The sequence below is a fragment of the Harpia harpyja genome, chromosome 9, assembly GCF_026419915.1.
Source record: "Harpia harpyja isolate bHarHar1 chromosome 9, bHarHar1 primary haplotype, whole genome shotgun sequence".
Taxonomy (NCBI): Eukaryota; Metazoa; Chordata; class Aves; order Accipitriformes; family Accipitridae; genus Harpia; species Harpia harpyja.
In genome coordinates this window covers 19,977,373-20,038,320 of record NC_068948.1, presented here as the reverse complement: position 1 = coordinate 20,038,320, position 60,948 = coordinate 19,977,373, and the positions used below count along the sequence as shown (strand labels likewise).

At 39.8% G+C, this 60,948-nt stretch overlaps 2 protein-coding genes across 3 annotated transcripts; both read right to left on the bottom strand.

The window, feature by feature from the left end:
* Positions 1-10,485: 10,485 nt before the first annotated feature.
* LPCAT2 (lysophosphatidylcholine acyltransferase 2) lies at positions 10,486-45,965 on the bottom strand. Of its 2 annotated transcripts, none has more exons than XM_052796560.1 (14): positions 45,769-45,965; positions 38,980-39,119; positions 37,671-37,888; positions 35,433-35,545; positions 32,275-32,335; positions 30,633-30,691; positions 29,339-29,373; positions 26,881-26,935; positions 23,310-23,392; positions 22,635-22,760; positions 21,341-21,494; positions 14,355-14,453; positions 12,402-12,543; positions 10,486-12,127 (listed from the first exon to the last, which is right to left on the bottom strand). In XM_052796560.1, the coding sequence occupies exons 1-14, from the start codon at positions 45,874-45,876 to the stop codon at positions 11,880-11,882; spliced, it is 1,641 nt and encodes a 546-aa protein (XP_052652520.1). In that variant the 5' UTR covers positions 45,877-45,965; the 3' UTR covers positions 10,486-11,879. The 2 variants fall into 2 exon arrangements, with proteins under 2 accessions (XP_052652520.1, XP_052652521.1); XM_052796561.1 differs by lacking the exon at positions 45,769-45,965 and adding an exon at positions 39,216-39,356.
* On the bottom strand, positions 18,630-21,322 carry CAPNS2 (calpain small subunit 2). The gene has a single exon (XM_052796562.1). It carries the CDS (start codon positions 19,789-19,791, stop codon positions 19,033-19,035), a length of 759 nt encoding a protein of 252 aa, XP_052652522.1. The 5' UTR covers positions 19,792-21,322; the 3' UTR covers positions 18,630-19,032.
* Positions 45,966-60,948: the final 14,983 nt, after the last annotated feature.

Below are 60,948 nucleotides of genomic sequence, written 5' to 3'. Positions count from 1 at the left end.
CACAGCTCTGATGGCACACTAATTCAGTTTTTTTACTTTTAGGAACCACTAAGGCAGTATTGATGCTTCCTTAACTGTGCTAGTTCATTATCATACAATGTAATTATCTCTTTCTGGTATACAGTTTGTAGGACCTATTTTCTGGGGCCTGTTTCTTGGCAGATCTACCTGATAAGGCAACTTCCAAAAATGTGTATTAAAGGGTTAGATTGCTGTGCTGAATAAGTTATTATTTGTATTTCGGTGGGATTTGGGGGCCTGTTGTGATAGGCTCGGTAAATGTCTAGCATAAGGCCAGTCCAAGCCCTAAAGAATCCAGATGTAAAAAAAAACAAACCACAGATAAGAATATGTAATAGGCTCAAGTCAAAATCCCAACCTTTTGGAAGGAATTTGGATGTAAATTGAAACTTGGCAGCTCTGGAGAGCTTATAATTAAAAATGCCAAATAAAACTCTGGTAGGACCCTTGGCATGTCATTGCTGACATTAACATTAGGCTGCCTTACTAGGATTGATAGAGGCTTTCTTCCTTCTTGTTTAATAATGTATTTCCTCTTGGAGGAAAAGTGTGGTGGTAAAACTTGGCAAAGCCAACAATGTGTCTCATAAACAAATTAATTTCCTTCTTCAAACATTGTTTCATTCAAGAGCAATGCATTAAAAATTCCTTTTAGCAGTGGTCTTTAACTGGTTGCTTTTGCAGGAATGAAGCAGCCATTCTTTGAATCTCCCTTGAAGTTTGCTGAATTTGTTAAAATCTGCTATGTTATCTCCTGTTTAGAATGCATCCCTTACTGGATTGCAGCAAGGGAATGATCTTGATAACATACTTCATGTATGACTTTATTTGGAGTTTCTTAGGAAAAAAACATACATTTGTTTTTAATGGGGACCATTTTCCTGTAATATTCACCCTTAACATTTCTCTAGAGGGATGCAGTTGAGTTTCAGGATTGTTTAATGATTTTTAAAACAAACAAATGAGGGAGACCTGTTCCTGGAGTAAGGACATGTCATTTCATCTATCTCTGAGAAAGCCTCAGCTGCTCTGCTTCTCCCAGAAACTTATTTAGTAAGGCCCAAGGAAGGGGTAATAGGGCACTTTAATTTGTTTAATATTAGGAATAGCTTTTACTGCATTTCTTCATTCATTGATTTTTTTGGGTTTTTTTTTTTTCACACACTACTGTGATGTACAGATGTGATTTGAATACAGTTTTTTTTATTGAGACTATACAGTCTCTTTGCGTCCAGTTAGTAAGTGCAGTTATTTGAAATGCAAATGTATCTGTGTTACTTTACCCCAGTGTTTAATGTTCTGTACAGAGAAGAGACAGAAATGGAGAGAGTGAAGGTAAAGAAGTGATACAATCTAAATGATTTTGTGGTTTAAGACTGAGTGCTGACTAAACCTGGGAGGAATAAACACTCCTTTGGGAAGTGTCTCAGCAATTAAAAGAACTAAGTTCCATTTATTATATTCTGTAGGAACAAATGAAATTCAGACTGCTAGTTGCCAGACATTCATTGAAACAGTTATGCAACTAAAGTTACCTTGATTTTAGCATTAATATTTCCTGGAAGAGCATTAATATTTCCTGGAAGGCTGTGGTTTAGGTTAGTGGTTTGTATTCCCTCCTTTTTTGGGGTGGTTTGGAATTTTAGAAGTATTTTTATCCAATCAAGGAGTAGGGGACACACCATGTGATTGCAACCATATAGCAGGAGTGGTAAATAAGGCTAAAGCTGTGGAAGACAGTATGCCGTGTAACCCAGGGCTGAATGTGTTCAATTAAAACTATTCATTAGATGCTCTCTCATGATGAGTGAATACAGAGAAAATCAGCACTGGCTTTTGAACCATTTATCAATTAATGAGAAACCAAAGTTGTAATGAGTATGGTGATGAACATTGACTAGTTATAGTAGACGCTTGTAAGCAAGAAGAGGCCAGAGAAAAATATGGCACCATGGCAATGTTCCCTCACCCAGCCCTGAATAATGAAAGAAATGAATAGAAGTTGCCATTGTTGGAAAAAAGCTTACACACACAGACCTGCCTTGTGAGCCGGCACCAATTTTCAGTAGCAATAACTAAGTCAGTGTGCTACTGTGCCTTATAAATGAGATGAGCTTCCTCGTGCATAAATGAGGCTTTCAGCAAAGAAAATACACGGGGTTTGTTGCACTGGGTGGCAAACACCTTGCATTATCCCCATAGCAATGCTGACTGGAAACTACTTGACTTACTACTGTAAGCCAAAAAGGCTGTGTCATGCTGCTCCTGTGCCTCTGGTTGCAGTTGCTTAATTACCAGAACGACAGTTGTTCTTCCGCCAGTACTGTGAATGTTGCCTGGCTTCTTGTCGGTCTTTGTTAACTCTTAGACAGCAATGGGGGAAGAGTGGCTTGTGCTTTTTTACCAGTCCTGTGCTCAGGTCCTCCATAGAGCTTATTTTCACAATTAAAATGGAGTTAATAGGGATTTTCTTCTCTTCTATCCCGCCCTCTTTGTGCCCTGTGCTTGGCTGGGCTGTGTTTTCTGAAGAAACAGACTGAAAATGTATTTTAATGACACTTGGTCCTCTAAACTGTAGGTGGCTTTTGGAAAATGGTACATTAGGCACAGAGGCACCTTTGAGCTTTAAAGAACATGACCTTCTGTCTCTGGGTGCTTCCACACAGCGTTTATCTAGACATCAAGGTAAATTTTTACCTATCTGAGATGCTTCCTCTGAAGTAATTGCTTCTGAAGAAATAGAAGAGAGTTCTTGATTTTTTTTTTTAATCATTCCCCACTGCCTGAAAATGGATGCCACCAGTGGGTCACAGACATCTGTCTAGTGGCAAACTTCTAACCCAAAATGAATATTCTTGTTTGATGGTTCATTTCACCACTAAAGACATGAGCTATAGAGTTCTAGTAACTGAAGAATCCACATCTATATGTGTTTTATTCCTTAGAGTTTGGGTGATCTGATTGCAATGGCACTGTTTTTAGGAGAGAAGAGATGCTAACTTTATCATCCTGGCTTTACTATAGTTGAGGTTGCATCTGAAAGAATTGCCAAGGTGGTTTCTTCACTGATGTTTTAAATTAGGAAGCATCACCAAAATAAATTGGGTTCAGTTTTGCTGTATCAGTGTCATTTATTATGGAGAGCCTTGTGAGCTGAAATGTATGTAGATGGCTAACAACTTAATGTCATTAAGTTATTTTATATTTTCTTGGTTAGAAGATCATGGGATACCCGACGTGTAGGCCTGAGGTAGGATCAGAATAGGATTAGACTATATTACTCATCTAAGAATAGTGTGGAAGTTTCAATATTTTAAAGAAGGGGGTGAAATACTTAATATTTATTAATAGCACAAATAGTTATAGCACAAATTAGTTTCAGAGAAACATCCAGTGATCAGGACTGATTCAGTCTTGATGAATTACCCTGCCTTACACAGTGATATAGCTAAAGGACCCTTCTAGCTGGCTTTGTTTTGTATGACCAGTGCGATATATTCCCAAGAGACTGAAGTACTTTCTAAGGAGGGAATACATTGTCCTCGTTGCATCAACAGTCCTTTCTTGGGTACATTGTGACATTCTTTTTGTGGGATGTGTTTGTCACTGTGCTGTATGGGAGGTGTGTGCGTAATGAATCCAGTGGAAATAAACAGTGTTTTCCCCCTTATGAATATTTGATCTATGATTTATTTCTCCACCCAGACTTGGACTAATAGCATGTCAAATGCTGCCTGTTTGTTTTCCTGTTGACATATTTCTATCAGCAGTGTCTTCTGTATTATGGACAGGAAAAATATTAGCAGACTTATAAAACAATGGCTTAATGAGACCAATTCTTTGATGTAAGCTAGATGGACTCCACTTGGGAAAATAATAAGAGATTAGGTGGAGGGGACGGGTTTTTTGTCTACTGTGAAGTTGTTCACATTAGGCTGGAAGAAGAGTAAATGGAGACTGACTGACTCCACCAGAAGGTCAGACACTGACTGGTGCTGGCAGGCCGGTGTCTGCTAGGGCAGAGCTTGCCTACGTACCCCTGTATAACTGTATGGAGACCTGAGATCTCCATGCCTAGTGACAGCAAGCAAGTCAGAGATAGCTGCAGGTAAGAAGTATAAGTATTTTTATAGGGAAAAAGATGCTAAAAGAGTCTAAATGCACCATCTTGCCATAAATGACTAAACCTGTTTGATCTGTGCTTTTCATGATCTGATGCTGAGTTCACCTTCTTGCATCTGGGAAAAAAAAAAAATCAGTGGGAGTGTTAAAGCAAAGAATGTCAAATTTGATTACAGGGTTTGGGACACCACAAGCACCCATGGGTAATTCACTTAATCAGGAGTCAGTACTCTTGTATTTCTATCTCTGCTGTGCTGGTACCCTCCTGTGTAACTTTTGGCAAGGTAGTCGCTTTCCTTTTGCCTTGTCTATTTGTAAACCGTTAAATATCCAGGAAAGGTAGAAACCCTTATTAGGTGCTTTATACAATACTTAGTTCAATGGCTGTTTCTTCTGCTAGAGCTGCAAAGGCCATTGTAATAAAATGAGTAATAATGGAGAGTTTTGTCAAAGGTGTCTCCCATTATTTGTCATTGTCTGAGGGGCTGATTCTCTTTGGTCCACAGAGTATCTTTTCTAAAAAGAGAAGTTTCCACTATATAAAGCATAGACTTTTGCCTTTAAAATTGGCAATAGCAAAGTAGAAAGAATGGCTCCTGCTCATATTTATTTCAAAGGTTGTTTTAGATTTAGTGTAGCTTTGAGTTAATAATAGTTCAAACCTGCATTCAAACTTCATAGGTGAAAATGCTACTGTTTCTCTCTCCCCAGTGTATCTTGACAATATACTTTTCTGCTTATAAGAGACAGGCTGTCAAAGACATGTAATTAAGTAACATGGAGGTTGGCATGCTTTAATTCAAAAGACCAGTGTACAAAATCTAAACATTTTAAATTATTTCTGCTTTGAATGGCTCCTGTATTTCATGGCTGGTTATGTCCAGTTTCAAAGACTTCCTGCATTGAGAACAGCTTTCCTAAAAGCTGCTGGCAGTTCTGGTATGACTCCTTCTGGTCTCCTACACGTTTTCCTGTTCATTACTTTTTTACATTTTAAGAAAACGTTTTGAATTTTCCTGCAATCTTTGATATCAGGAGATAGGAGCAGAAGCACAGACTTGCGTATCTAATTGTGCACTTGGCCTTATCTTTGTCTGCAAGGCTGATGTTTACCTTTGAAAAGGAAACTACTCTTTTTGAACAATTATAGCCTCTAAGCTTTCATCATGTCTCTCTAATTTATAGTGCTTTGCTTCTAGTGTGCTGTCAGATGCTTAGTGAAGTTTTAGGAAGATAATGTCCTTAACAAAAGGGAAGTAAATTTTTTTTTTTTTTAGAAGAAAGCTGTTTTTAACAATAATCTGAGCTGATCAAAATGTTCTTGATAAACTGGTCTTTTAAATGCAGTGATGATAAAGCTAAGGTACTGCAGTAGGCAGGAATGAGCAGTTGTAGGAAGAGAGAAAGGAGGAAGCTGGTTAAAGAGCAGTTCTTCAGAAGAGGATCTAGGGCTTACAGATCAGCAATAGCTGTATATGAGCAGGCAATGCTGTGTTGTTTTAGAAAAGCCAAGCCTTAACACTGGATGTGTATGAGCAGGAATATTGACTGCAAACTATGTAAAGAAAGCCTTCTAGTCTACTGAAGAATGGTAGGGCTGGAGCTGAGACACTATCTCCAGAGAACTTAAATGAAAACAAACATAAGTCTAGAAAGTGCAACCTCTGAGGAAAGAATGAAAGAGGTTTTGCTTTTTGGCTTAAGAAAGGCAGGCTGGGAGATGCAAGAGTGAAACAGGCATGGTGATAAGCTCTGGATATATGTATGTACAGATACAGATAGTTACCCTGCAGAGAAGTAGAAATTAATCAATTCTCCTTGAGCAAGGTGAACCGAAGACCTAGTGACTTCAGCTGCAGAAGTATTTGGGTTAGACCATGAGAAAAAACTTCTCTAACAGTAGAAATTGTTAAGCAATGGACTAAATTGTCTGGCAAGGCTGGGCGGCCTTCCTCTGTGGAGCCCTTTAATGACAGGCTTAATCTAATGAATTCTCACTTCTGCAAACAAATTCTGTTTACTGGGTTTATAGGAAGGGAATAATTTTTTGGTGTGTGTTTATTGGGTGTTCTTGCTAATACCAAATTCACAATGAAACATAAGCTAAGTATCATTCTCAAAATGCCTGTTTTGCTAGCAATTCCTAGAAAATACAAATCTCCAGTCTCGTATATAAAACCCATGACTGGTTTGAATGATTCCTGTTGTAGCTGTAGTACTGTTACACTGCTAAATTGAATCTTGTGCAGCCATTGTGTAACCTCAAGAGATAACACGCTTAGGGAGACTTCTAGAAACTAGGGAAACATGCTCACTCTTGCCTATGCCCAGTTTAGAACAAAGCAATGAGCTTGCAGGTGTAGCTTTAAAGATGAGCCTCAATTAAACCTCATTTTAACAAGCAAAAGAAGATTTTCAACAGAATATTTTCTAGATAGTCTAACAAAAACTAACGGATGAAAAAAGTTAACATAATTGATTTACTTTTAGCACATGAAAGCGTGTAATAGCATGAAAATGTAGAATAATTGTGATGTGAGAATAGAAGAGGGTCATGTATTTACTTTCAACCTGTTGAAGCACAGGGGGCTTAAAAAAAGACAACAGTAGGTAGTGCCTAGTGAAGGTAATGAAGTATTTCCTATTATAACATTGTCATGTGTGTCTAAAGTCTCACGAGTCAAGCTGTGATTGTTAACAGAGTATCTTAAACTAAGAGAATGGCACAATAAATGAAAATTTTCATAAATTTTAATCAATTGTGATACCATTTTCCTTGGTAAGGGTGGTGTAATTCTTACCATCATTAACAATAACTAGCCGTTGAAATTTTTCATGTTTTCTCATTATTAGTATTACTGTGTGCTTTTAATAAGTACAATGTATCTGATTGATGTCTACAGGATTAAGCATACACTTAAGTGCTTAGTAGAAGTTGGGTCCTTAAATGACCCTTCTGTATTTCCTTTGTTATGGCACTAAACCTGCTGGGCTTCTTGAACTTTATCTGAGTAAGTGCCGCATACTGTATTTATATCAGACACATTTTTTTGTTTGCATTTTGGCTTTATGAAATGTCAGAATCAATCTTATACTAATGAAATGTCCAAATTTCATCTCAGCTATGAACATAGCTGCTAATCCTATAAGATGTTTACTTTCTGCCTCTCTGGCTATGTATAGTAACAGAGAGACTGCCAACTTAAGCATGGCTGACAAACGTCTCCCTACTGCTAGTCAGTCTAATAAATGTTATTTCATTGAGTAAAGATTTAAAATTAATTAATTAAATGTCATTAAAATCCCTTGCAACCTTTGACAAGTTTGCTCTTACTGCAGGCCAGTAAAAGTAGTTACCTGAATGCTGCATAAGTACCCCCTGAATTCCATTCAATTCAGTAATTTTTATGCTCTAATCTTACAATTTCTTAACTTTAATCATTGTGGAATACAGCTTTTGATGGTAGTGGCAGAAACGTGGAGGGAGAAACTAGGGAGGAAAGGTGGGCTGTTCCAAGGGATACAAAACTGACAGGAAAATGTAAGCCAAAGGCCACTCTGAACAGAGTCTAGTTTCCTAGCAAATCATACAGAGTGTAACTACAACCCCCCCCCAACCTTTCTTAAAAAATTAATTTTAAAATTTTTACTGTGGCATTCTCAAAGTGAGACCTATGTAATTCTCAGCATGATATCTCAGGCTGCTTTGCTTGGTGAAGGCTGTGGTCAAACAGTTCACAGGCAGACTGTCCACAGAGGAGTGTGGGTGTGTTTGTGTATGTAGTGACATTTTTTACATTTAGTTTCTAAACTTCAGGCCCTGATTTTCCACATCCATGCATTCTGAGTAGCCCTTGGCACCTATGGAAACACCACCAGAAGCCTGCTCAGGCACAGTGATGTATTTATTTGCACTGGCATAGTGCCTGAGGAATTACCCAGGAACAGGGCCCTGGTGTGCTGACCACTGTAGAAAAAAAGATCTCAACAAATGTTTCTCAGACTTCTGATAACCCAGGGAACACTTTGTTTTAGATGGGAATTGCTAGGTAGATGACAGATGAGGCCAAGCAGCCCTTACCCTGTGCAGCAGTCCTGTGAACGGTCATCAGACCTGTCAGACAACATGACCCTTCTTTGGCCTCGCAGGGCTCTTAGTCCTGCTGGGTTCTTGAGAGGGGTTATACAGGTAGAGCACACAGGTGTCTTGCAAAATTTCCCCTGCAAACCATTTGGGAATCACTGAACTTCCTTGCCCCCCCTCCAAGTTAGGGAGCAAGCTGATGAGGAAGAGGAGGTAACACCCACAGGAACATTGTGGGAATATGATTTGGCACCTAACTTGTTCTGATGTAAATGAGTACAAAAGCTCAGAATCAGCAGCCACTGCCTGGCTTGGTACCTCTCACTGATGCTGCACAGTTATTGACTGTGAAAATAGGAGATCCATTTTCGGATGCTTTCCATTGAAGTGTTATTGCTCCTCATAGTTCTACTGATGGAGAGCAACCAGCCAGGAATTAGGTGATTTTGGCAGTTTAGCAGTATGATCTGACATCAAACCTGGATGTGTTATCTCTACTTCTGCATTTATTTAGGCAGTGCCACTGATACAGCAAAGGAAGAGCAAAAATACAGTTTTAATTTCCTTGGTTCAGAAGATCTTTCCCTCAGAAATCAACCTCTGGTGTGGCCAGTCGAGACCCTGTTGATTCACCTTCCTTAAACAAATTGATCAGGATTTACAGTATTAATATCTTCCTTGTTCCAGGGTGAACCAGGAAGGTCCACTTTTCTAGGTGACCCACCATTGGCTTTCGTGTGTTCAGAAACAGGAGCCTAGCTTTTAAAAAATGTAAACGAGATTTATTCATAGTGTATGTACATAGTTATCAGGAAACATGAAAAACAGCAGCCCATGGGCCTCTGTTCTTGAGAATTAGTTGTGTTTTTCTCTTGTAATAGACTTGTCCTCGTCTGATTCTCACCCTTGTCCAGTTAAGATTGCTGGAGTTTCTATGTACAGTGTCTTTTTTTGGTACCTGTGAAGGATTTATCATCAAATCCATGTTACAGCATGACAGAGAAGTACTGATTAAATAAATGATATTTCCTACGGTGACATGGGACCAAATATACCTTTCTACTAGCTCTACTGTGCAGGACTCAAAATGATCCTTAAGCAGCCTGTAGACTTAAGAACTCGCACCTCTGGAAGTCACAGGCAGAAAGGTGTCATCCCTCAATGCCTGATTGAGAACCTTTTTCTGTTTAATATTTTTAACCTTCTCCTTCTGTTTAGTTCCTGCTCTGCCACTTAATGTAATGCCCGTTTATTGCAGACTGCTTTTAGTTTGGTCCTTTTAAAAGCTCCCTGAAGCACAATGATGCCTAGAAATTAATGTATTCCCTTCCTGCACATCAAGCAGATGTGTGTATATTGAGTTAGTGTCTCTAATGTTTAGCTGATTCCTTTTCAGAGCATAGTTGAATCACTGCTACATACCAAACGCATTTGTGGCCTTTCCTCCTTAAACTATCGGGATATGTAGATTTATATACACAATATTTTTAGCTTAATTGCAAAGCGCTTGTGTGACTTGAAGGTTTTTATGAAATCACTAGTCCTAAATATGCTACGCTATTGAGCACAATAGTGTTCCAGTTGTTCAATGTGTCTGGATTCAACAGGAGCATGCATAAGGCACCCTTGGCCTTCCAAGACCTTGAAGTGGCTGTCTTTGTCATCTTTGCCCACCCATCTTTTTCTTACTGGTTGGAATAGAAGTCGTCTTTGAAAAGATTACTGCTGGTTGAAAAGCTGAGGACTTCGGTTAACATGCTAGGTAGAAGCATCCTTGCCAAGGAATGAACATGTATTCCAGCTAACTGTACAGCCAGGTTAGGGTAACTCCTGCTTCTCCTTCTCTGAAGTGAAAGAAAATCCTCTCCTAATGTTTATATTACACAAAGCCATGACTGCTACTTCTCAGTTCTAGTTGAGGTCACTCATTTTACCTGTAAATGGTGATGCCTTATTTTCCGTCAGAAAATGGCAGTATCACTCCACATACCTGCAAATCTTCTTTGTATCATATCCCATCTTGCTGAGGCAGTCGACAGAAGTAACTCTTTGGAACAGCATTGGTCCTGTCCTACTTTTCTAGCCTTACCACGAAGAAAAGTGCCATCACACTCAGAACTAAAAATGCCAACTTCAGGTTGCTTTGTGTTTACCAAGGTAAAACATCATAAGGATGATTTCCTGGAAGTCCCACCAGCCCCTTAAGGTAGACAGAGTACCCTTCCCACTGTACTAAAGACTTAGCTGTTCAAGTGAAGTCTTTTAAAAATATAGATTTATTTTAAGCACATGAAACATTAGGATAGGCACAATTATTAACACAGAAAGATTAAATATGGCAATAAGCTTGCAGCCAGACAGTGCAAGCAGTAACTTCAGAGGCAGAGGTTACCATTTCACATATGAACACCTGCTGAAAATTGGTTATTTTTGGTACTAGACATTCTAGGCTTTGCTCATCTCAGTTTTAATTTGAAAATACCCTGTCACTCCACCCCTTCCAAGTTTTTATTTAGAAGTATTTGCATAAATACCTGTATATTTTAAATATTGCATAAAGTGCATTCAGATGAAGGATGGAAAAAGGTGAAGGCCCAATTTCCAGTGCACTAGAGGGGACTGAGGCAAAACATACTCAAACCATTGACTAGAAAGAGCTTGGTTTTGAATCAAACCATCAGAACACATTGAGTAATGGCACAGTAATGCAAACATCGTTTCTAGGAGACAACTTTAGAGGAGATACTAACTACTAGAACTATGGCTTGACAGTGTATTTGCCTTTTAAGTTTTGCAGAGCAAGGTCACATTCCTCTGTTGATAATTACTGGAATAAAAATATGCTGAAGTTTGAAATCTTCCTCCTAATGTGATCCTGAACAGTTGTTACTGTAAACAATATTCTATTTATTTTGAAATAGTCCATTAATTCTTGGGTCTTATTGTCTGCATTTTCCTGTAGACTGTGAGCTGCTATCTTGGAATTCCAATTAGTTTTTTGTTGTTAGAAGTGCAGCCATTTCCATCTTTAACTAGCCTTTAAGCCCAAAGCTGTTTCTGTTAACATCAGTGAATCAGCATGTCTTGTTCAGAAGCTTAGGCTTTATAGTTCACAAGTAGTTAAGGGAAATCTAAGGACAGCTAAAAGAAAACACCAGCTTCAACTCTGAGCTTCTTGTAACTCATTTGTGTCTCTCAGAAACTTGAGAAAGGCTAAGGGATACTGCAAACTAAAACACTCTGGCATCATTTTTTCCCCTTAAGACATGTTGGGGATGTAGAGGAATTGAGCAGCACCAAAAATTCCACTTGTTTTTACGCAAGTGGACTCCTCAGTCTCCATTCTGAGAGGTCACTGCAGTGCCGGAGCCTCTTACCTCTCTTAGCACATCTGTTACTTTTGTGGAAGCATAAACTTGGAAGACAGTGAACAACATTCCCAGTATTGTGATACTGACATCAAGGACAGAATAGTTACAGTGGTTTTTCCCTTAGACTCAAACAGGAATAACTCCTCCTGATATGAAAGTAAAAAAAAGAAACTTTTTTTTTTTAAATTGTAACTTCCATGTCTATTTTATATCAATTGTGCTCATGAATAGCTAGGGAAAAAAATCCTGTAGAATTCAAGAGCTGAATTCTTTAACTCTTCTCAGTCATCCTTTTTGTCAGAGGTACTTGAGTTACACTCTTCATTGCCTTCAGGACAGACTTTATTTCTTGCAATTGGTGTTGTTTCTGAGACTGGGACTGTACTCTTTCTAACTGGACTGTGTTTGACTTCAGGTGACTCAATGTCATCCTCCTCCAACATATCTAACTGGTATCTCTGTAGCTCTAGGTATGTAGTAAACAACTTGGCATATTCTGGATGCTTGAGTGCAAAGTCCTTGAACTCCTCTGAAAAATACAAAAAACACGGATACGATAGTGCAGCAAGAGAATCAAAGAAAATTTCAGTGCCTGCTCCTTTTACTGAAGCTGATTGCCAGTTAACTTTCCTCTGAAGCATCTCAGGCATACCACACAAAGTATCTAGGTCTGTGCTTCAACAGTTTACCCCAGAAACAGGGTACGAGAACCATCAGATAATTTCAGGGAGAAAAAAGGTAGGGAACTCTTACTGTCAATATGACTATCAGAGTGCTCTTTGTTACAGAAGGATGTAACTTACCATAGGACAGCTTCCCGGTTTCATCTGCATCTATTTCTTTAAAGAGCATAGAAACATCAAGGTCAGGCACACCCAGAGCTGACTGAATGATACAAGCAAACTCATCTTCCCTTATAGTGCCATCCTCATCCATGTCAAAGAGCTGGAAAAGACATCAAATGTAGAAATACTTTAGCATCAGTTTGCCTATGAACCTTCTGTGCACATTATCCACCCATATTAGGTTTCTAGTATTCAAGAGATGATCTGCAAACAGTGCCTGGGATTTGAAGAGACTGGTTGCATCTCAGCTACTTTCTCTTGCAAAAGATTTTATGTATTTTCTCTAGAATAAGACTAAGCAGACACTTAGCAAAGCAATGTACATGCCATAGCTGGGATTAGAATATTCTCTAATAGAAAAAGTATGTAGCAAACCTGCAACAACAAACCAACCTCACAGCATTACTTCAGTAATAAAACCCATACAAAACTGATAAAAACAAAACGTAAACAAAGGTTTATGTTAATTATCACTGTGAGCTATGCTAAGGGTCTACTGGATTTGGCCGCTCTATACTGGAACATCTTAGGTTTTAGTCATTTTCATTAAGTTATGGCACATCTGCCATCAGATTAAACTTGCCATAGTTTATGCTCTGACACAAAGTACCTAAATTTTAGTATATGTGATCTGTCACCCACTAAGGAATTATTGTAATTAACAAGGAATTTTGGTGACTGGAATGTAGGCAGTAGATGTACACCGATTATCCCATCCTTCCCAGCACAGTGACAGTAAGCATCTGCTATGAAGCAACCCCTTCAGAAATAAAAGGGATGGATGGCTGTAATTCTTAAGTACTTGCTACAGGCAAACTTTCCCATTGCCAAGGAAAGTACATTTAGTGGTAGAGAAAACAGGTAGCAAAAGGAAACCCATAGTTCCATTTCAGACTGAAACAGGCTTTTACCAGCTGAACCAGTCATTTCCCGCTGAAACTGGGAATTAAATTACTAATTTTATAATCAGCGCAACTGTTAAGATACTGAAGAGTAGAGTCTAGAAAACAAAACAATAAAACAGCAACAATAGCTGCTAGGCTTGCTTCTTCATAGGAATCTGTAGTGATAAAACATCCCCGAAAAAGCACAAACCACTTTGAACAGCTGTAGTGCTTATCTGTAAAGCAGCCAGTGGATATAATGGATTGCCATAAAAATTCTGGTACCTCCTGAGTACGTATGCATCAGTACTAAAAAGTATCTAGTTTAAGAGGAACATGATCCATATCTCAATATATTGTTCAATATGGTTCATAAGAACAGATCAGTGGGTAAAATAATGAATCTGTGTCAAAAATCTACTAAGAAAGAAGTCACTCTACCATTTTCCTATTCAGGGATTCACAACCTGGGCATCCCTGGGTCATGTATTGCCTGCTTGTACCTGAGACTTGAAAGGAGCTACTGCTCCTTGACTGCTTGTACTATCAGGACACTATAGTACAAGCCAATAGATCATCTTAGATGTAGCCCAATTTTGGATGTCCCAGTCCTGAATAGCCCCTCTTGATTTTTTTTCTCCCCTCTTTGCTAACAGCAGTGATTCTACTGAGTGCTTAACCCGCAAGAGGATATTGCTCCATCTATTGTCTACTTGTGACATGGAAGTATCACAGCAGAAAAAACCTCAGGCAAAAAAACTGCAAGTGCTGCTGAATCATTTTTGGAGTTAGCCTGCCAGGTTACATACTCATTAGTGCCTTCACATGGCTTTTAAAACCCTTTTCTATGAAGCTGAAGCCTGCAATTCTCCCCCTCCCCTTCACACTCTTAAATGTCAATTGGTTTAAGAGTATTACTCACATTTGCATAACAGATTGAAGCTATAAACTTATGATTTGAAAGCTAACAGATTTGCAGTCAGTCTTGATTTGTCACGTTTGTAGATTTACACTAAATTGAACTTACCTTAAATGCCATCCGAATAGTCTCTTCTGTGTTGGCTGGGTTACAAAGAATAGACAAGCCGATTACATATTCTCTGAAGTCGATGGTGCCATCTCCATTCTGTAACCAAAATACGCATGGCAGTAGTTATATAGTTAATATTGCAAATCACTTTAAAAGCTGTTGTGTAAATCAGCTATACAACGTGCACTAAGACAGTTTACAACACTAGAGGTGTGTGTTCTTCCTGGAAAAAATACTAACAGCTCGCTAAATATATGTAATACTAGGGCTGAAGTAGCTACATATTTTCAATAGCTGGAAACTGGGTATCAATTTCTATCTTAAAAACACCCAAACAAAAAAGATTTAAAATGACTTAAAAGTTTTTCTTTAGTACATGACCCTCTAGAAGCCTCTAACAAGAATTGGAATAGGTGTGTTTAAGGTAACTGTAACAGTTCACGTACCCCTGGAAATTCCTAAAGTTCAGAAACCAATGCAACATCCTAGAATAAACAGGCCAATGGTGTGAGGCTGTTGCCTAGAGTTAATTCTTCCTAAGAACCTTCAGCAATAAAATATATGTCAGCAAAAGTACAGCCTGATGATGCAGTAAATCTATGTGGTCTATCTTAAGCCCTTCCTTGAAGCAAATGCATTGCCCTACATGCTATTTTGAAGCCAATACACTGTCCTACCTTTTAAGCCAGAAATGCAATGAATTCATTGTAACAGCCTCTCTGGTAATTCCAGTTTTGATGTGAACGAACATTTCAATGTGTTAACTACGAAGCTACATCATTTGAAGCTTGCTTTGATGGGATTCATGATTAATTCTGTGTAAGCTGATTATATCTGCAGATAGTGAAAATGGCAGATGCCTGCTGTGACCACACTGAAAGTTTCTTGAGGGTTTTAGGAAACATCCTGTCTGGGGAAAAGCCATATAAGTGTTTGGTGATGGGCCACAGAGTAGTTAATGAAAGCATAGTAGAGATGACTGGTAGCTCATAGTTTGCAACATTCACAATAAGGGCATTCATCAAAAACATTTTAAAAGCAAACAAAAGTGTAAAGTGGAGTTCTCTTTGTGGATAATGTGTTGTACATTTCAAGAAGAATGAGATTTTTTAAAAAGTGGACTCCCTAAGTCTGAGAACAGCACAAAACTTTTTCAGCCAAGCGAGAGAGGGGTGGTCTCCTGCGTAAATCTAGTGAACAGCCAGATCTAGATTCTATTTCTGGCTCTCCTACCGACTTCTAATGCCCACTTGAGCATACCAACCATAACCTTTCTGTTCTTGGTTTTTTGCTGCTGAATAGTGGAATATGGAGCTTGCCAGTGGAGAAATGCTAAGGCTGCTCTGTAGAGCGCTTTGAAAATCTTAGGTTCTATGAAATAGGGATTTCTGTTACTGAATTCAAGTTTTAAGATGGTTCTTGATTAACAAAATATGTATAATAATGTGTTCAGTACTAACTTTTCTTTATCAAACTATACATTTGACAGGATTTAAAACTGCTAAGATACAATTTTATTTAGCCTTCAAAACCAATTCAGGACTGTTTTGCACAGACAACTGTTATTTTCTTTATATTGATGGTCTAACCAATCTTTTTTGAAGACACGCAACCTTTGAAGATCTTGTTCTTTAAAAACCTGTGAATTTTAGGGAAACTTTTTAGCAAAGATAGGAAGAGTCTTTAAGTTACTTTCATGTGTGTCTAAGGGATATAACTTCTGACAGTTTTTAATCATTATAAAAGGACAATTTTCTCTCATAAAAGCTGTTTTATTTACAAATCTGTGCTCTCGTGCTGCAGCGTTTGACTTTAAATATTTTGGCTACATCATAGTTCTCATAATAGAAATAATAGATACAACTTTAAAATGTATCATTATAAACCTAAACTCTTAAAACAACTGAAGCAAGAGTGTAGACAGTAATTGTTCAAATTCCATGGAATATTATTTTTGGACAGTTTTATAGACTGTATTCTTAGCAAAGGATTGTTTGATGCGATTAGAATATTTTTTTAAATTTATTTTTAAAGTTAAGAGTATGTATCACAGGAAAAGAATTGGAAAGTAAACTTTAAATAAAACAGTCTCATTAAAAAACAGCTTCTTAAAAAAGTTAACACAGCTGTGGCTGCACATGGAAAAATGACAAGAGCTAATAAGGGTCATAATATTTTCATTAAAGTGCTAAACCCCAGTATCAAAACTGAGTGCAATCTGATACGCAGGACTCCAGCCATTTGAGTGGGAAATAAAGTTACTATACTTGCAAGTTCATGTTGTGACTAGCTCTACTAAACCCTAGGATGCTGGCTAACTTCCAAATGCTCTGGCATTTTGGTTAAGGAGAAGTGATGCGGTTGTTGCCTGGAAAAATAGATGGGAGTTAAACTGAAAATGCAGGAAAACCTTGTGTAGCACTGCTGCAAGCAAGCACTTGCAGTAGTCTTTCTACACATACCTAGCTGTGTTTGCAGCCAAGAATATTTTAAGGAAGCAACATGTGAGCTGAGCTCCAACTCTCTCAGTAGCAAAGCAGAACATCAATATTTAGATATTTGTATTTATGTTACATAAAATAATCAAAACAGTGTAACCTCAACAGCCCTTGTTTTCTTTAAGGACACTAGTTTTCTGCTACTATTTCCACTATAGCATGCTATGGTAACTAGGGTTTTGTTGTTGGTTTTTTATATAATACAGTAAATCTTACACTTTGGGAAACAAGAAAGTTTGCATTGTCATAAGCAGTCTCCATTTAGAATTGCACAAGTACTGCAAGACAGATGCAGTCAATAAAGTTTGAAGTACTACTGCCTCAAAACTTTTTTCTCACTATGTAAGGCAATGGGAAAATCAAGTTTGTATGTGTGCGCCCTAGTCATTCACGTTTAGCTCAGTAAACCCTGAGTCACTTACGGGGCTACCACAGAGAAGCTACAACTAGACCTTTTGGGGAGGAACTGCAGATGTGCCTCTCGTGTTCATATCCAGGCTCATCATTTAAGAGCCTATTGCTGTAACTCCAAAATTTCCACTGCCTGTTGCTACATGCAAGTTCTAACTAGTCAGAAAGGGAAATTCTGAAACAAACCTGGTAGGATGGTGTGCACCTGGAGATACCACACTTTCCCTCATGCTCACTTTTCTATTACTCAGAGCCCAAATGCCACTGTGGATAACTGTGTGCTTTTCCATTGAATAACTGGGAAGGGGGTGAATGCCATTAGGAAGGAACTGACCTCTTTCATCACAGTTTGGGCCAATATGAATGTTTTTACTGTTTCTGTCACCCAGCTTAGTATTAAACAAAGTGCAGGAGGAAAAAAGTCTGGGCAAAAGTTGTAAGTTACTTTTTCCTAAGTTGCAAGTAAAAGGCTTCTGCAAGTATAGCAGGGAGGAGACTTCATCAGTTTGGAAAATACTATTTGCCAAGTGTAACTGCAGGATTCAGAAATCAAAGCTATGGAAATGTAGAAACAAAACCAAACCACAGTACTCCATTAGCATTCAGATGCCCTGCAGGTATTGTGAGGTGTTTCTCAATTAGTCACTGATGTCTCCCTGGGGAGGGGCAGGGGCATGTGCACTCTCACATCTGGAGACTGCATGTAGTGCACAGGCTGTGCTACTCAACTCATCCTTTCGCATTCCAGTCAGCTAGCACACACCCTAGACAATTTTCTTTTAAAGCAGCAGAGCCCTGCTGAGAAATCTGCCTTGTTACATTGCAGTGCAAGAGCTGTTTTCATCAACTATGTAATCCTTAATTCAAAGAAAGGTACCTTTGACAGTTCATTTCATTCCTTGTTCTTTTACTCAAAAGTTGACATCTTAGACAGAACTGCATAACTAGCTTGAGTGGGACACTGCACCCTGATAAAATTTAACTCAGATAGCCAGAGGTTGATTTTGGCTGGCTGTCTGCTATGTGACTGCATTATTTACAGCAAGCTTCTCTAAATACAAATGTAGTATTTTAAGTTGTTTTCATTATAACTATAATAAGGCTTGAAGGAAAGAGAGAAAAGACCAGTTAATACAATTGTACAAAGGAGAAAAAAGTTGTAAAAGTAGCCTTATATAAGTCTTCAATTTTGTCCTGGCCAGCAGGTAGAACTGACAATACCACTCAGGTTTTGCTTCAGCAGACAAGCGTGAAAAAGCAGAAGTAGGAAGGAAATGAAATATGATTATGTAAATTCATTGATCATTATAGTTATTGCAACTCTCATGTTTTTCCCCTTGTTAGAAATAACTGCACAACACTCTTTACTAGCAATTGCCTTCAGGCAAACAGCTTTATTCCAGCTTAGCGAATGCTGACAAATCGAAACAGTAACATCAACGCCAAACTTACGAGCTTTTTATATAATATACTCATATACAAGCCACTTTATGTGAATAACTAAGCTTTGATCCTTCAACATATTCCCTCATTTCAGAGTCTAGAGATAGTTCTCCGAGACAGACTTATGCAGCTGTCCAACTGACAACTTACACAAACCCTTCAGAAAAGCAGACTAATGCATGCACAAGAGGAATCACAATACTTTAAGCTGAGCTATCTGCCACTAGCTACATCTGCCTTAGAACAACGAAAAGACTACAGTTCTATAGCACAGGATTGTAGTCCTCCATGTGTACCTTCCAGACGAAACTTATTCTTCTCTGCTATACCTTCATGAATACATACATGGTCAGCTGCAGCCAGTCTTCAATAGTCATTTTGATCTGTCCGCTTCCATCTCGGTCCAGGGACTTGAAGGCCCGGAACATGCTGTCCAGTCTTACCAAGCAGCTAATGAAGTTGTTGAAATCCATGCTACCGTCCTCATCGGCATATCTGCGCACAATTACCTGGCAGAGTTGTTCGTTCAGGTGGAACCCTGCAGCCTTCAAGGCATCTGGCAGCTGAGCTCTCCCAACAGTGCCTGACTGATAAGTATCATACTGCTTGTATACACACTGCCATTTCTTGATGTTGTTCCACAGATACTTAAACTCTTCAAAGCCCAGTTTGCCATTTGTATCACTGTCCATGACGGCTACCATGCTACGGCATGTGTCTAAGCTGAAGCCATCTGTCTTCAAGTCTTGATGTCTGGAAACAACTTTGTTCAGGATGTCCCTTAGCTCAGTGGCACACACTTCCATATCATCTCCAGCCAGCTGGACAAAAAGGCGACGAAACTGCCTGATCTCCTCACTCTCATAAGCTTCCACATTTGTAAAATGATGGTGAGGAGGTGGAGGTGGCTCTGGATTATACTGAGCTGCTGCTTCACTTATAAGATTGACAAGACCTCCAACAAGTCCTCCAAGATTCCCTCCGTGTCCACCTCCTGTTAGGAGACCTCCAAGGCCACGTGCAAGGCTCCCTCCACGACCACTACCACTTCCTCCACTCAGCAAAGCCTTAGCGAGGAACATTGTGAAGATTTTTTGAAAGGAGTTGTTCCTCAGAGATCCAGTGCTTCTGTAACTCTCCGAAGCCGTATTGTGTCTGAGCTGGGCGTGGGAAAAATGTAGCTTATCTGCATGCTTAGACTTCACTGTCTCTGTGCATGTCTGCAGCTGCCAGAGTTATCTCAGGTCTCAGTAGCTTCTGCCAATTTTTGATACGCCTCTATTTTTTTCTTCTTTGTATAGTTAGCTTTATGTGATTTGAGGAATCCTTTTAGAAAAAAAAATAATGATGAGGCTGCCACAGAGCAGAAGTCTCAAAATACCTGTGCTCATAACTGAAGCAATTTGAAAAAAGCCCTGCCACATTAGTGTGTCTGTTTCTCAGTTTAGCTGATCTCCTTAAAGATGAATGCAGCAAAAGCTTACTAGAGTCTTGTCTGTTCTTGCAATCTTTTATGCCTTCAACTTTTAGTGAATTGAGCATTACATTGCTAATTCTAGTCACTGATACTATTGTGCCAGACAGGGAAAGTGAAAGGAGTCTTGGTTGCCCTTAATTATTTTGGTTGCCACACCATATTTCTATTGTATGTACTGTGCTTCAGGACTCAGACTACATGTTCATAGGAGCCAATGGTCTAAGATGGGGAGGCAAGAATGAAGAAAGGATGAGTACCTAGCTCTGCTACAGCTTCAATGCATTCAGCAATTAAGGAAATACATTTGACTCCTCTATTTTAGAGCTTGTAAAACCTTTTTATCTGGAAAAATCCTGAAACAGTTTTAATCGGCATATACAATGCAATGACCTCCCAAGGACAGGTGTACCGCTGAAGCTAACTTGATCAGGAAGAGTGATGCTGAGTTGGGAGAGCTCCTATGATCAGAAACAAACTCCAGTTCATACGCACTTGCAGTACAACATGCTGCTTGCACTGTAGCACATATTGGATGCCTAGAAGTAAGATGAATTCTATGCTATGCTTAGTCACTGATGCTTCTGGTATAGTCAGAGTGGCGCATCCACAGAGCAATTTTTCTCATCTTCAGAGAGAAGCAGAAAATGGGAGAGATCACCACTGACTATGGGGGAAAGCCTAAATGATCAGATTAACACATAGCCTCCTTTATGGTGGGATATAGGCAAGAGGAGTCCTTATAATGTCTCCTAGCACCCTTCACAAACACAGCAGGAACATACACTCTAGTCACCTTCAATCTGCCTTAAATTATCTGCTTACAACTATATTAGTTAATTAAGCTGTCAGAGTGTACATAAGCTCAAAATCTGGGGTAGGCAAAAGGAAATATTCAGCCATTACCAGCATGAAGATTATCATCTGATGGTGGTGCAGCAACTTGGTCCAAGAGATGGCTGTCTTCTCACAAGCTACAAACTGACCAACCTTTTTCCACTGAAACTTAAGAAGGAAACTATAAGAGTCACCTATCTTTCCTACAGGAATTGCTAACCAAGAAGCATTTACTAAGCTGGACACAATGAATTAAATATCCTTTAGGGATGTGATTTTTAACAAAACATTGTCAACAAGTCAGTTAACCAACTACTCACCCTGTCAAAGAGTAGAAACAGCTCTTTGAGGACATCTGAAATCGGAAGCTTCAAGTACTCTGCAAACTCCTCAATTCCAATTCTTCCCCCTTTGGAAGCACTTGCAATAGCAGCAAAGGTATCCAACTGCTCTCTGACATGATTCCATTTTAGGCTATGCAAACATGAGGGAGAGGAGATATTTCTATGCAGCAGATCTTGGACAGATGGGAATTTCAGTAGGAGTTATTACAGTGTTCAAAGATAAGAAATAGCCAAACAGAGCATGTGTGTACAGCATTAGAAATGCTGTTACTTCCAGCCTGATACTTTTATATGAAATCAGCAATTAAGGATGGCTCCCCCTGGTTATTAATATTAAAAGCAGGCAGTTCTATGCTTGGATATATCAGACTTAGAGTAACTTCCCAAACCTAGAATCATCTGTCCAGTTACTAGGCTAGTCTAGCAGAGAGCTTTTCATTACCATAAATTCAGGTGCAGCATTATATTGCTGCATCGTGCTCTAGGGTGAATATTTCCTGAACAGAAGGGAATAGATCTCAGCTCGATTAGCTAACTCTCTACCCAAATGCTAGTTCACTACAGCCTGAGAAGTATCTGATCTCTCTGCAGAAATACACCACTGCACCACAGTAAGAATAATTAGGATTACCATGTAACTATTGAAGATTGTTCCAGACAGAGTTCTATAAATGGATATACAGCACATATGTACCAAGTCAAGATTTACTGTGCACTTCAGATTTGATGACAGCCATGCCAAGTTATTTGATGGAGTTACTGTATGATTAAGTGGTTCAGTCGTCAAATTCTACTGTATCCAGACAGAAGAAGTTGACACCACTAGCAAAACATGGCTGCACAGTACAACTACGAACAGTAAGCCACTAGCTGATGTCTCAGGCTGGAAAGAAGGTTTATTACTTCCTACCACACACTGCCTGTGCATCTCCACAAAAGCAATTTAAATTGGGCACCAAGACTACCATCAAGTGCCTAAAATAGGTACTGCTCTACCTTCCTCACTTTTTGGTGAGATAAATCCATAGAAGATTAGAAAAATGCATTTTCCCTCTTGTAACACTGCCCACAAAAATTACTCAGGATTGGTTCTTACTGGGATTTTCCTCATCTCTGATTTCCATATAGTTTACGTATGTAAGTTGTATACATAAGTACACTGTATTACATATGGCCAAGTCAGTTGTCAGGTAATTTATCCTTTTGTAGATGGCCATCAACACCTGCAGCACTGCAGTAATTATGCTACCAACAACTAAACTTCCCTTACTTGAGTTTCTTGCTAATTTTGGTGAATTCCACCAGCCCAGCTTCCATGGGTAGAGTCAGCTGTCCTGCTGAAATCATCAGTCTGCAGTCTTCAAAAGTGTGGTCAGTGACTGGCACATTCAAAGCACTGAAACAAAATTAAGGAAAAAGAAAAATCAGTTTCTTATATTAAAATTACTTTTAGTTGACTGTTTCCCTTCTCTGTCTCAGTTTGGCTTTAATGCTAATGTACAAAACAAATGATAATTCATTCTTGCACTGCTCCAAGTAGGATAAAGCAATATGTGCCGTTCTGTTAAACTGTGAAACCATACTGTGAAACTACATTATGGCAGCGTCATGATGTCTTAAGATTTACAGTCTTGTAAATGTAGCCTAGTAACACTGGAGAACAAACCACCCACTTATTCTTGCCAAGCAAATAAGGGAACAATTTATTCCAGCTTTCCATGAATTGAACATACTATGTTCCAATGTAAGACAACCTTCTTTATGCTCCATATAAAAACAATCAGGGTGGTTTAGTATAGGAATTTGACACCTCTTAGTGAAAATCTAGAGCAATTCCTATATATAGCACCTGGGACTTGACTAAATTCTACTTTATGGCTAGGATATATATGGAATTGCTGGATATAAAAGTTCTCAAAGATTTTATTCATGACTGAGTACATACGTTGCCATAATTTGTCGGACTCTGTTGGCAAAAAGAATGGGATCATTCTTTTCTTCCTCAGTAGGGACGTGAACAGGCAGAAACTGAAAGAGATAAGTTATCCAATCAATTCAATAGTTGCCACTTTATTAGCAACATGAACAATTTCTTGTTATTGTTTGGAATGGGGGAAAAACAGGAGAAAAAAAATAATTAGCCATGCAATGAAGGAACTGGACACTAGAGGTCTCAACCGCCTCAGAAACCACTCTGGCTCTTCTGCACTAGCCGCACAAACGAGATGTAGTCCAAAACTACTTCTTAAAGGTTGGTAGAAGCTGCTTCAATATGAAAAATCAAACCCCCGAAGAAGGAAAGTATAATAAATGAATACTTAATTAGAAAATTAAATGCTACATTGGTAAGAATGTGAGTCTGAAATACTGTACATTCCTTTTCAAAGATCCTTTTTAAGTGATGATATATATTGGAATAGTGTATGTAAGATTTTTAATGTTTTCAAGTACACCCTGCAGTCCCACCTCGTACCTGTTAGTTGTATCTGTCAGCATGTGACTGATAAGTTTCCTGTAAGTTTTTCCTCCATGATAAAAATGTTAAGGAATCTTAGTTCTGAATTGTTAAGTAGAGCACTAACTGGATACAAATACTGTAAAATTTTGGAACTCCAAGCAGAGAGTAAAAAACCCCAACAAATCAACCGCCTCTCCTCCCAAACCTAGAAAACACCCCAGATATCTAAATGGCAGTACATTTACTGTTGAGGATTTATTCAATGTTAATATGTAAGAAGCTGAAGTAGCATTACCCTAAAAATGTACTATAGTTGAATTATTATCTAACATGGCAAGAATCAGCATCTGTTTGTTTGCAAAGTAGTGCGTGCGGAGGAGTATTTTGTTCTTTCTACTTCAGTCTACAGTGTTTGCTTGCAGCTCTGTTTACCATGCCTTTTCTCAGTTATGTTTATCATTTATCTGAGTTCTGCTACTCCCCACCCTGCAATCTTGCCCTTAAATCCTAGAATACAGCAATTCTAGGGTAAGTATAAGGTGTTGCTCATGGTTCATTGGAAGACACAGTTGCTAATTATGTGTCAATATGTTTCTTCAGTTACACTGCAGTTGCTGGTGATGCACTAATATAGCGGTAACTGTCCCATATAAATGCAGTCCATCCTGAACAGCCTTTTTATGTTTGTTTTTAAGGAATTCTGCCTCTATGATTTTTATGATTAAAACCAGTAAGTTTATGGAATCGGTTACCTGTCAAATAGCCATAACAATTTTCTGTTTATAGCTAAAAGTTTTCTCCCCTGTAAGGACAGCAGGGATCTAGCTGTTTACATGAAGGTTTGAGATTTCATTCTTTCTATAAGCAGTTGCCAGCTCTGTTCAACATCTGAAATACATCCCTGCTTATTACAACTCCCCTTCAGAAGTCACCTAACTCTTAAATTGAGGAAGCGCAGGCACATCATACAGACACAGAAAACTATGTCATCACTGGGTGAGATGAAGTCATAACTCTGAGAAGTTTATCTATGCAAACATGGATCATGGTCTTGAAAGCAGTCATCACATCGTTTGAGGCTAAGGTCTTGCTCAGACAGCAACCTAAATCTCTGGCAGATTAAACACCTCCGTCCCCTTCAAAAAACCTACAATTATTCAGAAAACCAGTTTGCCAGAAACCACAGCTGGGAATGAAGAATTAGGTTTCTTGGCCTCCTGAGGTGGCACGCATGCTCTCAAAGACACCCAGCTGCTTATCTGATGAAGACTAGTAAGTATACCTTCCCTGTCAAATTGCAGTCCTTGTAAGAAAAATTCTTCACAGCTCTTCCAGTAGCAAAAATACTTCTCTGATCTGCTTTTGACCTAGTCTCTCTTCATACAGAATTTGCCAAGTGCTGTATCTTTTGCAGCCCTAAAACTCACTGCCAGGTTCACTGTTTAATCTTCAATATCTACAGTTTTTTAGAATATGACTAGACATGCATGCACATACTCCCTTGGACTACAGGAGTACATCACTGTTCATGTACAGTTAGTAGAGGCAGTGCAAGACTCATGCGAGTGGAGAGGCTACTTGCTCACAGTATGGGACAGCAACAGAAATGTCCACTCTTAAAAGAAGTAGTCTGATTCCCTCCTTCCCCAGGCAAATCTGCCCCTTCTCTTTTTAAAATGGAAGATCTTTTGCATTGATGCTAAGAAATTAGTTCTGCTTTGAGGACACATGCTGCTGTGAAAGCTGCATATTTTTTCATGTTTCAGTTTCATCTTTTGGAACATGAAATTTATTTTCTAACAGGCAAGTTTGAGTTCTGTTCTGAAATACGGGAAAATAAACATTCTACTGGAAGGGCTCCATTAGCTATTTCTTGCTCCCACATATATAAATTACATAGGTATGTGCTTCCGTACAAAATTAGGAGAATTTGCTCTTTAGTACACCTTCTATAAATGTGTCTACTGCATGTACTATACAGTAACAAGGTGCTTCCTTAAAATTAATTTCATTGTTTCACAACAAAGACCATATTGGTAATTGTTAGTAGTAGCAACACTGCTTGTATTTACAAAGCTTTGCACAACTTTGCTAAATTCTGTGTTTTGCAAATAAACAGCAAAACCTGTATGAATTTCTCCCATTCCTCAGGTCCCTAAACCAACTTAGTCCACACTAATCTTTTATTCTGTCATCTGCAAAAGGGGACCAGTAACTTCCTTCTGCAGAACTGAAGCAAGGATTTGTTAGTATTTGCTAGCCATTTTGCAAATCATAGTAGTGTTTCCACAAATGTGTTAATGAAGTGTCAGTATGTTCAGGACCTTCAGTGCTTTTAGAAAAAGTAAAAAATTTTAGTATCAATCCTTTGTGGTCTGGTAAGGAATGTGAAGTACAACACTTAAACTGGTCCCACCTCAGTTATCTGGCTTCTCAGGACTCTTTGTTGACTCTTTGACAGGGAGCAGTTAGAGTACTGCTGTACTGGTATTATGAAGTGTGTATGTTGTTTCAGTTGCCATTCATCTGTCTTTGTGCTGTGCAGCTGATTTTAATGATCAAGGGAATCAGTTCATTATACAAGGCTCAGTACAAGTACTAGAGTCCTTAAGTAAGCTCTTAGTAGCAGAACCCTTTCAGAGTTCAGTCTGGGAAGATGGTGAAGAAGACAAGGATACTTTGAAGGGAGCAGGGAAATGAGAAGGTGGGAAAAAGAAGCTGTTACCTTTAACAGAACGTATTATAATTCTTAGTTTTAACACCTGTAAAATGCATGTGGTGATAATTAGCAATGATTTTACAATGCTTTAAAAATAAAGGCATTTCTGACAGCTTGCTTTTAGGAACTCATTAGATTAAGTGATACATAGATATGGACAACAAATCTAAATATATTACTCACCATGATTCTGTTCTTGTTTCTGAGACATTTGTTTACTGTTCACTAACACTGACTGATAATGTGAATAATTGACTGATAATGTGAATAATGCATTTATATTAAAGTATAAATTCCCTGGTTGCTGAATCTTAGTACAAAAATATTTCTAATTCTTACCTCAACTTCTACTCTTGTGAAGAGCTGACACACCGTCATTACGCACAGCTCTTTTCTGCAGGCAGAGGAAAAGGAAGAAAAATACATTTTACTTACTGAAAAACAAAGTATTTGCACATCAGTAGATGAAACTTCTTAAAGCAGTGACAAAAACACAGCCAATATTGGGTGAGGTTTTTAAGTACCTTGCAGTGAAGTTCCCTGAAATGTTGCTTTCGACATTTTTTCTACAGGGCTTCTGCATATAGCTGCTTCTTGCTCACTGGGCAGGCAACTTGTTGTCTGTTGTCATGCATATTAATAATACTATACACTTCTTTGGCCAGCAAAATTTATATATGTTACTTTATCTTCAAAGAGGTGAATACATACTGGATTTTAAAGCTTTAAGAGCTTTGGTTCTGAGAGTTAGCTTTATCTTTTATTCTGTCATCTGCAAAAGGGGACCAGTAACTTCCTTCTGCAGAACTGAAGCAAGGATTTGTTAGTATTTGCTAGCCATTTTGCAAATCATAGTAGTGTTTCCACAAATGTGTTAATGAAGTGTCAGTATGTTCAGGACCTTCAGTGCTTTTAGAAAAAGTAAAAAATTTTGGTATGAACAGGGAGGGGGAGGAAGAAACTGTGAAAGAGGGTAAGCATAATCACTTCCACTTCTGACTTGTTATTTTCACTGTGATTTTTAAGCAGAAATGCACATTTGCTCTTTACTTTAAATCAGGTAAATTATAATAATAGAAAACATTCAAGCAATCTTTCTTCCGTTCTTGTTTTGGACAAAATAAAAAAAAGAAAAGGAAAAGGCAGGAGAACAGCTAAGGGATTCCTTCTACTTTCTGCAGGAATCCACTCTTAACACTTGATTTTCTAACACATAACATTAGGTATTCCTCCCAGTAAGGCACAAAAGGAAGAAAGAAGTAGTAAGTGAAAGCAGAAACTGGGTCAGGAGGTTTCTGAGGAGGAGACTGGTACTGTCCCATCCTGGCCACAATATCCAGGAAGTTTTACAAAGAGTGTGACAGTTCTGCATTTTGTGATCTGCAGGTTTGCATGGGGGATGTTCTTCTTCCAGATCCAGTTGTTTTTGTTAAGAATCTCTAGATTCTACCCCATCCATGCCTTCTCTTCTCATGATTTTGCCAAGCTGTTTCATTCATCTTTTCATAGGTTTCGATTTGAGCCTTCATCATCCAGCCACCAGGCTTAGAGCATTTCTCAATTTTTAGTGACTGGGCAGCCTCCTCCCTTCCACAGGAATACCTCTGATTTCATTTCTTTCTTCACCTATTCCTACACCATCTCTCATAACTGAAGACATAGCTCCTTTTCAATCTTCCAGCATAAATCCTTCATAGGAGAAATCTGCAGTATGCTACTGAATTTGCAATGTTCGTTACTCTCAGTATGCTGATAACTGTAACAGCAGTAATAATAATAGCAAAAAATGCTTGGGAAACCGAGATGGACATTTTCATCTAGGTCAGCTTTCATAATGTCCATTCTATAAGTATGCAGGTGCTAGGATTAACTAATGATAGCTTAGAAGGCGCTTATGATCTGCTCCACCAGTTCAGACATGTTTCAGAATTAGTTGCCTTAAAAATTTTAGTCAGTAAATCAGTACTGCTGATACTGATACCCAGTACTTAGATACACTACATATTCCACATGAAAATGTGGTATATGGATTCTGCAAATCCACATTTTAATGAGTGTTTATAAGGTGAAAAGTATTTTCCAGACATATTTTCAGTGCACCTGTAAAGGATTTCTAATACTTTAATAAAATATTTTAGCATATTAGAAGGCCACCTGTGTTGAGAAATAAACACAGATGCATTGCCTAACTTGTTTATTGAAATATTTTTCATTATTTCAATGCCAGATACTATCTCTATCTCTATCTATATATATAGCCTCTTCACTGGGATCTCATAACAATTGCTTTTGTTGAGTCAGGCAAAAATAAAAATCTAAAGAAGAATCCTCGATGTTTGAATGGGGAAAGGTGGGGAAAATTAATACTTGTTTTGCCCATCTTCTTCAAATGAGATGGAGGAATGAATAAACAGAGGGGATAAAAGAACATTTTTTCTTGTTTGTATACCATGTAGGAAACTGTAAACAACTATGGATTTTAATGACTATGATTGTTTCCCCAAGAAAAAGAATTTCAAATACTTCTTTTGCTCTAGTGTAATGTGCAAAACATAGGAGAAAATTAAACAAAATGGTGGCAGAGCTGGAAATAATGCTTCCCCATTTGCAAACCTTTTCTCTAGCCACTCAGATATGAAATCTACTGCATGACAGCATTATCACCAAGTATTTCCCCCTCATAAAAACAGATCTTGAAGAACATGTGTCTTGGCTTAGCTGAATCTGTTTGGCAGACTGTTTAGCAATGGGGGAAAAAAATTCAATATGTAATTTTCAGTAGGATTAAGAAACTTACAGTGAATAGCCCTGCCATGTCCAGGTCACAGTATCCTAAGGAGAAAAATAAAACACAGAAATGTATGACAAAACCAGATGAAAGTCAGAGAGCAGATAAGTTACAGTATAGAAGGCGATTTTATAGTCCTGTAGTGAAAATAAATAAAGGTGTCAGGGTGACTAGGATTCCTTGCCTTAAAAATTTGGAAATAAGCATGGCAGACTTTTGATAATATCAACAATTGGGAACAAAATTTATATAGTTACTTAGATATTTTAAATCATTCATTCTGATCCAAACAACAGAGGTTGGAAAAAAAAAATCTAGTAAGACTTTTTCAGAGGACTTTACCAGTCCCTTTAGAAGGGCACCCTCATAAATATGTTTGATTTAGTTTTTAAGGACATTTCTGCACAGGTAATCTGTCATGCTTTTTCTTCACTTTTTTGGATTTTTTTTCCCCTTATTTTATGTTTATTACTACTTATATATAATTTTTACAATGTATACTGCAGATCCTTACATCCTTTCAGCGAAATGCAATACCAATCCCCTTTAGTGGTTCCCTTAATTTTTGAAATTGATCTGTAAAAAGATTTTACAAAGGAGTCTTTGTAAATAACAACAACAATAACAATCACTGGTTTTTAATCTTAAAAACCATTAGAAATGAAAAGTTTGGTCTTTTCTGGATTTGTTGGATGACCAGGTAATTAAAAAGAAAGTTAACAAGTTGCTAGACTCATGTCCCAGCATTACACCTGTCAGTGAAGCAGAGCCATACGTCTGTGCCCCTATACATGGCAGAAAGTGTAAACATTTACTCTGCGTAACACGGGAAAGTTGCAGGAAAAGAACCATCTGCAAAGCTGCCCTCCTGAGGCCCCTGAAGGAGGGGGTGTTGGAGGTACTGCATGGCTTAGCTTTGCTTTTGTTCCAAAACTTTGCAAACCCCTTTGCAGTAAGAGTATTTTGAGCTTAAACAAAAAATGGTGACTAGTAGAGAAGCTGTGTGCATTTTAGACTTCAAAGTACAGGCTCTGTGGCTTTGCAGGAAGTTTCTAACTTCCGCTGCAATACTTTCCTGTGCTCCCTCTTACTTTAACTATAGCTAAGAAGCCCAGCAGTAATTTTTTACAATCAGAATAGCGACTACACCATGGTGACACTGGGGAAGCCTGGCTGCTCCAATACTAAAGCTCAGGACAATAGATTCTTCAGTGATAAGGCAAAATATTTATCGTAGGTACCATTTAAGTCAGGATTTTGACTTCTGTATCACTAGTTAGTGATAGAAGAATGTTCTGCTTACCAGCTTGTTGGGGTATCGGAGCAACACAGGTTGTACAGGGACTCGTGGAACAAAGGCACCTGCAACCACAAATTAGAATTGACTGTTAAAACTAAGCTTAATACAGCAGTTGGGAGTTTTAAGTGATTCATGTAAGACATGGTATCTGGAAGGAGAAATTTTTAAAAATGTGAGAAGAAATGGGAAGTGTTCTTATTGTTGTAGGTTTTCTGTGTTGTTTGTTTGTTTGTTTGTTTTTAAATCAGCAGCACAACTAGCAAGATGTCAGGACAGAAAAGGGTTAGTCTCCATTTCAAGGAGAAAGCTGCCTAACATTCCTAGACTGTTCAAACTAATTTTCTGTGTATTATCTCCCCATTGATTGGCATTCATTTCAAAGGATTAGATGCTCACAAGGCTGTTGAGCATTTCCTGAACCCTCTTCTGTTCTGATTATCTTCATAAGTGATATGGATCTGAGCATGTAGTACTGTTTTTGTACCTTTGCTACCCAAGGCACTGTACAACAGTAAGAAAGGAGAGCAATGTGGCTTTAACTGAAGTGCAGCACAACAATCTAATGATCTGTGATGCTATCAAGTTGTCCTGGTTTCAGCTGGGATAGAGTTAACTGTCTTCCTAGTAGCTGGTACAGTGCTATGTTTTGAGTTCAGTACGCGAAGAATGTTGATAACACTGATGCTTTCAGTTGTTGCTCAGTAGTGTTTAGACCAAAGTCAAGGATTTTTCAGCTTCTCATGCCCAGCCAGTGAGAAAGCTGGAGGGGCACAAGAAGTTGGCACAGGACACAGCCAGGGCACCTGACCCAAACTGGCCAACGGGGTATTCCATACCATGTGATGTCCCATCTAGGATAGGAACTGGGAAGTGGGGGCGGGGAATCGCCGCTCGGGGGACTGGCTGGGTGTCGGTCAGTGGGTGGTGAGCAATTGCACTGTGCATCATTTGTACATTCCAATCCTTTTATTATTACTGTTGTCATTTTATTAGTGTTATCATTATCATTATTAGTTTCTTCTTTTCTGTTCTATTAAACCGTTCTTATCTCAACCCACGGGTTTTGCTTCTTTTCCCGATTTTCTCCCCCATCCCACTGGGTGGGGGGGAAGCGAGTGAGCAGCTGCGTGGTGTTTAGTTGCTGGCTGGGGTTAAACCATGACACAAGTACCTTTCTGTGTTAAAAATAATCTCTCGGCCTGCCTTGCTAAGCACTACGCAAAGAGATTTTGTGACTCGATTGCTAGGTCTTGCATGGCAAAATTTACAGGAATCTAAGATGGCACGACTGTAAGTTGAGCCAAAAGAACATCATAAGTAGCATGTATTTCGGTAGTTCATCTCGTAATAATCACAGTCACATTTCTGGATAAATGAATTAGATTAAAACTGTACCCAGGAAAAAATCCAACCAACTAACCATATATATCATAGGTATTTTGCATCCTACAAAATACCAAAAATCAGAAAAGTAAACTGACTAGTATAAAATATTGGGTTTAGCGCCACTGAAACTGTAATGATATCAGACATTACTACAGTGCTGTTGTGGATGAGGTACCTGCAGAAGTATAGGCCTTACCAGAACTACCAAATTAATATTTCACACCTTATTTTCCAACAACGATGCGACAAAATCTCTCACCTTGTTTAAATGTGATCAGGCAAGATCGGTTTGTGCAGGTGCCTTCTGGGAAAATCAGTATCTTGGATTTAAAGAGAAAGAAATACATATATACACACATTTCATAAAAAGATTATACTTCAGCATCAGTTACATAAAGGCTGACTTTTTATGCAAGCTCTGTGACATATTACGCTGCATCACAAGAATATCATTACTGTTTCAAAAGGAAATGAACAAATAAGTGAAGGATGCTCACAGTAGTATTAACCTGATCCATCTTGATTTGGAAACAAATGCTTTGTAAGAGAGAATTTCAGGGGAAAGGCCTTTATCAGTTCAGAAATACGGTACAAAAGGCTTTAAGTGTTTCACTTGAAATGTTTAGTGTTGGTAATGATAGGAGAATTGTTCCTCTGCCAGCAGCTCCTTATTGAACTGCTGGGTGTATAACCATCAAGAGTCTGGGCTGACATGAAGTGCATAAGGTTCTTGAGCGTTTACAGGCACAGATGCTATCAACATGAGTGAGATGAGAAGATCACAGCTTGAGGGGTAGCAACAAAAGGCAGAGAGAGCATGTGCATCTGTGATGCAGAGCTCTGAAGGCATTACATATCACTACACAGCCTCTGAACCTGAATTACTCAGACACACCAAATACCCAGAAGGTTTCTGAATTAGTGTCTGAAAGATACTAGATTAGATGCACAGTGAGCTGCAACGTGACACACTGAATCCGGCCCCCTATGGAATATAAGGAAGATCTGTGTTTCTCATATCACTATAGGATCATAAGCAGCATTCCAAAAAAACCTCAGTACAAGAACTGGTCTGGGTCAAAAGAGTGTTCAAGGTGTGCTCCCACTTCAGTCCAAATGAACAGGTCAAGGCTAGATGAAAGAGGGCATCATTAGGTCACACCCAAGAGACACAGGCTGTACTAAGGTGTGATACAGACAGCTGCACATACCGATTTACAGCCAGTCCTTCACTACGCATTCTATAATCAGAAATTGTTCACTGGTGCTATGGACACAAAAATGGATATGTTTCTGCTTAGCGTATGTCATAAGCCACCGAAAACGTATTAGTGACTGACTGAAAAGTAAGTAATCATTCCCTCCTTGCCCTTCGTTTTGATACAGAGTTGGGAGAAGCACTTATCAGAACCTCATGCTATTAATAAGCACAAGCATTGCCCTGCCTGTTGTGTTTTGGTTTTAGGAGGAAGGAACGGGGAATCCAGCTACTCTTTCTTTTCTATTGTGCTAAGAGAATGCAGCTCAGGCACTCTGAAGAGGATATGACAGACATCATCTTGTGGTCAAGTTTCTCAAAAAAAACAGAGTAGGAGGAAGGTGTGGCCAGGGCACAGGACTAGGAATCACCCAGTGACACCCCCGGTTATACTGCTGACTTAGTCTTGGAGATTCCCAGATTACTTGACTCATAGACTATTTATGCCATGATACATATCTAGTTTTTATCCCAAGTGCAGTATTGCTGTAGAGCCAATTCACCTTTCCTCCCCATGCTATTTTCAGCAGAGATTAGGTCTACCAGGGCTTTGCTGGAATCACTTAATCCATAACAGTTTAGCAAATTGCAAGCATCAGAGTAGTTTGTAAGCACAGTATTAAAAAAAAAAAAAAAGCCTTCCTAGCTTTGCATATTTAAAATCCTCCATATAACTGACAAACTGAAAAAAATAATGGAGGCTTTAAAAGTATTTATGGCAGCTTAGAAAAATGCATTTATGAGTCGAATTAAAGTAGCCTAAACATTAACTAAAAAGCTTTTTGTAAGGTGCTTGCTAAGTAAAAATGATGCATGAAGTGTCTAAATAATGCCATTTCAAAAAAAGTGGCTAGTGTTGGTCTTCCCTATGTGAATGTTCTCTCTTTCTAGAGACTATTCAGCAGGTAGAGCAGTGTATTCAGGTCTAGCTGTCATAGAGATACCTGCTACTGAAGTCTATTATTTTCACTTGCCTCTCTTAATTTTCCTCAAGAGTCATTCACTGGAACAAAAGTGAAGGAAAAGTTAACTTTTCTCAGTCATGTACGAAGTATCCAACTATGACTAAAGAGACCTTGTGACTTTAGCTACTGAACCAGTCACTTCTTTTGAGTTTTTATTTTAAGTAAATTAACCCCTAAGAAACCAAGTCAAGAACTAATTCAAATCACAAAGCATGAGTTTATACACAAATCTGCACAGGGTATCTCTGGAGAAAGGTCTTATATCACTGACTGTATTTGTCCAGCAGCATGGCAATGATACTGTATTCATAGCATCTGAAGGCAACATGAGACCAGAGTCAATGCAACAGAAGAAAGCAGAGAGGCACTGCCAAATGAGATGTCAGTAGGTTCACAACCGCTCCAGGTCTTTCTGCTTGCAAAGGATGCGGATTTCCATCCCAGCCCTCTGCCTGTTGCAAAAGCAGCAGAGTTGCTGCCTCAACACTCTTCTTCCTCTTGAGCAACCCCTGCCCCATTAGCTGTTCAGGATGGAAAGCCATCCAAGGCCTAGAAGCGCAACAGCAACTTGCTGCTGAGGAATGACCATGGGAAAAACTGTGCAGAATCAGTAACTATTGCTTCCATGTTAAAATCTTTCCACAATTCAGACCAATCTAAAAGTCTTGGGTTTAGTGCATTATTAACCTAAAGAGTGAACTGAGCTTCATCTCAGCTTTTCTCCACATGTGAAATTGGTATTTTAAGCTTAAGTACTGTTCATGCTGGAGCTTGGACAGCCTGGGTTACCCATCTCATCAACTGCTCATCCCCTAACTGTTATGAGCACAGCTTTGCAACATAGCTTCTCATGCAAGAGCTAGCTTGAGAGTACTCATTCACATATACCAATGCGAGTCATCTGCTACACTGAAGACAGTATGTTAAGACTTGAATAGGGAAAAGAGAAAGTCAAGAGCATCTGCATTTGGAACAGCAGTTGTTACTGGATTTTAACTGACCCATTTGTCACAAGAAAACTCTTTCTGGGAACCAGCCTCTCATCTTCCTTTCCTAAACCAGTTATATACCTGAGAGCTGACTTCATCTTTGTACATCAGTAGAATCCTATTCAGCTGGGCACTTGTGATATTATGATGCACAGTGAATATGGAATATGAATACTTGACAGAAGACTAGTAGCATATTTATTACCTGTGGCCACTGGCCTCTTGATAATGCCCGCTTTGTTATCTCGATGACCGTATTCTTCCGTGAATCAGGGTCTTGACGAGAAACTGATACAGGCTGAAGGGAACTTAAAATGGCTGTGAAGGAGATAAACATTTTTCTTTGTCTCATACTAGTGCTTAGAAAACACATGAGTTCAAAACTCTCTTGTAGCAAAAACCTGTTATGCTCATGCCTGGAGACAGACTCTGCACAAATAGCTTTCAGACTAAATAGATAAGAAGAGTGTTATTATTGCCTCATTCTGCAAAATGGGAAGTAAGACATAGAAGACATACCTACACTGCCAGCTGAGGAGCTTTACAGTAGGTATAAACATGCCAAATTCACCCAAACACATTCTACTAATATTGCTGTTATTTTTCACTGAGCATTTCCACAAAATTCTAAGGAAGAGACCTGATCAGGTCTCTGCTCATGGGCCACACTCAGGCCTAACTCATGCAGACTGCAACCAACAAGTAGTTTGAGCCTATGCTGAAGAAGTAAGATGTCCCTTTTCAGTGATAAAGCACACACAGCTCCTGTGTGAACTGCAGACACCCCCCCCCATTTAATCATGAGTCTAAATCAGAATGTGTGTACCTATTAAGATGTGATGAGAAACTTAGGGAAGAATTATCTTCTATGTCCCACTCCTGTGCTTTTAAGAGAAGATCAATGTATTGTCAGTTAGTTTATTTCCTACAAAGACACTTTTCTATGTTGCCTACTGAGTTTAGTTTTGGGTTACTGTACAGCCAGAAGAAAGTCTACAGCTGATTCTAGTAATAATGCAAATGAGGATTCTTTTTGTGCCAAAAGGAGGAGGAAATTATAGAAGCATGAGTCATCTTGTTGAAAATATTTTGATAAAGAAATTAAAATCTAATTATATAAAAGAGTTTGGTTTGATTAAGAAGTAAAAAATTGTGAAGCATAGGTATGGGAGTGTTAAGTTTGAAATGTAGTCATAGGAACTTAGGAACTTTAGAAAATGTACTATGTGTGACTATAAGAATTCAAGTATTGTCTAAAATCAGTTAACCACAGAAACTTTGACAAAGATTTGTTGGTTTGTAGTGTTTTGTTTTAGGAAACTAGGGAAACCGTTATGGACACCAGTTTGCTGCCTGGAAACCCCTTACTCTTCCCACCTCGATCTAATTATCGAGGATTCCAATCAGTAGAGTTAAGTGAGATTAACCAATGATTGTTTTAACATAAGAATATTAATAAGATGGTGTGACTGAAGGACCAATTATTAGAAAGGTTAAATTTAAGAATAGACATAGTATGCATTTTTATGTAAACTAATATAGATGATGGTGAGAATCGTACTGCGCAGAATCACCTAAGAGAGGTCAAGAAGCGGACAAGTGAGGAAGACTATGGAAGACCACCAGAGGGCTTCTGAAGACCACCAGAGACCTTCACTGCGCTTGCGTAAAGGACATTTACATATGTTAATAGTTTCCTGGAAAACTAATGATTATGTATAACATTTCTCAGAAATCTAGTGAATATGTATAACAGGTGTGCATTTAACCTGCATAGTTAAACCAGACAGATGCACACGATAGGTGGAGCGATCCCCCATGTGCCCAGCGCTGCAATAAAGGAGTGCCTGCTTCTTAACTTCTCATTGTTGTTAAGGAGTTTTATTCTAGATTTCGGCAACAATCTGATCTTCTCCATTCTTTGCATTTCCTTTTTGAGTAACTTCTCTTTTATTCTTTCCCAGTTTGACTCCCATTAAAAAAAAATATCCGTAATAGTGCCTGCAAGTTTAAACTTATAAATACGGTATTTTCCAGACTGCTGTAGTTTGGGTCTGTTTTGAAATAACCTTCACTAATCCATGTTGTACATTTGTGGGCCACACTGTTAAAAGACAGCAGTTGAACAGATTTCTCAAGCTATCTACTAGGAGAATTTTAAGAGAAAGCTTCTAGCCTGAGCAGTTAGAAGACATCCTTTCAGTATAAAGCAAATTTAAAGTGGTATTATATTTCATATCTGAAAAGAAATGACATAGTTTTAGACATTTTGACCAATTCAGAAAGGTAACTTGTCACGGGGATTTCACTAGAAATAATCTGTCAATATCTTTGAAACCTAAGGGGTTAAGACATCTGCCCTTAAATCACTTTCAGAGATAAGACTTTTGGCCTAATGTCAAATTGCTGACTTCTAACATTTTATTTTTTCATAAATACTTACTGCCAAGTACCGGAGTTGACAGGTTCTCTGCTCTAGACACTATTGATGGCATTCCAGTTAGGGCAGAAATAATGGCATCAAAAAAACTTGAATGAGGAGCTGCAACAAAGATTGGGGCTTCCAGCAGACTTGCTATTTTCCCTTTTACTTTAACTTGGAAACCCATTACGAAGAACAGCGTACGAGTTAGGCATGAGAGGGTTGTCCGGATCATCCTCCTTGTAAACAGAAACACAAAAATATCATCCATCTTACAGTTAGCATTTCTTTTGTACTTTAAAAGAAAAGCCCATAATAGGTTTCCTAGTTCTCAGCAGCACTGGGGCCAGGCACAAGGTAGCAATACTACTCACTGGGAGAGTGTAGGGCTAAAGGGGAAGGAGTAGAAGCAGGGAAGGGAACATCACCTTTTCATGTTGAAACCAGATTATAATTTTAAAGATAAGGCAATGTACAGCACCTTGCTAAACCTTCTCCCAGGTACACTATTTCTCTTGCCATATTTTACAGCATTGTAGCACAACACTATTGCGACGGGAGGGTGGGTAATTAGCAGATTCAGTGTCCTTTTTGTAAGAACCTAGGTAACTCTGATACAGTTCATTTACTATCAGTTTTAAACAAGTAATATTAAATGACCCTGTTCCCTTACTGGAATATGTTCCCTCAGCAGGGGACATGTTCCCTTCACGGGACTCTTCGTAATCTCTCAGCCTTGTTAGAATTCACTTCCTGTGCCTCCTCCTCCTGTGTGCAGCTGCTGTGCATCACAGCTAGAAGGGAACTTCATTACCCTGAGGTCAGAAACCCAGAGCAACTGAAACCCAGAACCCACAGAGGCAGCTGTACAATACCCCTTCAAGGGCAACATAGCTAAGAGAGGAGCTGTCAAAGCTAATTTTGTCATAAATTATAGCATAGCAGGAATGACAAGGGCTACACAGAAACTCAGCCTATGTAACATTACCAAATACTTTTCTTAATGAGTTTCTTTTCTCAAATATTCCTATCAGTATTATTACTAAAATAAGTCCTGGCTTACAAATAGTCTATAAAGATTTTTATACAGATTTGTTTTAGCCTCAAGACAATTGAAAATCTACCTATTTAAAAAGTTCCACTATTGTTGTAAAATACACTCATCAAAAAGTTGCTTCACCTAAATGGGTAATACTAAGATTTGACTGAGTACTCCTCTTTAGTCAAAAGGAGAAAACAAGTGAGAGGAAAAAAAATGCTTTAGACCCTGGCTTTGTGTTATTAGGAACAAAAAAAAGCACAGAGTTTTCACAAATATTGGTCACTTTACCTTCTCCATCCTTTCAGCGGCACAGATCCTTTTCCAGGGTGACGGAAAGTTGCAATTGATGCAAACAGCCATGCTAGCAGTAAAATGAATGCAATGCATATGGCACGGAGGGGTAGCAAAATAATCCCCTGAAGAATAGTCTGGAAAAAAAGAGGGGAAAAATCTTAAGAAATGGTATCAACAGGAATGCCGCTGATATCTACGTAGTTACATTATATGGACTTTCAAATACTAACATTACTGCTATGTGATTTAGGCAGGAAAGCATTAATGATTCCGGTGTTCATATGGGAAGTCAGTCATTCACAGGATTTCATTTTCACTTTTGGGTTCCCATTTCAGGAAGAACTGGAACATCTGAGTATTTCAGTTTTTAGCTTGGATGTTGTTAGACAGAGAGGGTAAACAGAGTTTGCTGGCTTTAGTTTATACTTAGACTTGGTCTGCAGCATACAACCAGCTCAGATGAGTCTGCCCAGCTGATACATATCTCTGCTACAGAGCCTTCTGTCACTAGCTGCCTGTCTAGAAGCCAAGTGGGATTGTTAAGATGACTAAAATGTACTCTTGCCCTTTAAAAATGACAAATCTTGTGTTGAGTCACATTATTGCTAACAAGTGATCCTCACTACTACTGCCTGGAGTAGTGCACACGCAACACAACTTCATTTCCCCTAGCTGGAACTTAGGCGAAATGGAGTTTTCAGTAAAACTGAACCTGTGTTTTAAGGCAAAGTTTCAGACTTTACAGTGCTGTTGAAGCTGCTGTAGCAGCTCTTGGCTCATCACCTTTAGAAGTGGTTTGCTCACCGCCCGCTGCAAACGTGCAACAGAACCCTTCTGATTATGGAGATTAACTTGTTGCCTCCTGTTTGAAGCATCTTAGATATTAACCTCTGTGCTAGGACACCCCTGAATTTTTCATAATAAATTGAGAAAGCTTAGTTCCCTTTCCACCCCGCAATCAGGAAACTGTTATTAGCTTGCTTTAACTTGAAGCAAAAGAAACTGCTGAGAGAGTTCTGCTATGGTCATAGACAGTCAAGCTAGGTAGCAAAACCAGTATAAAACAGATCCAAGCCTGTTCACTATTTCTTCAGTTCTTCATGTATGTTTGTAAGGGGAGTGGAGGGAAGGAGAAACACTAACATGCCCTGGTTGCAAATAATCCTCAAATATCATCCCCAGCCCTCCCTAAGGAATTTTTAGCTTGCATTTTTTCGTGCACAGCTCCAGGGAACAGGTGTATTGGCACAACCTTGTTAACAGGCAGCTGTGGTACAGGGCAGAGCAGAAAGAAATTCTTAATTGTTCTACCCCAGTAAATTAGGTTAGAAACTATATCCTGAAGGCTGGCCTTTATGGTGCAACACAGCACTATGCAGATTGAGCAAGCACAGGTCTGGGAGGCAGGTGAGCTGTGTTAGCATGGGGAAGTCATAGCCTAGCATTCCTGCAAAGCTAGTAAATGGTTCAACTCCTTTTGGCAGCTAATCCAGCTCAGCTACCACTCACTGATGAGGATCAGCTCTGTGTGCGTAGATATGCACAAAACAATACACACCCAAGCAGAATTGTAGTAGTGAATTTTTTTATTTTATTTGGGCTATGTTTCTAAAAGTCCCTCAAAAGTTTAATGAGAGTGCATCATTGGTCACAGACTGACAGCTCCACCAGTTCAGAAGTACAGTAGAAGCTATTGAAGGAGAGTTGTGCTAGTTGACCTTATGCTTGTGAGCTTACTATTTTTTATGCTTTACTATTTTTTAAGAAAATCTACAACTGAACAACAGTGTTCCTCTCAAAAATCAGCCTTTCTAGTCAGCTCTTTAGCAATGGCTACTTATGTACAGGAAAAGCAAGACTTTTGATAATAAGTAAGTTTTACAAAATAGTTTGTAACTTACATACTTGAGCTATTATTATTAAGCAACCCAGTTGCATACCTCGTTGCAATTTACCTCGTTTTCTTTAAACAGAAACAAGTGTTTGTAGTACATTTGGAATTTAAGCATCTTTGAGTATTATTTATCCAATTCTTTGATATAGTAGGTTGGTTCTAATTTTCCTTTCATCAACACGGTCCTTTCCCTCCCCACCAAATCCCTTCCATCTTCACATAAGCTCCTCTTACTGTCCCCTCGTCAATATTCAGGAGAGGCTCTGGCCTCTGGCTCTAAACCCTGTGATGCTGACGAGGATTAACAGGAATTTTGGGCCTTCAGGACTCAGTTCTGTGTTACAAAAGGCACAGTGACAGCAGACCAAACTTGATAGTGGATAGTGTAAATTATGATAAGCATGAGAAGCAGGTACACAGTGTTGATGCTTATGTTCTGTAAGCACTACCATATAACATATTTCCAGGAGAGATCTGAACATTCAGCTGTGATTATTTCCTGCTTTTATGTAACAGTTGTATACAACTAGCTATGGAATTTTAACCATAACTTCATGGACAACAGGAAAAGGACTGCTCTAGATCACAGAAATGGGTTCAGTCGCTGGGTATGAGATTTGGCCCTGGAGATCTATTGCTCCCACTCTCTGGTGCCAGTCATGGCCAATCTGAAAAAGTCAGGTAGCAAGTTAAACCAACCGAGACTCCTTGCTTGTCTCTCAAAATCAGATGTGTCTTTCTCTCCATATGCGTCCCCTTGTACTATGATTTATAGTCCCAGCTCAACATTTCAGCTGCATTCAGTTACCCAGAAGGGGCAGCATAAGCATAAATCGGTGTGTTTTGACTTAAAATAACTTTTTGCTTTATGGAAAAAAAAAATACACTGACCTACAATGAAAAATAAAGAATGCAATAGCAAAAGCAAAACAATCCCTTCCTCAAAACTTTAATAAATTCATTAATCTATTTTAGGCAGATGCACAGGTGGTACTGATTTGCTGATGCAGGCTATTGGCTTTCTAGGTCACTGTGTAATGAGGCAGAGTTGATTTCTGCTCCATCAGCTGCAGAGTAGGGTAAGAAAAGGACAGAAAAGAGAAAGGTCAAGGTAGGCTAGAAAAGAAAAAAGTATAGAAGAAAAACATACAGAAGAAAATACAGGTTCAAAGTTTAGTAACTAATAAGTAGGATCATAGAATCATAGAATTGTTTAGGTTGGAAAAGACCTTTAAGATCATCAAGTCCAACTGTCAAGCCAACACCATTATGCCCACTAAACCATGTCCTGAAGTGCCTCGTCTATGCATTTTTTGAATACCTCCAGGGATGGTGACTCCACCACTTCCCTGGGCAGCCTGTTCCAATGCCTGACAACCGTTTCAGTAAAGAAATTTTTCCTAATACCTGATCTAAACCTCCCCTGGTGCAACTTGAGGCCATTTCCTCTCGTCCTATCACTAGTTACTTGATAGAAGAGACCAGTACCCACCTCACTACAACCTCCTTTCAGGTAGTTGTAGAGAGTGATAAGGTCTCCCCTCAGCCTCCTTTGCTCAGAGCCACTCCAGCTTCTGTATACAGTAAGCACAAAGATTATTCTGAGTCATCCAAAGAACCTTTTCCCACTTTTGGAATCACCTGTGTACTTTCTATTTAAGGTGTCTGCAACAACTGCATAGCCTGTCACTGCAGTCGTTGCAGACACCTGCAGTAGTCCTCGCAGTCCAGGTCACACTCCCACAGCTGACCAACTCTTGAGCAATACATGGGATTATACTGTCACTGATGTCAGGAACCAGGAAAGGGGAAAAGCAGGTCTATCAGAAAGCCACAGAATTCAGCTTGAAATTTTGTTCAACTTCAGCTGCTGACAAGTTATCTAGGAAGCAGCACAAGAGCAGGCTGGGGACCAGAATGAAGCCCAACTCCAGCTGAACTCCCCTGACATCTGAAACTGTGATCAGATGGACTGTCTCCCAAAGCAGTACACGCACAGCAAGACATGGTCGTGCATGAGTGTCCAGAGTACGTCACAGCTCTGCCAGGCAGTCTAGCCACTTGCTTCCAGGTACAGGGTTGAAAATAATGCTTATAGCATGCTGGTTGTGCCATTACATAGGTCACCATTACATAAATCCACTGAGCATCTCTTCTGAATAAAGTGGAATCTAGTAATGACTTAACTAGTATTTGTGTGTTGCAGTTGCAGTTCCGAAGTCAGGAAGGCAAGTGAGCAATCAGGATGAACAGAACTAAAACTAAAAAAAGAAAAATCCCACCACTGAATTGCAGCCAGCTTCAGTTAGAAGATGGAAACCAGAAGCATTTGAACAACTGTTTTAAAATCTTGTTTGGTACATGCAGATGTTTAGCACAGCACAACTGATCCTTGTTTTGCACATTGTAAAGACAGACAAAAATCTCATTGGCTGGCAAACTACTAGCGATACAAGGACTGGCAAAAAAATTGTAAAATCTTCTTACTCCACTTTTCAGTCTGGCTACAGCCTATTTTTATATTTGAAGATGAATGAAATGCAAACAGCTAGCCTGTCTCACTTTCAGGCTCCATTGATCAGGGGACAGGAGCCTTTACATTCAAGGAGTTTACCAACATATGAAAATCCAGCATTGGGCTCCCAGAGATGGTTTTGAAATTTTATCTGTTTTTATGAGTGTATGTTGAAGGAATAGTATAGAATAGGGGGAATATAACAAAACAGTCCTTTAACGTGCAAGAATGTAGATACACTCCATTTGATTTAAATGGAAAGAGAAGGGGCACTTCCCTCTTTTGAAGTTTACAATAACACTCTCTGGTAAGGCTCTGATTCCCAGCTGGTCCGATATGCAGTGCTGAGCAAGACAGGAGCAGGTGTTTACAGGATAAAGCAGACAGTAGGAAGTATCCTAGTCTCTATGACTATAGAGGAAAGAGAACACAAGGGAGCAATACACAATACAAAAAGGTTGTCTCTCTTGTGTCTTTCTGCTTTAAAGTTCTGTGACTCCTGCAATTTTGCTTCAAAGCTCACTAGCACCGGACCCTGACCCAGCCGGGTGCTCTTCCTTCCAGGTGCATTGTGGAGTTATGTATGGAGTGTATCTTGCCTTAAGACACGCCATGTTTTTCATCCCTTCCTCCTGAAGGGAAAAAGTAGGATATATTTATGATTGCTAAAATGGTAATTGTAGCTTAAAATTGCAAGCTTTTGAAAGTAGTCTGTGCATCCTCTAGAAAGAACAGGCAGCACAGAAAGCTGTCCATTTCTGGAACCTCATTAAGAAACTAGTTTCTTTACCTCAGGGTTCATGCCTACAGCTACTGATTCAGATGCATTTGAAATGTGTTTCAGGCTGCTAGTAAAACATAGGGATAAGAGGATTTGAAATTGTTTTCCAGGTTTCTCACATTTCCTCCACCCAGGTACCTTCAGGGCAAACATTGTTTATAACTTGAGGAAGAGCTATATGAAACATAAAATATTTAGTTGCACATCAGCCTCAGATATTTATAACAATTAGCAGACAATGCTGTAAGTTCACCTACACACAAATGTCCTCATTGTCCTCACTGAGATGTCGGTTCATATTTGGTTTATCAGCTCAATTTTTTTAGAGAATGTTTCTAAAAATCAAAGCCCAGAAATACTGTTTGCTTTCTCCATTGTAAAAGTACCCTGTAAGTCTTGTGTACGCTTGTGCACAACCTGTACTGGGACAGCATTCAGCTCAGAACCCTAATTCAGTTCAGCCAGTGACACCAGTCAGTAACCCAGTAGAATTGAGGATACCTTTTTGTTGTCCACACTGCAATATGGAAACAAGAGATTAACTTCCCTCCCCATAACCCAGGCTTAAAATCAGCCTAAAGTGAGTTAAGTGTCCAAAACAGGATTACTGTAAAAAGTTATTTTCTGTTTTAGCTTATCATACCAGAGGGAAATTATCACCTTCATTCTAGAGCTGAGGCATTTGACACGATGGCTAGATGGACAGTATTTCGTTCTTGTGATTCAAACGGGATGCAAACTGGAGTCAAACAGGACTCCTGTTTTCTCTAGGAGTCACGTGTTATCTGTAACGATTGTGCAAATCTTCTCAAAAGCTTGTTGCATATCTTGTGTCAGAAGTTTAAGTCTGAAGTCAATAAGCCTGTGTGTGTGTGTAGAGCAAGCATGCAGTTTGTGGAATCTGAGGAGTGACGGCTTGAAGAACTTCACTTCAAAAAACGGTGGCTTTTTAATGCCGAACACCTTTTGCATCTTTCTTTGCTTTGGCCATTTACATAACCTACTCATTTTCTGCTATCGCCAGGCTAGATCAGGAAGCAAACTATGCCGTACTTGGGAAGGATCTGTTCTTACTAGGTGCCGTTTCCTGGAAAGCATAGGAGCTGTAGATGTTGAGCGTCGGGTTTGCTACTCACTGTCCCTTCACGGCTCGGCACCGGGCTGTAACCGCGGCGCTGCGGCGGCACCGGGCTGCAGGGTAGGCCCCAGCAGCGCCCGTGCTCCTGTCAGACAGGGCAGCGGTTTCGCCGGAGCAGGCGGCAGTTTTAAACAGCATTCTTTCGCACAGTCGCATTCTCCCATCGGAAGGAGGTCTCTTTAGAAGGACCACTGACCTTCCCACCGCATCGGTGACAACCCCTTGGTTCAGAGCGGCGAAAGTAACGCTGGTTCAGACCAGCTGGCAGAACACCGCGCCCGGCGCGGCGCGGTGCGGCGCAGCACAGCCAGCGTCCGCTGGGGCTGACAGCCTCCCCCGCCGCTCTGCCGCCTGGCCTCCCCTCCGCACCCATGCGCATCCCGACACCGGGCGGCCCCGGCCCGCCGGGAAGGGCGCGCCCCGGCGCCCTCTCACGCCCGCCCCGCCAGCCTTACCCGCAGCTTGTCCCTGGCGCTCAGGCGCCCCGGGTGGACGAAGGGGTTGGGGACGGTGGGCGGGCAGAAGGACTGCTGCCTGGGCAGCGGCAGCACCCGCTGCGCCATGCTCCCGCCGCCGCGCGCCGCCACCCCAGGCGATTGCGCATGAGCCGCCGGCGGGGCCGCGGCACCCCGGCCCGGCCCGGCCCGGCCCGCCTCGGCCCGCCCTGCCCACCGCGGGGAGCCCCCCCACGGGGCAGGTGAGGGCGGGCCAGCCTGCCCTTGGCCGCGCTGGGCTGCGGGCGGCGCCGTGCCGGCCCCGCCGCCGGTCTCCTGAGGAGACGGTGCTGAGGAGGGAGCTGCCAGGCGGAAACCCGAGGGAGGCGCTGGGGGTTCCTGCCCGCTGCGGAGGCCGGGCAGCCCCGGGAGCCCTGCCCGCCCTCTCCGCCCCCAGCGCAGCTGCTCCGCGCTGACCACAGCCATCTACACCTCCTGTAAACCGGTCGCCGAGGCGATGTTTGCGGAGTGGTATGGCGGGTGCGTTGTTGATAAGCACTGGCAGTCCTCAGATCAACGTGGTCTGTTATCTGAGAGAGAAGAGAGGCAAAGGTGGTCATAGCATGCAACTGAAGTTGTTTCCAGGGGAAGGATGCGTTTCCACCGCTGCAGAAAACTGATACGGAGATTCTGGTCTTGAGTAGGTGAGGTCTAGAGATCCGCTGCAGCTTTTCCTTAGGTGGGATCTCTTCCCGCACGCCTGCCCTGTAGGGATGGGCCACGGGCTGCTGCCCGAGGGTGGCCCCAGGCAGGCAGGCGGGCCGGCAGGCAGGCCGCAGGCCAGGCGTGGGGCGGCAGTTCTGGCGGAGGAGTGCTGTAAAATACTCCATTCCTCGCTGCCTTCTGCCGGTCGTGCGCCTTCAAATGCAATGCCGATGCTTCTGGTTTCAACCCAAAAGGAAGTTTCAGCCTGACCGTATTTAGGAAACATGCTTTTAAGTTCTTATGGTAATCCACTACAACGGTGGGGGTGAGCCGCTAGTCTCTGCACAGAGAGCGCTGGTCCAAGACCTCTGGCTCCTGGCCTCTTAAATGACATTAGTTCAGATGCTTTGTTTTGTTACGGTGCTTTTCCCTTTCTCATATCCGTCCTTCACATGAAAATACTGGTACTTCCTAACACAACATTAGTCCATATGTTGCTGGACTGTTTGCGTTGCTGTAACAAAAATAATTATAAATGTCTCATAGTTCAGTTCCCAGTTTGACGTGACTGCTTCCACAAAGATATAATCAGAATTAACAAAACAATTATTATAAAATTATTATTTGTGTTTTGCAATTGCAGGTGCTTAAGGAGTAATCATAATGATATATTTGGGCTAACTGAAGCCTGCCTATAATGGAAGCTTGATGAGTGTAGGATTTCCCTTGGCAGGTTTCCAGGGTCTCCCTGTGATTGCCAGTCCTTGCAATGAGCACTATGCTATGAAAAACCAGAGAGCTGTGTACAAACCTGATGAGCGCAATTGTCATAGAAAGTAAGGCTGGGGGGAACTCCAGAGGGGAAAGATCAATTCTACCTCCATCATTCTTGACAGATGATTGTACAAGCTCTTCTTAAAACCCCATGAATTCCCTAGCTGATCCATTCCAGCGATACCACTTCTCTGGTACTATCTTGAAACGATTTTTTCTGTATCTGAGCAAAGTCTTTCTCATTGCAATTTATATCCGTTCTCAGTAGACATGAGAACAGTTTGCTTTCCTCTGCAGCTACTTTTTGCACACTTGTGTAGCATTATGATTCTCTCAAGATTTCACTAGACTAAACAATCAAGTGTTTTCAGGTTTTCTCTCCCAGGTCATAGTTTCTAGATATCTGAGCATTCTTAATTCTTTCCTCTGGCCTTTCTCCAGTGAGTCCACACCTTTCTTGAAGTACCCAGACTGGAAATACTACTCCCTAGGAGGACTGACCACTGCTACTGTATGGGCAGGAAGGATTAATTTGTGTCTAACACATAATATTTATATATACCTATATAGTGTCTGCTTTTTTGTCACTAGCCTGACCCTGTGACTCACACTGTGACACATGATAACACTTAGATCCATTTCTGAACAATTACTTGTCATTTATGGTACAGAGTTCTTAAGAAACACTACATTTGTCCTTACCAAATGGTGATAATGATCTTACCTCTTGAACTGGGAAATACTAAAACATCTGGCTTTACAGACATGATGCTTTTATTATGTAGAAGAATGTTTCTGGTGACTTGTACATTTGTTAAAAACAATTATAATTAATTATAAATATTTTACTCTTCTAAGGCTGATTAGCCATAGCACCATCAAATCGCAGGCACCAAAATACAAACATGGTGAAAAAAGTTTTAACTTTCAGAACAAGTGAGAAGGTGCAATCATATGTAATTCTTTGGCTAAATTGATGTCAGCATCTCTTAGTCTGTGAATCTCTGGTAAAGAGAAATTGTTCTATGGTCAACTAACACAAAACACCACCAAGCTTTTGTGAAACTGATGTCTGGAATCACCTCAATATCTTTCCTTCATCAGAAGGAGCATATGGTCCTAGAGAGAGGCATTGAGGGAACAGTAGCATTAGCTTGCTACTAATTATTTTTCTAAGTTGAAGCTACAGCTTCAATTCTGCAGGTCACTAGGAAGATGTATGCTTTCCCTGAAGAGCTTTACCCTATATTGCCTTGATTCTGCCTAGAAACTGTAAGAAAAGTGGCTCTGGAGCAGGTGTAGCTTCTGTATACAATCCAAGTGAATCACATTAGTGATACATGAAACCCCAGTAAACATTTCCATAGTGTAAGACAGGGATTCTTCTCTCATATAAACAGACACAGCTTTTTTAAAGTTGTCATGGTTTAACCCCAGCTGGTGACTAAGCACCATGCAGCTGCTCACTCACTTCCCTCCCCCCACAGTGGGATGGGGGAGAGAAATGAGAAAAAAAAAAGTGAAACTCGTGGGTTGAACTAAGAATAGTTTAGTAGAACAGAAGAGAAGAAACTAATAATGATAACAACACAATAATAAAATGACAATAATAATAAAAGGATTGGAATATACAAAACAAGTGATGCACAATGCAATTGCTCACCACCTGCTGACCAACACCCAGTTAGTTCCCCAGCGGTGATTCCCCCCAGCCCCACTCCCCCCAGTTTATATATTGGGCATGATGTCACATGGTACGGAATATCCCTTGGGTCAGTTGGGGTCAGCTGTCCTGGCCGTGTCCCCTCCCAACTTCTTGTGCCCCTCCAGCCTTCTTGCTGGCTGGGCACGAGAAGCTGAAAAATCCTTGACTTTAGACTAAACATTACTTGGCAACAACTGAAAACATCAGTGTGTTATCAACATTCTTCTCATTCTGAATCCAAAACATAACACTATACCAGCTACTGGGAAGAAAATTAACTCTATCCCAGCTGAAACCAGGTCAAAAGTCTATGGAGCTTTATAGTTTTTAATATAAATTATATATACAGTTTAAATTGGACTGAGATCTTCGCCTCATCATAGCTGCCTTTGCGACAGTTTACTCTCTTTTCCTGGCATTTGTAAAAATATAGTCCAACATATCTTCTTATCATAATGATTTTAATAAAGCTATAGTAATTTCAAAGTAATTCCAGTATATATCAATTCTATAAAATGTGGGGCAGTCAAAATCATATACTGCAGAATATGAAATCCTTGCAAACTTTTTTTAAAATCTTCTGTCAGTAATTCCTAACCTGAACCAGAAGCTAAAAGAAGTTGTCCTTTTTAGCATTTCCCTATTTAATTCTTCTGATAAGGGCTGTTGTGTTACCTTTATAAAACACGCTGACAAAGGCGGTTTTTGATAGAGAAATTGAAAACCTGCTTTGTGTTTGTACTGCTCCCTGCCTGCATTTGACAAAAATCTGCCATCTCGTGGCCACAGTCGTGTAATACTGTTGCACAGAAAAGTTAGGGCGGCATCTGTTAACTGCTTGTGAGAAAAACAACCTTTTCTCAAGGACTAGCTACAAAACTTCTTCATGTAAAGTACCATTCTGATTTTGTGTTTCTTTCTGTGTTATTAAATGTGAACTACTTGTGCAAAATGGGTATGAGAACAGAAGTAGATGGCCAATGTGTTTCCATTGTTGATTTAATTTTTCTTTTTCTTTCTTTCTTTCTTTCTTCCTTTCTTTCTTCCTTCCTTTCTTCCTTCCTTTCTTCCTTTCTTTCTTTCTTTCCAGGCCATGGTCCCCTAATGCTGTTTCAGTCTCTGCTTCCCTCCTGAAACAATGCCGACTAATGCCTTCCAAGAGGCAATCTGGGCGCACCTGACAGCATGTTCTCTTCAGGGACCAGTGCAGCCAAAATGTGTAATGCAAGTCACATGAAGTTTTTCTGTCTCCACCTGGGACAGTCTTCCAGTGTTATCCTGGTAAGCCATATACCCCCAAAGGTCTTTGTGCCTTGGCCATGCAACATACAATGTCAATATCATGCTATGTAAATGGCACTGTGGCAGGCTGCCATGGGTATTTTGAACTTAAAAACCATAAACATTTTTGATAGTTGTATGTCAGAATCAGAAAGGCATCGTGTGAGGCTTCGAGGAGATACAGGCTTAGTGCTAAGCAGTGTGTACATACTTGTCTCCTTGATGAAGTCTACAGGGATAAATGTGGTCTGTTGTGCAGACAGTATCAGCTGCAGTAGTAGACAAAATACTGTGGAAGAGGAATTAGAATCACCCTGTGCTGTTTCAAGATCTGTACTGCTAAAGGACAAATTAAATGGCAGACCCTGGGGTAAAAACGATCTGATTTTAGAAGGTAACTGAAACAAGCACTTTGTAACAGTCTTTAGAACTAGTATCTTTTTAGTATTGAATAAAAAATGCTGTCCATGGGAATGTTCAGTGGGCTGGATAACACATGGTGTAATTTGTTAGGGCTGCATCAGTCAATTTTATTCTGCTGGAATCTAGCTCTGCATGTCCCTCAGTAGAATTTATTATTTTAGTGTGTCTTCAAACAAGAAAAGCAGTTTTGGGCTGTTCATTTCACAGTGCTCAGGTACTTGTGGACTGGAGGATGTGCTTACTGGCATACATGTATCCATCCAAGCAGGCACACACGTGTGCATGCTTGTATACACAAACCCAGACACACTTTCTCTTCTTCCAAGACAGTTGCAGAGATATGTGTATCTTGGGAGTTTTCATTTAATGTTAAATAGAACTGAAACACCCCTAAAGCTAAGCTTTCTCCTGGGTATTCCTAGACGTTTCCTCTTACAGAAATTCCTTTCTCTGCCTCTTTCCCTTCTTTCCTAAATGTTAGACTTTCTGTGCCAGTGTTTTATCCCTTACACTGGTGCACATAGGGTTCACACAGTGTTTGCCTGGTAGGTTTCCAAATGATTCGTTCTATTTGAGAGTTGTTTCTAGCTGTTTTTATTAGAGGGAAGTTGCTGCCCCCAGTCTGTTAAGTATGAGAATCCAGCCCATAGGGATAGGTAAAAGAGTCCAAGAATATGTCCTAGGATGCCGCACCAGAGAGGAGAACCTCGTGCTGAGAGTTCTGTGAAGCTTCTGCTGAATTCCTTTCTCTTTGCATTGCTTAAGGGACAGAAGGCAAGTAAAATCAGTGGCAAGAACCTAGTCACTTCAGTTGGCATGTCATACCTGATAATGACCTCTGCAAAGGGAGGCACTTAGGTAAATGCTTAGCTTGCATGTTGTTAGTCCCAGTGGAGTAAGTAGGACTTGTGTTAGATTTTTGGTCCGAGACAGGCAGATAGATTGCTGAGCTAGCGCTATTAACAAATTAGGAAAAAATAGCATTGGGTCTTGCTGATGCTGAGTGAAAATAAATGTAGTATTATCTCAGGGAATCCACTGGGTATGTCCCCTTAGAGAATCCTCCTGTTAAAGTTCCTCACCTGAGCTGGGTGCAGAACTGGACAACTCGACAAGAATTTCTCTTCTGTTTCTCTGGGTAAGGAAATCTCTAGACTGATGATGGAGGATCTCCAACTCCCAGTGCTCTCAAACTAGCACCTTCCCTGATTATTGAATTCACTTGAAAACAAAAGAAAAAAGTAGATTTACAAGAAAAAGAGAGACTCCAGTGAATTGTGTGAGAATGAGATATAAAATTAACTGGTTTTTTTTCCTTTGAACTGAACCCAGGAGCCTCAGTAAAGTTTACCCTATTTAAAGCATTAATTAAGGAGCTGACTGTACATAAAGATAAAACAGAACTCTTAAAGAAGTCTCCAGGGACTCCAAAAAACCCAGTTTTGTCTACATGAGGCAAAAGAATTTTAATTAGAAGCAACTGAATTGAAGTGAACTGATATAAGCAACAAAAAGAGAATTTATCCCACAATTTATTCAGGGAACATAATTGAATGTTCATTAGCTAAGAGTTATATACTGACTGTTAATGAGCAGAAATGAATATGTATTATTTCTTATTAAGCTGGAAAGGTATGGAACTAATTGCATTTAAATATAGTAGCTATAAAGCTGTGTTTATTAAGTGTCACTACTAAGATCAGGAAAGACATAGGTGAATTTGTATTCTTTACTGCAGTATCGTTTTAAATATTTATTATGCTAAGTGGTATTAATACATAGCTTTTTGTGGAAACGTTTATTATGTTGTGCTAGTAGGACTTGGTGATGCCTTCATTTGGATAGGATTTATGCTTTGTTTATTATAAATTAGGGAAGGCAGCATAACCAAGACAGAAGCTCTTGGATTACTGTAAGACAGTGTTATTCTTGCTTCTCATAATGAGAGTCCTCTGTTATTCATCATCAGATGGCACTTGGCTTCTTGGTATCATGGCTTAATAATAATCTCAGGAGAGAGTTTTGGTAAGGTTTCTTTGTTGAAGAGGTACAGGAGAAAGCCATCTTGTTATGAGATGTAATGATAGAACAACAGAATTAATTTGTATTAACTCAGTGAATGTGCTGTGCATGCACTCAGGAAGGGCCTATGCCTGCCTGGGAAAGCCTACAGTCATGTGATAGACTAAGTCTAAGAGGAAACTGGTAGTGGGTAGTGGCCACTTCGTCTTACGAGGGGACGGAGAAGCATGTGGGAGTAAGCAATCACAGAATTGTTTAGGTTGGAAGGATTCTCCTAAGATCATTTACTCCAGCCCCCACAAATGTTAGTAAAGGGTGCATGAAGAAGGGCAAAGCAGAGGGAAGGGATGACATAGCTAGCCAGAGACTTAGGGCAAGGCATGAAATGGAAACCCTGGAGTTCAACAGCTGGCACTGACCCTTGCTTTCTCTCATCTTTGGAGTTTTGTGAGATGAGGGGTGGTGGCTTTGCCTGAACATTTTATGGCTTTAGCCATGATTTCAATAGTCTCTTGGGAAAGGAGAGGGACAGCAGAGGGAGAGGGAGAAGGAAAGGAGCAGCAATACCCTGAGCGGGTGCAGAGCAGCAGGGAAGAGAGAAGTGCCACAAAGAGGAATATCCTTAAAAATAACTCAGCAGAGGTCTGATGGCTTCCCAGTGTTGAGCTAACCTGTTTTCTTCTGGAGCTGCTGTGGAGTGCTAGACCAAGACATACCTAGTCCTGACTCTGGGACTTCACTGGGGTCTGCAAACAAAGTTGGACTTAGACCCATGATTATCCATTACAGCTGAAAGGCCACCTCTTCTCCCATATGACAAAAATAGATGTCTTCATCCTCCTGCTCCCTTTGAAATGGAAGGATATTTTTTGGGGGACTGCAATCAGGGAGGGTTAGCACACCTTTGAGCTAGTCTGTGCCATTTGACATCAGTGCTGTAGGCAGTGATTTTGTGGAATTTAGATTGCTGTCTTCCTGCTTAAATGGAAAAAATACCTTGTTTGGTCTGATTTGAATTTGAATTATTTTTAATTTTGCAATTTATCCTTTTCTGATAAAATTCTTATAGATTATTACAGTAACCACTGGTTCCACCTTTAGTAATCCAAATTTATGTTTATGAATTGTACAGATATGTTTTTACTACAGGATTCTTTAGTAGCAGCAACTGCACGTTTTCTGAAAGATTGCAACTTTTTTCCTATTCACAAGAGGGCGATAAATCCCTAGTCATCTTTATTCAGCCTCTATGAAGTGATCAGTACATTACTGCAAAATGCCATAAAAAGCAGCTTGCTGTCAGGTAACTGATATATATCTACTGATCTGTATAAAATATTGTGACTCCTTTTCTTTTGTTTTATGGGAAGTTTAGGCTAGGCCCTGTTCATTTCATGCCACTGTAGATCCTATTGTCAGTAGAAACTAGATGAGGAAAAGTTATTTATAATATTCCCCCCCACTACAAGTGCAAGTGTTTTCTTCATGGTACACTTACAAGTATTAAATTCAGATGAATGTCAAGTGCCTCACATAATGCGATTTTCAGCGTACTCTTCAGGAGAATATCCCATAGCCTAAAGTTTGTTGTGTATGTTTATTTCTTCCTTATAGTGAAACTGTTTCTTTGGTAATCAATATTTTCAATTTCTTAACTTTAATCCTTTGCTTCAATTGAAGTAGGCTCTTCTCTTGAACCTCCCCTTTAAATGCAAAGTTATTTCATCTAAATACAAGGACCACAACTTTAAGCCTTTTTGTGGTGATAATATCAGTATGGGAAGCTGCCATTAGCACTGTGATTTCTCTATTTGTGTAGACAATTTTATAATTTATTAGCACACTATTATATTTTTAAATATTTAGATTGATTCACTTTGACATCCATTGTCTCTCTTAAATAGTTTCTGTTTTACATTGTATAGTAAGAATAATTTCAGGAGTTTTACATGGAATAAGGAATAAGGAAAAGAAAAAGGAACAACTGGTTCAGTATACTAAATTATTTTATGTCTCTGTTGATGTTACCTGAGTTCATTCCAGCTCCTGTGTTTGAAGGAGCTGGAGAGCTGGATTCCTTCCAGCTCTAAAGTTCCACGACCCAGCCCATGCAATTTTTAAGCTGTCAGTATTAGAACAAATTCTTAATAATTTACGGAATAGTATGGCCTCTGAAGAATGTTTTCACTCTGTGTTTTAATATGAAAAATAAATAAATGCCCAAAGTCTCTAGCAATGCACTGAGGCATTTGCTCAAGGTGTTAGTACAGTGCCCAATGGAGTTTTAAGAGCCTCAGATGATGTGACTTCCAATATATCTCTTAAATAATAAGACAAGTCCGTGACTCTTGAGGCTCTTTCTACAATCTGAATGGAGTTCTGGGGCTGTCTCAGATAGCTGAGACAAAAACACTTTTATATTGTCTTTCAACAACTTCAGCAGTCTTTGGTTGCAGAGATTCAGTCTTGCCTGGCCCCTTGCCTGGTCTCCGATTACCTCAGGCTTGTGGTAGGAGGGAGCTGTTAGAAAGCAGGACTACCCTTAGCTTACTTATTTTGATATTATCTTGCCTGTAACAACCTTCACAATTCACCTCCACCCCCTCCTCACCACTGGTGTCTGCAGGGGCTGCATCAGCGCAAGGGCAGAGCTGTCCTTGAGCATAGCACCAGTTCTGCGCTACTGGCAACTGTAATGCAAACAGTAGCATGGCTGGGCAACAAGCGGAGCTTGAAAGAGATGCAGATTGGAGTTTTGGGGAGAAAAGCTTTATCTTGCTTACTCTGTTTAAGTGAAATTAGAGTCTTCCCTGTTCCTTTCCTAATCACCACACAAGGTCTATGGCCTCTTCACTGTTTTCACTCACCTCCAAAGTCAAAGGGTTTTAATGGGTGTCTTGCCACAGTCAGTAGTTCCTAGGTTGGGAGTTCCACTTTAAACACAAGCTTCTTCACAGAGATTCTCAGTACAGTCAGGCATCTTGGCTATTTTAGTTAAGACCAAAATTATATAACAAAACCACGTGACTGTGTCTGTTGGTTTACCATCAGCTTTCCTCCGGACAGCAGCAGAGTTCTGTGTGCTTCATTAACGTCTCCTAACTTATTTGGCAGATGCAGCCCCAGTTCTGCTATGCATCTGAGGGTATGAAAGTCTTCAGAGGGCAAATTCAATTGTAAATATGATATGCCTCACGGTAATGTATAACTCATGTGTTTCCAGCTAAGGAAAACAAACCCTTCTTACCACAACTATGCGCCTTCCAGAACTCCATCCATATGTCAGAAGATACTCGAGTCATATTTTTGTCATATTATTTAAGTACACCACAATAATAGGAGAGCAAGTATGCAGATGGGCAAATTCTTTTTATATGTTTGCAAGAAATAAAGAGGAGTTGAGAGTGAAAAAGCAAGAGCAAGTGAGGCATTTCCAAACAACTCACTAACTGTGTGACTCAGCTTAGGAATCTGAGGAAAGTAAGACATTGGTAACTGTAATTAAGGGGGGAAAGGAAGTCGTGCAATAAACTTTTTTTATCTAGCAACTGTAGGAAGATGTCCTCCAACTTTAGATACTTTTGTTGAAGTCTATGGGCTTCTTACAGCAGCTGGGATGAGAAAATCATCAAGAACTTGCTTTAGCAGTAGAAAGCTAAAGATTCAGTGGTATTACTGACTGAACAAAAACAGTGGGAAGCCCAGGACCCAGCATGGGTTGTGTCAAATCATGAAGTCCATTTTACCCTGGGTGTTGATGTAAGTCTGGACATGACCAAAGATTGTCCATTCTGTAGTGTTAACAGCTGCTTTGCTCAAGTTTCTGGATGCCTTTTAAAATGCTAACACTGAAGCCATCCTAATGCCATTAATAAGACAGGTGTGGCTGCAAGACTGTAAGGAGAGTAGCAAAATTCAGGTGTGCGAGCTCAATTAATGCTAATGTAATCTGTCCTGAACCACACCATTTTTTCAAATGCTGCAGATTTGTTGCTGATGGTGAGAAAGTTAAGTAATTTAAAGCAAGACCAAGTATTTGTACTGTTTGGTGGTCAGGACCCATGAAGACAACGGCAGTGTCTCTTCTACACAGGTACTCACAGATAAAGTTGATATGACATAGGGACCAGCCTAGAATTTTGCTGTGAAGCACATAGCAGAGATGTATTGTGAGCATTGGAGTACAGGTTAAAAGAAATACATTTTTAGAGGAAAAAGGCAGGAAGAGTAGAAACAATGACAGTCTTGCAAAACAAGAGTGAACGCTAGGGAAAAGTCTTGATGTAATTCGGAAGTTTTCAGGGACCTGCTGCTCGCTGTGCATTAAGAATAAACATTCTGCATTTTCTGCTGACTGTAGCCAAAGTTGGTGGCAAGCCAAAAGGCAGGGGAAGCTCTGAGGAAGAGCAGGCATGTAACAGGGAAATTTCAGATGCTGATTACAGGTGCTTTGCCCAATTGTTGGAACTCCTTATTTCAAAGAAGGTTTGAGTCTGGAAATGGCCTTTAGGATTAGAAACACTGCCTAAGCTCTACCCAGCTGGCTTGGAGAAGCTTTTGGACACTGATACACGAGGCAGGTTCAATGGACTGGGATTGAGCCTTGAACAGTAAAACAATAACCTCTTTTTCTTCTGTGGAATCAGATCACAGATGTGGATGTTAACAAAGGATTACGGAGCTGTAGCTGAGTTCTCATAGAGAGAAATGGTGATTAGTTACAGGGACTTGTGAGCTTACTTCTTCCCAGCAGCGGAGGGGCATGGACCCGCAGGGGCCGGGTGTTGGAATTTCACCCACGCTTCACTGGGCAAATGACAGCCACTCTGTGCTGGTTTTCCAGTCTGTAGTACGATGCGGTTATCTTACTGAAGGCTTTGAAAGGCATAATCAATTGTAAAATGCATTGACACAGAAAGTGCTATCTCAGTGCAAAGTGGTTTTATCTACTGCTGCACACCCAAAGGATTTAATTTTGAGGTGGAGACACATTTCTTAATGCCTGCGATTTGTACCAAAACAATGGGAAATATAAAGCCTTGGGTTAGTGGTGTTGGAACCTCGTTCTTATTGAGGTCAGTGGCAATTCCATCACCAATTTCAGCAGGAAGAGGATCAGGCCAGTTTATCAGGAAGCATTAGGTAAATATAAGAGTTTCCAAAACTAAGGATCTGGGATTTTGGAAGGCTAAATTATGCGGTGCCAGTCCTCACCCCGGTAGTCCAATGGTTCGGTATAGACGCTTTATGTCAATTACTCAGGGATTTATTAACTTGAAATTTTAAGAAAACTGCTAGCTTCATTGCTGTCTACAAACAAAACATGCAGAGTGAAGAACGTTTGAATAGCCTAGGGATTTTGGCAGAAAGTGAACATAAGATAAAGTATGTTAATTGAACAAAGGAAGGTAATTTGAAAGATGTGTGCCATTAAAATGGATCATATGATCCATGAAAGAAGTTACAAATAAATACAGTGTACCACTGTTGTGGAAATCAAAAAGTGACAGTAGAAAGAAAGAAACCAATAGAAAGAAAGAAAGATAGGAAAAAACTCCACAAAAACAAATGAAAAAAGACTTTGTGGAGATTTGTGGAGATTTACCCCAACATAAATCCAGTTTAAAATGTATTGATATTTGGGAGATGCCTCTGACAGTTCTGAAGTCAAACAAGAAGCATGGCTTTTGCTCTGAAGAATTTCAGAGTGTATAGATCTGCTAACAATTTATATATCAAAGCAGTCACCAAATGGGCTGGAGAGGCAGAGCAACAAATCATTTCCAGAAGCTGCCATTATCAGGATTTAAAAATAATGTTAATCTCAGTGTTTCTACAAAAGTGAATGCTAATGTCTGTATTTTAAATAAAATCTGATTTTGATTTTGGTATGGGGGCTTAGAACTCCTTGGAATTGGTCTTGGAAAACCGTGCTCTAGCCATGTCAGCTGGAGTCTTTTGACATATAGATGACAGAAATCTGGAAAGCTTTCTAAACTATATGTACTGTCTCGTTAAATCACTGTGCAGTATTTCATCTGGCCATTGAAGACGACTCGTATAGTTAGTAGAGCTAACAGACAGGTGCACAGGTGACTTTATTATTAAAAATCAGAATATCCCTCATTTATTTCTGATGTTTTTCTAAAGGATTTGTGCTTCCAGATGATTTTATGCCTCTGCATTAATTTCTTATTTTGGAAAGGAAGATCTTTTAATAATGTTTAGCATCAACCTCCTCCACCCCTGCAATTTGCTGCTCTGGTAAAAGTGCTGTTCCTCTGCAAAAGCTCATAACGTGCTATATGAAATGTCAAGAATGATAAAGCAAAACAAAGAACCTCTGAAGGTAAATGTGCTGCCATGAATACCTGAAATCTACTGAACCACTGCTTTATTGTACTTAAATTTCAATAAACACTATTCTTAAGAGCTTGTGTTTCAGTAGGCAGGGAAATGTGTTTTCTATGTAAATAGCAGTGTTTGCCTTTTCTTTAAAAAATATATTCTCACCACAGTTGTAAATCCTACAAGCGGGCTAAAACACAGTTTAGGCCGTGAGATATGGAATAAAATCTCTGAAACCTCTCTCTGTGCTTGTTGGGTTGCCATTTGTGGCCATAGAGCAAGAATGCCTTAGAGAACTGTTTTTCACAATGTTTTTACATCCATTCAGGTTTCAAAAATAAGAGAGAATAGAGGAAGCCAAAACCCTTGAAAGGGTGCTAAGAAGCTCATTTTGCCTCTTGTTTTACATCTTGCTCCAGATTTTATAGCTTCACTCTTAGCAGATATGGTATGGCACAAGATTTATTTCTGAGCGCTTATCACTCCTTAGTGGAAAGCATTTAAGTTTTTCCATAAGAATGCTTTCTATTCACCTCTTCCTTGATAGCATTTTTATCCACTTACTTTACCCTGAAGTATCACTTAGAAAGCTGCTCGGAGGTTGGCAAGGGTTAATGTAACCATTAATGCATTAAAGTTGGATGCTGGAGGTGTTAATGCCTTGCTGCCAGTTGTGTTTCACTGCTAGCTGTCTGTGTTGTCGAAGGACTTCCTTTCCTAAATGCAAGGCCAGCGTTGTCCTTGTCTTAAGTCTTCCTCAGTAACTCTACTAACTCTCCCAGTCAACACTTCTAGTTTCCCAAGAAGTCAGGCTTAGAGCCTTGAAAGTTTGAAAATGTATTTGTAATTGTTTTTACAAATGTTTGCAAATATAACTGGTTTTCCTTGGTGGTCATTTCAACATGTTTCATTTGCATCTCTTGAGAGCCAACTTAGGAACCAAGCGGGAAGACAAATAAAAAGGGTAGAGTGTAACAGGCCCAGTTTGTGACTCCATTCTTTGCAGAAATATCACTTGAATAATATTTTCAGAATGAAAGGCAGAGCCTCCACTTCAGTTTTATATTCTGCTTATGCTTTTGTACTGCCCTCATCCACATAACATCTGAGAGCTTTTGTGCAGTTTTTCAGGTGAGACAACTGTTATCTGTCAAGCAGAGCTTTCTCTTTTTCTCCTCCTTCTTTCCAAAGAGGAACATTGTAAGGGAGTACTATAACAATAATAATATTGCTACCTGAATTACATTGAGTGTTGTGGTGATTGATTAGTTTTGCACGGACTAGAAAAAGGCTAGAGTTACAGTGTTCTTAAGTCTGCTGGTGGTTTATTCAGTGAGGTTGGATTGGTTCTCAAGCTGGTTTAGGAGATCTGTTTCACTGTGGCTAAAACTGGCAATCACAATGCTTATCCATGAAAGCGAAGTTGCTTGCTTTTACACAGACCTAAGTAAGGCACATCTCCCTTGGAGATAATGTCATAGAAGAAAGTAGTTTAATGAAGGAAGAATGGAAACACTGGAGAGTTCTTTGGGGTTTTTTTTTTGAGATTTCTTCTTCCTGTTCTCTATCTCAAAGTAAACATTCTGTCTTCACATGAATTAGTTGAATTGTATGTCAAGACCTCTGAATATGCTTGGATAGCTTAAAACGGAGAGGCTATATCATAGCGTGGTTGAGCACAAAGTTTGCAGCCGAATTTAAATGCTCTGAGAGGACAATAAACATGTTTAAGGAACTTTGAGATAAAAGGTCAAGGATTTTAGCACGCACAGTTGTGCAACAGCATTCCAGCTTGTTGTGCTTCATTAAAGAGAAAAAACAATGTAAAGAACTACCGATGTCCTTTGATGCAGTGGTCTAATCAAATGCCACTGAGCAGATCCTTGGTACAGCATGGGTTGAAGTCTTAACTGAAATAAAGAAAAAGCTAATTGCTATTTTGG

Excerpts from the sequence above, each read along its gene's own strand:
- LPCAT2 (XM_052796560.1), bottom strand. The coding sequence starts at position 45,876 with ATGGCGCAGCGGGTGCTGCCGCTGCCCAGGCAGCAGTCCTTCTGCCCG. Across the intron at positions 29,374-30,632 it reads TCCGATACCCCAACAAGCTG|GATACTGTGACCTGGACATG; the intron begins GTAAGCAGAACA and ends TTTTCTCCTTAG. Across the intron at positions 12,128-12,401 it reads AACCGGGAAGCTGTCCTATG|AGGAGTTCAAGGACTTTGCA; the intron begins GTAAGTTACATC and ends TGTATTTTTCAG.
- CAPNS2 (XM_052796562.1), bottom strand. The coding sequence starts at position 19,791 with ATGTTCCTCGCTAAGGCTTTGCTGAGTGGAGGAAGTGGTAGTGGTCGT.